We start from the raw sequence: 72089 nt of genomic DNA on the forward strand, positions 1-72089 counted from the left end.
ATACAACTTAAGTTTAGACATGTTCATCTTTGTACTCTACTAAGGCAACATGGCATTTCCAAGCTTCTTTGGGCGCAATGGGGAAAATGTAGTGGATTTTTTGGACAACCTTGAGATGGCCTTCCTTGTCTCTGGGAGTGATGATGAAGCATTAAAGTTGAGGGCTTTTCCTTTGGTGCTCAAGGAAGAAGCTAGAATGTGGTTCCAAACTCTAAATCTGACCCAAAGAGCTGAATGGGAGGGATTGAAGGCAGCTTTCTTGCAGAGATTTCAACAAACTAACTCAGCTGAAGAGTTATGGCAACGACTTTTGGCCCTCCATCAAAGTGATCCTTATGGTTATGCAACTTATGAGGAAGGGTTTTTGAAGCTTTGGGGGCAGTGGTCAGACTCACTGAACCCTGGAGAGAGAGCTCCAAATTGCCTTCAAAAGGATCGATTTATTTCAAGTTTGTATCCCTTGCTCAGGGAGAAGGTAAATGTGAAATTTTCAAACACTTTTGAAGATGCTTTGAGAATCACTAGGGAAAAGAATCGAAAGATTCTCTACCAAGCCCAAGCTAGCCAAGCAGTTTTGGGAAACAACATCACAACTATGGAGGCCTCTCAAGTTCCCCCAAATGTATCTAATGCACTAGGCCTTGTTAGAGGTCAAGAAGACATGATCCAACAAATAAACAATCTTACTAATCAACTAGAGGGTTTGAGAGTGAATATTGTGCAAGGTGCAAGAAGACCTATCGAGGGGAATGGTGGGAATCGACCACAAATGTGACGACAAGCAAGGGAGATGTTATGTTACAAATGTGGAGAAAATTGACATGGCATGTACAATTGTCCTCACCCTAGAAGATATTATCACCCTGCCAGAGGTCCTTGACAACAAGTAAGCCCTCCTCATGCTAGGACTCAAGAGCAAGAGTAGTCATGACCTGCAATTTTACAACCAATTTATGTTCAAGCTGAAACCCCTGCTGTTCAACCAAATGTTAATGTCATAAAAATAGAGGAGGTGGTCAGGGATAGAAGGCTCCAATAAGAAATAGTGAGAGGTAAGATGAAGGTAGATATAGTAGAGACCATGCCTATCAAGCGGGTACGTGTCCAAACTGAGGCAAGCAAGGAAGCAATCAATGAGGCAAGTACATCACGGGCACCTAGAGATGAAGGGAAGAAGATAAAGACTCAAGCTAGGTCTAAAATTGATATCTCTGACTTCCCTTTGGGTTCTTGAACACAACCTTATGATCTGGTAGCAGACATGAGCTCTCAAGGGCCAAAAATTACTTGGCCACAACTACTTCATGCCTCTCCAAAGCTACGACGACAATGGTAAAAAATGGTAAGCACAAGGGCAAGGCAAGGTAAAATGGTTAATGCAATCAAGGCATATGGCCTCAAAGATATAGTGCCTTTAGTGGAGGCTCAAATCAAAGGTCAACGAATTCGAAAAACATACATCAATAGTAGATCAGAGGTTTGTGTCATGACAAAAAAGCTTATGCATCAATTAGGTTTAGAAGTAATGGAATCCTCAACCTTTAGGGAAAAGATGGCCAACAATGATGCGGTCACATGTGTGGGTGTAGTGAAAGCTTTGAGAGTTTCTGTTTTTGGAATCATTGCAGCAATGGATGTTTATGTGATGCCAGTAAAGGGAGAAGGATATCCCCTCATCCTAGGGAGACCTTGGCTTATGGGCATCAGAGCTAGGCAAGATTGGGCAACAAGAGATCTAGAGTTGAGGCCACATAAGGTGGGTGGCCACAATCAAAAGGTGGTTTACAACTTGAAGAGTGGGCGTCAAGAGAACCTTGAACTAGAAACGTTTGCTGATGAGTGGAGCTCAAGTGGATGTTCCTCATCGGTAGAAGAGGAAGAGAGTTCAAGTGGAGAGAGTAATAGCACTCTCGAAGTTATGGGTGTCACCTTAAAGGAACCTACCTCATCAAAAGACAACCCAAGAATCCAAGGAGAAGATGTGTGGGATGCTAGCCTAGAGAAGATGATATCCAAGGATATAAAGGATGAAGAAAGTGAGGGTTATGTGAATGTTCTCAAGAAGCATGCATCATTGTTTATTTCTGATTATACTCACATTACAAGTGTCACTGCAGTGAAGCATCACATCCAACTCAAAGAAGGAAGCAAACCTGTAGTACAAAGATTGAGAAGACTGGGAGTTGTGCAACAGGATGCACTGTTGACGGAGGTGAAGAGACTCTTGAATGCAGGATTCATATACCCAGTGAAAGATTCAGAATGGGTCTCCCCAGTAGTAGTGAGGCCAAAGAAAAATGGTAAGTGGCGAGTATGCATAGATTACAAGCCACTAAATGTTGCAACAAAGAGGGACCACTTCCCTCTCCCATTTCAGGATGAAATCTTGAATGAAGTAGCGGGACATGAGCGGTATACGGTGTGTGATGGCTACTCTGGCTACTTCCAGATTCTCATTGCAAAGGAGGATCAAAAGAAAACCACTTTCATCACACCATGGGGCTATTTTGCCTTTCGGGTCATGCCCTTTGGTCTCACAAATGCCCCAGCAACCTTTCAACGATTCATGAATATGGTTTTCCAACCTTACTTTGGTAAGTCCATAAGGGTTTTCATAGATGACTTTTGTATTTACAACTCAAGGAACATACATCTACGCAAGGTTGATGAAGGATTTACTCACTTAGCTAGGTTGGATGGACAACTAAATAAGGATAAATGTCACTTTGGGGAAAGCAAGGTTACACTACTAGAGCATGTAGTGTCAAGTGAAGGAATTGAGGTAGATCCAAATAAGGTAGAAACATTGCTAGCTCTACCCTCCCCAAACGCTAAGATATTTGGGTAGATTTATACACTTACTCTCTCAGGCCATATATCCCTTGCATTGACACGCCAAGAAACACTTGTATGGAGTGAATAAAGTGAAGGACATTTTAAGGAGATAAAGAAAATGTGGGGTCACTTCCTATAATCCTCCAGCCTTATTGGGAAGAAACATTCTTTGTAAACCCTAGTGTGGGAGAAGAGGCCATTGGTGCTGATCTCCTACAAAAAGATCCAAAAATATCCTTCATGAGGCCTGTGTATTTTTCCAGCCGCCTCATGAAAGCCTCAGAGAAGGCTTACATCTCCATGGAACAACTAATGTTGGCCCTCATGTTTGCAGTAACCAAATTTCGGCCATATTTGCTTCCAAAGATGTTTGTGATCATCACTGTGGAGGATATGTTTCCCTATGCACTACAACATATGGAAATCTCTGACAAAATAGCAAAGTGGGTGGTCTAACTTCAAGAGTTTGATTATACAGTGCAGGTTGAAAAAACAACTCAGGCATGCTTGGCTGATATTTTGACAAACAGGTGCTATGAGAAAAATCTCATGGTGAAAAGAAAGAACCTTCCACCACCCCCATCCATGAAAACTCTTGTAGATGCTTATAGCCTCTACTTTGATGGTGCATACAAGAGAACTAAGGATAAGGCAGCCGCAGGCATCGTTGTTTTCTCTCCTTTAGGAGAGAAAATCTATGGTGAAGGAATCATCTTAGAAGGTGTCCACTCTAACAATGAGGCAGAATATCAAGCTTTAATTCATGGTGTTTGTTGGTGTCTTAGTAATTCAATCGAGAGATTGAATGCTTTTGGAGACTCCATGCTATTAGTAAGGTAGATGTAAGGTACATGGGCATGCAAAAATACAAACCTCTCTAGTAAAATGAGAGAATCCAAATCTCTTATGAGAAGATTTAGGGAGGCACGAGTACATCATGTGCCAAGAGACCAGAACAAAGATGCCGACCATCTAGTGTCATCAAAGCTAAATGAGTCAATGGTGGGAGCAGTGGCTATCAAACCCCCAGTTCGACAAGGCAAGGAAGACTTAGAAGATATTTTACATCTCTTAGAGCAAGGAGAAGCTCCCAAACACCTGACTAAGGGAGAAAGAGAGTGGCTAGCTCAAAAGGCTACAAGATATCGCATGGTAAATGATAGTTTGTATTGTCTTGGTAAGGATGGTGTGCTTAGGAAAGTGCCTTCAAAATGGAAAATTGAAGAAATATTAAAAGCTTTCCATGATGATGTGTATGGAGGCCACTTTGCACACAACATCACAAGTAGAAAGGTTCTACAAGTCGGCTTTACTTGGCCCAGTCTACACCGAGATGTCAAATATTGGTGTCAAACATGCGAAGAATGTCAGAAATTAGAACAATAGGTATTGGCGTCACTATCAACGTCGCTATTAGCATCGTTATGCACGTCGCAAACCGTCGCTATAAGCGTGGGTGTCGCTATCCGTGTTGCGATGCGGTACGTGCATAACGACGCTAATAGCGACGCGTGCAAAAAAATTTGCGACACTAATAGCGACGGTAACAGGAAAAAACAAATTGTGGCACATAGCATTGTGTGCTTTATGAGAGCCATACAAAATAGTTTCTGCACTACTGTGTACAATGCGCTTGCAAACAAAAACAATGTATACTGAAATCATAAAATAGATACATGAAATAAATACATGATCGCATAAAAAGCGATTGGTACAATCATGACAGGATATCATTAATACATAGAAAATGTCTACATAGATCAGGCGACTCAAAAATAAAGGTGTGTGAGCTCCAGGGATCCAAGGGCGAGCTACATATCCTTGTCCCTCGAAAGCTCACCCCGCTGCAAAGGAGCATCGAACGGACTCTGCAGAAAAAGAAACAACACATCAGTCCACCATACAATAATGCATTCAAATATCTCATGGTAACTACGAACAAGAAAGATGAGTGACTTACAAGGCCGTCGCATCTATACAATCGGTCGATCAATGCAGTGAGACCATGCCTCTCTGCATATCAAGTCTCAAGGCCAGTTGGATCACGATTTGTAATGGAGTGCTGCAAAGAAAACAAAATGCTAACTATTAGAAATATGATTATCAGTACAAAGAATATTTCAAAAAAATAAACAAGCAAAACAAAAGAAAAACTTACAAAGTCCTCCAAATATGTCCTGTGGCCGCCACTCCTAAGATGATGGACCACTCTGGCCTCGAGTCGTGTCCTCGCCACCTCGCGCTGCTGACTCCAACGTCCTGGACAATCTGTAGCCTCCTCCCTCAGTCGGAGCCAATCGTCTGCATCTAACCACTCGGGCTTTGCAGCCCCACTCTTGATTGCCTTGCGTGCGTTGGATCGTCTATGTGACATGTATGCACGCATGCAATCCATAATCCAGCCCGTAGAGAATCTATCTATTGTGGCTGGCACCAAAAACTCCTTGTGTAAGGATGCTACTATGTAGTCCTTGCTCCCCTCCGGTATGTTCTTCCAATGATCCAAGACGTTGTACCGAAAAACTTGTTGGCACAACTCTCTCATGCGAGCCATCACCCTCCTCCCCTCATCATTCATGATGATGGCTCCTAACCTACTATCGACCAGATATCCATAACCCCTAGGAGTCTGCCTAAGATGGGTCCTCTCCCATCTGCGTCCATGCTCCTCGGCATATCTAAGAGACCCCTCTGCATCCAGTGTACCGACGGGGGTAATCTCTCTCGGAGTGGCACCCAAAGGGGTGCCACCTATGCTGAGGGCTGCGCAAAAGCTGGAGTAATTGGAGTAGACGTCCCCACAAGTGTGACAAATCCTGGAGGTGATGCAGCTCCAGCTGAATGACAAGACGGAGACACCGCATCCATGTCTCCATAGCATCCATCTGAGCTAGGAGAGCGAGGAGTCACACTTGTATCCTGTGTCGACCACGGGCTCACTGCCTTTGTATCTCTGTAGCATCCCCTTGATCCCGATGCACTCCCTCCCTCTGGCCCAAGTCTTGAGCATCAAGATCATCTGCTCGAAGTTGAAGCATCTGATCGCACTAAAGCAGATCTAGCAAAGCGCCCTGACAAAGACCGAGACAGCTCCTGGTCTGCCATCTCTCTGAATCTGGCGATCGGGTGTGGAGACATGCATGTGAAGATGTCCTGTAACTCCTCATCGCTCATCCCTCGACTCATTCTAATATACTCTAATATACTCTAATATACTCTAATATATGCGATCCTAAAAATTGAGTTTTTTAATAAAAAATTGAGTTGTTGATTTCTATCTACTCTAATATACTCAACCAATCAAATAATCATCTCAAATCAATTCAGCCTCACAATCCAAGCATGGTTCCCTCAATTGGTTACGCCACTCCATTTTGCAATCCATCCATTCCTCAAGTACTCCAACAAAGAGAGGAAGCATAGAAAAGAAAGAGGGATATCCCAACCTCATCTCAACTCCACCTCTTACCCTCCAAATTGTAGAAGAAGAAGGGAAAGAAGAGAAGAATGCAAGATAGGAGAGAAGCTTCACTCTTCTAGTTCCTCAATTCCTCTCTCACTCTCCCTCACCCTCACCCTCACCCTCGCCCTCAATGTGAAGCATAAGAAGATAGGATATAAGGAGAGAGAAGAGAGCTCTCAAGTTTGCACACACAAGAGTGATCTATGCATGCATCCTATGTTAATTTGAACACTTCAAAAAAGTGAATAGAGAGTTTTGCCCACAACCTCTTCCATTTCCTCCCTCTCCCTCTCCCTTCCTCTTCCTCTCCCTCTCTCCCCCTCCCTCTCCCTCTCCCTCTCTTTCTCTCTCATTTCCTCTCCCTCTCACAATATATCCTAACACTCTCCAAAAGCAAAAGGGAGAGAGAGAGAGAGAATGCACTCTCCCTCCCTCTCCCTCTCCCTCCAAGGTCAGAGCTCTGATATTACATATGAGCACACCGGAGGATAGAGCTGCTTTCTTTCGGAAGTGGATTTCTCTCCGAGGGATGATTGGGGCTCCCATCTTCATGGATGAGGACCTGACTCAGATGCAGATTGCACACAGATGAGCATGCATGCCACAGATACTCCAAGCACGTAGAGAAGGCCGTAAGGCCTTCTATCGAGATGGTCGGATTTTTATAGATGGACGCCCCACCAAATAGGGGGGCATGGCCTATGAGACGGGGTAGAGGACTGTGCAGGAGATCCCGATACGTGTGGCAATTTGGAACTGCAACGGCTCCCTATGGTCATGACCGGACAGACTTGAGGAGATTTTACCCGACCATGATGTTATATGCCTCACAGAGACACATGAGAGCCCAGAGAGAGGGCTTCCACGCATTACATGATTTGAGTGGGTATCTGCATATCGGGCTACTACTAGGCAAAGTATATCTAGGGGCTCAAGAGGGGTGGCAGTTCTATTCCATCAGGGGATACAGAGACATATCCAGTTAGTGAGACGAGATGAGGAGGCCAGTTACATATGGATCAGAGTGCAGATATCAGATGAGAGATGGATCTATATGGCAGTATGCTACTTTTCACCACGAGGGTCCAGATATGCTACTATGCAGGGTGATATTCAGGCCAGAGATTCCCCCTCCCCTTATTCACAGCTCTCAGAGGACATTATTCTGTATTCTAGTTTGGGTGAGGTCTTCCTTATGGGGGACTTCAACGGGCACACACAGAGCCGACAGTGTGAGAGTTTTGATATGGAGCAGCCAGAGATCATGAGAGCATTAGACCCTGAGGAGTTGGGAATCAGTCAGGAGTTAGCAAATATTGGGCCAGACGCCACAGGGTATGGAGGGCATTTACTTGAGCTTGGTAGTAGACATCATCTCGTTATTTATAACGGGATGGCACGATGGCCATATTTAGGAGGTCTTACATGCTTTCCACATGGGGGGGCGAGAGTACTATAGATTATCTACTCGGACCGATTGATGGGATGCATACTATCGAGTCCTTCGGCCTTGGGAGACTTCCACTCGGTGCTGATCACACCTTTCTCAGTTTCTCACTCCTCACCTCATTACCATCACCACCTGCAGATATCATACCCCACATGCATACTACCATACACTTCACTCATGAGCTCTCACATATTTACTCACAGCATCTGGAGGAGCACATCACGTCACTTGATCCATACGCACCCCTTGATACACTCACCACTGATATCACATGCATTCTGCATGATTCTGCTACACTCAGTTTTCCACATCACATATACACGCACCCCCCTCAGACCGGTACCAGTGCAGAGATCTACGTCGATAGCTACGCGATTTGGAGGCAAGAGGAGAGATATCACACAGACAGGCGCAGAGACGCATGCACCGCTTGACCCGCCGTAAAAAGCGGGAATGGGAGGAGGAGAGATATTGGGATATATATCACCTTCTTATGAGCAGAGATTGTGCAGAGGCATGGAGGCAGATCAGAGAACCACGCTCACCCACACCGATACATGACCCTGCAGTATGGCATGGATACGCACAGAGTTTATATCATGTATCCGCACAGCCCCGTTGATACCCACACCATGTACACGGAGACCGGGTATTTCATCCTTTTTCACCACTAGTATGGTGAAACATGCTATCTCACGATTACAGCATGGCCGCGCTCGAGACCAGTTTGATCTTCAGGCAGAGCATATTATATATGGCAGAGACACATTGGCTCACAAGCAGTGAGCTAATCCTGCTTTACAAGGGAAAAGAATGCATATCACCTACGAAAACCTAATGGACCCTATCCAGAGGGGCTAAGGGTTTCCTGCAGATAAAAGCCAACTGCGTGTGTGTTAAGTGTGTGCCTATCTCTCTCTGTGTGCCTCTTTCACAGTGAGACTGCAGCAGATCTAGCAAAAGCAAAAGGCAACCTGCTCAGATGTATCCATCTCACAAAAGACAAATTGAATCGGGACATGTCAAATGGACCCCGCATGCCTGTATGTGCAAAAGGCGGATGAGAGGAAGTTATTTAGAGCCCAGAATTGAGAGAGAGAGAGAAGAAAAAGCAGTGCAGGCAGAAGAAGAAGAAGCAGGCGAGAGAGAGAGAGACTACCGTTTTCTCTCTGCCAAGGAGAGAAGAAGAAGTAGAAGAAGATTCAAAGTCTGTGGTAGAGAAAATTCAGGGTCTTTCTGGATGGTGCGCCATTTCGTGGGGCCATGCTTCTCCACGCCTGCCCATAAGGCAGCCTCCTGCTTCCGCGCCCACTTCTGCTTTGATAATGTAGTGGGCCATCTATATCTGCAAAGACTGTGGAGAAGTTATCACCATTGACTAACACACGAATATCTTCGGGGGGTCTTTCATCAAGAATTTTCAGCTCACGTGCAAGCTCTTTAATAACCCGAGGCGAGCATGTCGATGAACTCGAACATTATGCGTCTACTGCGAGTTTTATGGGAGCGATTATGGAGGCCCGGAAGCTCGTCCCCTATCTTCTACTGCTAGTGGGGTTGTCGCAAGGCACACGAGACATGGGAGAAGAGAGAGCACAAAAACGAAGAGTCGAACAAAAAAAACTTGTCAGTGACGATAGGACGAAGGAGTTGCCATGTGGCAACCTTATCTTTTCTGGGTTTTTGGCATGTATAAAGCCCCATTCATACACCAAAGCAAAAGCTAAGTTATACATTCTAAATATATTTGTGTGAAACAATGTGAAAAAAAAAAACATTCACATTTCTTTTCTAGATAATGATAGCTAAACTTGAGAGTTGAAAATGAAAAATTGTACTTCACCCATGGTATGAGGGTACTCTACCCGAGCCCACCTAGAGGCTCAGAATGAATGTATCTACATGCATGTGTGAGACAAGGTTGCAGAAGAATTGGCTTGTGCAGGGTTCTCTGTCTGAGATTGAGATCTCAAAAAGAATTTTGCAAGTGCGTGGTGTGTGCACATGATTGTTTCACCTTGAGGTTTGTCATACCTTTCCCGAACATCTAGGATTGTTCAAAAAGGATGGGGTAGGTTCAGTGGAGCAAGTAGTGCTCAAACGAACATTGTACACGCACATAAAACATGCATATGGTGGACTAGATGTGTCTAGTCATATAAACACTCCAATATAGCATTGAGGGGGAGTGTTAAGAAGTAGCGATTGTGGTCATGTAATGCTACATTGGATGGATGACAAGGTAAAATTAAACACCTCACTTAAGAGGGGGTGTTGGCATTGTAAGCTTCGGTGTTTGCGGGTGTGTATATGTGAAAGCACTCTTATGTGCTTAAGATTGTGTGGTGCATGAATATGGATGAGAGATGTGGAGTAAAGTGTGCCACATAGGGCACACATGTAAAGTGTGGGTTGTATGGTGCCACATAGGGCACACATGTAAAGTTTGGGTTGTATGGTGTCACATGGGGACACACATGGAAAGTGTGAGGGATCATTGATGGAGTATCTCCTCCTTTATATATGTAACATGTGTATGCAATGAAATAGAAGAGAACATTTGTTGAGTGTGCATTTTGTTTGCCTTCTCTTTGTAGCCATGGAGTTCCTTGTCTATTACAATCCTCCGTGATAGTGTATCAATCATTTTGTACACACCATGATCAACCCCACATTCATTTTCTTGACACCTAAATGGGATGGACCATAAAAAATTGTATGTTTAGGGAAGAATGGCTCTACAACCCTTCTAGCAGATTTGCAGGCAGGTAGAGTTTAAAAATAAAGTTAATATTAATAAGTTAAAGCCTTACTATGTGTAAGGGGTTGACATTGGGCTTGGTGCATGTGTAGGTCCTTCATGGTTCAACTTTAACCTGCAGTAGATACCACGACGATCCGATGGTATGAATAATTCCATCTCTTGAGCATACATATCTAGAGTGATGTTACCACTAAGGTCGAGTGATCTAGTGGAATAAGGGTTATCATGTTATTGAGTGGGAAGTTGGAGCTTTCACATGGGAGATTAAGGTGTGTTGCTACCATTGTCAACAAATTCTGACTAGTAATCCTATCAAGTTTAGTGAGGAAGGAGGGACTTTATCTATTGCCCATCATCTCTCTTGACTTGATTTTGATTATCATAAGTACGAGTGAGCTGATAAATATGGCATGGACTATCACTCAAGATTGGGTTTATACTCTATATTTTGACCGATCATCTAGAGGGCCCGCTAATCGCCTCTAAAAGGCAATCATGCCTCTCTCTCTCTCTCTCTCTATCTTGTGCACATTGCTAATTAAGAGCATATGACTTTAATTCCACATATACACATGTATAGGTCCCACAATATGCACACTAAACTATGTCTAACAAAATTCAAAACTTATAAACAAAAAGTAAGTGGATCTACAAATCAAAATAAAAGGTCAACTCCACTTTTACATAATCTAATGACCTTTTATATTCTTATCCAATTTATATTTGTTTTTTTTTTAGTTCTCCAAAGCAAAACCATGAAACCATCCCATTACTAGTAGAGACAAACCTAATTCTCTCTTAAGACTAAATAATCAACATCAACAAAATTTTGTTTGTTGAGCCAAAGATGTAGACTATTATAGAGATATAGTCTATATTACAAAGATATTTTTGGGATAACAATTAGGATTATTTTTAAGAGCCCTTGTCTATAATAATATACCAACAACAAGTTATTGGGTTACTTGTTGAGATTTAAAGGTGCCAATGTCAACAACATATGCCAAGAAATGCATTTATCAAGAGAGCTTGCATGAGTTTGGGTTGGGCTACACATGCTAGTGAGTTAGAGACACTCCTTTATGCTTGCTCTTATCTATCCTAAGCCCCACTTTAGTTATCCACAAGCAAGAGAAAATGGTATTACAAATCCAATACCATGACCTTTGGTTTTAGTTAGGACAAATGCCTTCCATGTCTTGCACTATTGGTGCATATGAGAGAGAGAGAGAGAGAGAGAGAGAGAGAGAGAGAGAGAGAGAGAGAGAGAGAGAGAGAGAGAGAGAGAGAGAGAGAGAGAGAGAGAGAGAGAGAGAGAGAGAGAGAGAGAGAGAGAGCTTTACTCCTCCAAATTGCATGTCCTTACATCTTAATGAGCAGGTAATGTTGAGGCAAGAATTTCAAGTATCTGAACCATGGCCATTGTTTGAGAGAGAGAGAGAGAGAGAGAGAGAGAGAGGGAGAGAGAGAGAGAGAGAGGGAGGGAGGGAGGGAGGGGAAGAGGAAGAGGGACAGGGAGAGGATATGGTGATAGAAATGATCATTTGTACTAGGATAAGGATGTGCTAAGGATGGATTGGAATATCATATTTGTCATATATTGCCAATGAGAGGCTAAGTGTATTCAACTGATGAAGCAAAAAAATTTGTAGCTGTACTACCACAATAGATGGATCACTGTTACAATAGATAGAGAATGAAGAGTTCAATATTGTCCTTGTTGTAAAACCTTTTGATAGAAGGTAAAGTGCTCAATCATCATTGATGGGATCATGTGATTATTTCTAATAAGGTATCCCAAATGAATCTAATAGGATGATGCTCACATGACTCCTTGTTATTAATTTGAATCATTTGGGTAGATAGGAATATTAAAGGATATAATACAAATTGATCAAGTATGTGCACGAATAGTGTTACTATTAGGTGGGCAAAAATCACCAAGTTTGTTCCATTGTCGCTAAAGATGGTCGTGCGGATATTAACGATATCATCTTCAAAAGTCACAAGAGTTCATCTATAACTATACATTAGTGGTTACACATATGAAACCTACAAAAGAAAAAATAAAGATAAACTCAAGGGGAGTCGAACCCCAAACACAATTTGTGTCTATCGAGGAGTCTACCTGCAAAATTCAAAAAGAATATTTGTATAAAGAGAGGAATAATTGCCTCTAAGGCAATCATGCCTCTCTCTCTCTCTCATGCACATTGCTAAGTAAGAGCATATGACTTTAATAGAAAAAATAAAGATAACCTCAAGGGGAGTCAAACCCAAGCACAATTTGTGTCTACCGAGGAGTCTACCTACAAAATTCAAAAAGAATATTTGTATAGAGAGAGGCATAATTGCCTCAGACAATCGTGCCTCTTTCTCTCTCTCTCTCTCTCTCTCACTCTCTCTCCCTCCCTCCCTCCCTCATGCACATTGCTAAGTAAGAGCCTATGACTTCAATTCCACATATACACATGTATAGCTCCCACAATATGCACATGGAATTATGTCCTTTAAGAAAATTCAAAAATTATAAACAAAAATTAAGTGGATTTACAATCAAAATAAAATGTCAACTCTACTTTTACATCATCTAATGACCTTTCATATTCTTATCCAATTTGTGTTTTTTTTTAAGATCTCCAAAGCAAAACCATGAAAGCATCCCATGACTAGTAAAGACAAACCTAATTCTCTCCTAAGGCTAAATAATCAACATCAACAAATTTCTTTTTGTTGAGCCAAAGATGTTGACTACTACAGAGATATAGTATATATTACAAAGATATTTTTGGGATAACAATTAGGGTTATTTTTAAGAGCCCTTGTCTATAATAATATACCAACAACGAGTCATTGGGGTACTTGTTGAGATTTAAATGTGCCAATGTCAACAACATATGCCAAGGCATGCATTTATCAAGAGAGTTTGCATGAGTTTGGGCTGGGCAATACATGCTAGTGAGTTAGAGGCACTCCTTAATGCTTGCTCTTCTCTATCCTATGCCATACTCAATCATCATTGATGGGATCATGTGAGTACTTCTAATAAGGCATCCCCAAATAATCTAATAGGATGAGTCTTGAATGACTTCTTGTTATTGATTTGAAGCATTGGGTAGATAGGAATATTAAAGGATACATAAGATCTAATTGGACACTAGATGTTGGAAACGGGTCTATTAGAGATGTAGACTCTATTAGATATGCAAATAATTCCACATGAGTCTTGGTAGCTAATATCACTAATGAGACAAACCAATTTTTATTTAAAGAATCTTGAATGTTACCAAGATCTCTTTAAGTCTTCCTATTTTTATGAGACATTGAAAATCTCTATAATACTTGTGTTTGGAATGATGATGATCGACAAAGTTTACTCACTCTACTCATAGAGATAATTGATGTGGTGCACACACCAAAAATCACCAAGAGTTGAGTCATCAAAGGGGGGGAGGGGGGGGTAAGATTTTATAACAAATTGGTGATGCTATCAATATGATCATGTGACTTATCTTTTTCTAGAATTCTTCAAAAAATAAATAGAGAAATAAATATTGATAAACTCAATTTTTTTTTAAAAGTTCTCATCCTACCGTTGAAACACTAACCTTAATATACTTTCCCTCTATTAGGTTTTGGAACTCCTGCCTTCTCTAAACTACGACTTCTCTTCTTTTCCCCCTTTTCCATTCTACAACATAGTAGGCCGTACTCTATGGACTAAGTAAAGGTGTACAAACTTTCATGCTAGAGAAAGAAAAAAAACTTGAATCAAAGAAGCAACAATACTCAACTAGTCGAGCTTAAATTCATCAACCATAGGACCTGCACCCACATTTCTTATGGTCACTTTATTGACCGGTTGTATGTCTTGAATAAATCTCAAAGCCCCATTATTTTTGGGCACAATAAACCAACGATTTGAGTATGGGGCTGAAGAAGGCTCCAAGATCTTCATGCGAATCTTTTCATTTAGAAAATCCATCAGCTTTGCCAAGTAAGCTTTAGGCAGCACTGGAATAGGCCTCAAGTTCCCTGGTACATGTGCCATAGTAAATATGACCATAGGAGAGACAACATTTGGATCCACACAACCTATTTCACTTGGTTGAAATGCAAATCCCTTCCCATGACTAGCTAACATCTGCATAAAATAGTTTCTCTTAGCAGGCAAAAGAAACCCTTTTGCACCAACTTTCAATTCCTGTAATGTTTCAGATGTAGACTGATGACCTATATCTTTAGGATCCCGTAAGATTGGCTGCCTTGACACTTTTTCATACATATCCTCACTCTCTGGTGGGAGTGGCAAAGCAATTGGTTTCACCTTTTTTTCAACTATCTTATACTTTGTCTCAGGCCATTGTAATCCTTCCTGCTGAGCAAACAATACTATAACATCATACATTTCCAAATAACATACTTACAACACTCTATTTTCAGCCTCATTTTTTGCATGTATAGTTGCTGAAATTTCAGCCATAGTGTCAGTAATATTCAGCCCATAAAAGATGCATGAGATGCCATCATTTTCAGCTAACAGCCCTAATGATCTTAGCTTCTTAATAGCCCGTTTCATAGATATGCATTCAGCCCTACACATAGCTTCCATAGGCTTAAACCGACATGAACTGTTTGCTGTAAACTGAGAATTACCAATAGTAAATACATGCTTCATTTCATCAAGAGGCAAGTACACCCTCTGAAAAGCACTACTATAGCCCCGCATTACAGCAGTGCTTAATGAAAATCCAGGTCTTTGAATTTCCTTGTATTTGGAACCAAAGGAGACTCTCGAAGTGTGTCACGATTTATAGGATGATTAACACAACAGTAAGAAATTGGACTGCTTTTCTCCCATTCTTGCTTCTGACTCTTGCATAAGCAGATCCATCATCAAGCACCTTTGTTTCCATATGCACACTTGTAATATTGGGCTGTCCTAAAATCATTGCATATGAGGAATTATCTTGCACAAAGAAGTGTTGCTCTTCCTGTACATCACCAATCGTCACTTTTACATTAGGACATGCAACATAGAGCTCCCCTGATGAATTATTTGCAGCCCTCATTCACCAATCATGATCAGTGTCTACAGGCCATGCGCCATTTTCATACAATCCATGCCTAATGACATTTATCTCAAACCCATGGTCAAGTAAAGCAACACAAGGAGTTTCACGTTCCCCTATTTTCACTACCGTTTCAGTGGTAGCTCTAGCCCAATGATTTCTTGTGTAGTGACTTCGAGGAATAAATCCTAGAGTTTCTTCTCCATATTGTTGCATTTGCCTTATTCCACCATGCATATTGCTACAAGACAATGCATTTTCAACCACTTTCTTCTCTTTTCCACATGCTATCCACTGATTATTAGTAGCATCCTGCATAGATAATCCAGTACTTACGTCATGCTCATATTCAGCCTGAATACCCAACAAACCAATTTCCTCTTCAAATTGTAGCAATGCACTGGTGGTATCACCAAGAAACTGACGCTTCCTTTTAATTATGTCAATGATCTCATCATGAAATTCTCGCTTGGCAACGCCAAGCACCTCTCCCAAGGTAAATTCCACCCGAATGTTTAAGATCTATTCTTCAAGAACCTTCTTAAGATTTGTGGCTGTCTCAATGTCAGATTGCAACTTATATCATGGCTGCTTGCCCTTCTTTTTTCCCTCTTATTTGTTATCCTATTTTTTCTTCTAACTGACCTCTTCCATAACATGCTTGGGAGGTGGCTGATTTGTAGCTTTAGGCTGATCCACACTTCTTCTTGCCATTCTTTTAGATGTCCCTGCAATATCTTCATCTCTTTTTGGTTTTTCTTCCACAAGTACATCCGTGTTTTGTACCTTTGCTAAATATGCATAGACTGAATATGCATCTACCGGTGATTCCCAACCAGTTATGCCACAAATGTCTTGCCCTGCATGAGACATTTCACTATCAGTGACCTTTCTCTTTTCAGCTGCATGTAAAGCATGTGTCCATATTTTAGCCTTTGGACTAACCATCACTTGGCCATGCATTCTATCCAACTGTAGACCAAAAGTAGAAGCATGTACCGCCGCATAAGCATTTCAGACAGCCAAGTCTTCCAACAACTTCTGCATACCTCCCTTTCCAAAATTAAAAGCAAGAGGCAATCATGTTTCTTGTGCATGGATCTTGCCATCTTTCCAAAAGATAAGCTATCGTGCCAAGTCCTCCTAATAGGTAGCACAATCTTTTCTCTCGTGCTGTAAACTGTCACACCACATACATCTTTTTCCAGGCTTAGGGGCTGCTGCCCATCCCCTTTTCCTCTTGTCCTTTTTCATCCAATTTTGCAACCTTCAATTGAAGATCCCACATCCCTTTGACCAATTCATCCAAGACATCTTCCCTTAACAGAGGGAAAAATAGCAGGTACAGCCATAAGGTTAGCCACAGAAGTAGGTGGCTTACTGGATACATCAACTATCTTCCTAGTAACAGTGGGCAAGCTAGAGACATGCAATCTTTCTCTTCTTATATGCTTCTTCACAAGTGCAGTAACAGCTTCCTTGACGTATCTCCACTCTGTTTTCAAACCTGTCTATGTAATCTGATCCTCCAACAAACCATCAAGCTTCTCTTGAAGCTCATTGTAGTGGGAGCTCATGCTCAACCGCCAAGACCCACGGACCGCTTATTGCTTCAAGCGTTTCAAGTGAGCTCTAATGGCTATCTCTCACCTAGCCCACGCGCCGTCGATCCTACGAGTGTAGTGAGCTTACCTTGATGCCGATGTGAGTAGTCTCCTCCCTCGCACACCTCGGTAGCTCTACGATTCTTGATGCTAGCTCAAGCATCCTCAAGCCTTATCCATCTCCAAGCTCCATCCTCCATAGCCGCGTGCGCGAGAAAAGAGAAGAGAAGAGAAGAGAAAAAGAAGTCTTTAACATCTCCTTTCTTCTCTCTAGCCAATCAAAAATCAGTTTCAACATCCGTCCCTCAACCTCAGCATATCAAATGATTGTTTCCTGGAGTATTGCTAGCTAGCCACACATCAATTTCCTTTCTTCTCTTGAATGCTTCCACCCTTTGAAGGTTCTTCAAATCAACTCCCCTTTTGTTTCCATAATAGCCTTCTTTGTCTTCCCTGGTGGCGCCTTGAAACCCTTCATCGCTATATGATTTTTGCCACAATGACTAAACATATAACTTCCAAAAGTGGGACCCCGATCCTGTTCATCAGTGCATTGTAACGCTAGCCCGAGAAGAGGGTATGGATCATTTTTGCTTGTAGTTTCACCGCTGGGTCCGGGATGTCAACCAAGCTGATTCCATCCACAGTACGTACCGCTTCTTTCTTGACCCCCAGCATGGTGTAAACATCTCGCTTCGGCCTTCTATCTTTCTTTGGCACAAGCCCCATGGCCTTTTCTATGATCATTGCATTGAGGGGCACTTCGATTCTCCTTTCTTGATCCCCTATCCTTACTGTGACGGTGCCACAGTTCCTGCTTTTGTGGAAATTCCTCAGGAAATCCACGCACATACTGTAATCCACCGCCTGCCCCACCTTTTCCACGTACTTGTGGAGATGGCATCTATCCACTAATTCTTTGATCACGGGTTCCTCCATGATGGCTTTGTCCAGATTCAGTGTGTGCTTGAAAGTGAAGTGACTGAATCCGCGTGTCTCGACGGCGATGCCGAATTTGGTCATTTCCTCTTCTAAGAATGGTAGTTTGCCTCCTTTGTCCTGTCCTGCCATGGCGGTGACCTGTCAACACACCATGCCAACATTTAGTGCCTAACAATCGGCGCATTTCTAATTAGAACTAAGTTTGAGAGAAAAATAGATGGGCTTAAAGTGGGCACACTTGCTTAGAGGCTTGACCATTGCTATTGTTTTATTCTGCAATATTCTTCCATAGAAACTTTCTTAATTATAAAAATCTGCTAGCTAGATAACATAACTTTTCATCTTTGCTATGCTCTTGGTCACCTTGCTCCCCCCTCCATCAGGAATCTTTCAAAGAATCCTTCCTAGGATTAGCACAGGAAGGGCGAGGTAAGCACTTGTTCACATGGGTTGACTTACCTAGCCAATAGCCAATTATAGAAGTTTGGATTGTATTCAAGTTGGGCATGACAATCAAGAGTGGATGGCTGGATGGAGACTTGGGAAATGTAGGTCAAAACGTCATGGAAGAGATCCCCGGTACTGAGGCGACTGGCAACATGTAATTCCTCTTGGGTGAGGAATTGGTCAATGTAGGGGTGGGCGAGCACATGGTCGTCCAAATGCTGATCACGGATGATGGCCAAGACCCTAAACGAGGTAGGTGCCATGTACGTGGGGTCATATTCGATAGTTTTGATTGCCCTGCGTTGCTCAGCATTGGTCATTATGGGACAACCTTTTTTCTCCCATTGGATCCTTAGCGTAAACCAATGCTGCAAGAATGTGGAAGGTGAGCTTGCCATCTGCATGAGCTCTTGTAGCTCCTGTTTAGGAGCAGAACGCGGAGGCTTTGGATAAGAAGTGATAAGCCTTCTGAGTGCAGCCTGATCCTTTGAGATTTCATCGTTTGATATCATTTCAGTAGCAATTTTGGGAACTTTAGTGGTCATAAGTTCGCATTCCTCCCAAGTGCATGGTAATGCACGAACATCCGAAGAAAGCTTTTCGTCAAGAAGACCTAGGTCTAGCCTCTCGTAGCTTCTAGCAAATGTAGTAAAAGTTTCATCTAACATTTTAATACAGGTTATTAAATCATCCCTGGAAGTTGCGGAAAGGTCCTTAGCCAAAGAGAGGAAAGGTTGTATTGCGTATGAAGGTTTAAGACCCTCTGGTGGTGCTGGGGCAACTGGACTAGACAGTTGTGACTTCCTCATCGGTGTCACGGGTCGGGCCTCGCAATGGGAAACACTTTGAGACGCTGTAGGAAGCTCTAGAGGCATGGGGGTTGTACTCGGTTGTGAGTGGGCAGTCATCGTGGTTGGTAAGTTCTTAGGATTAGGTAGGTTTAAGGCTTGGGGCATTTGCTTTGGTCGATAGATGAGCTGAGGCTTGCTAGCCATCGCTAGCCTTGGCCCGTTAACTATGTTCTGGGCGCCACTTGTGCAAACCTCTCTCGTTAGGGTGAGGTTTCTTGTAGATGAGCTTCTTAGCTGGCCCTTTTTAGGCACCCAAATCCAGGGATTGCCCTCGTGGTATCCTTGTGCCCGCAAGAGGTCCTTGGGAATCCAGCGCGGCGTGGTTGTGTGTCTACAGCGATAGCGCCTAGATTGCCTCTTGGGTCGGGACGGTTGATAATTTGGACATTTAGGATCACACTTGGGTGGTTTACCCGGATGTGGTTTTTGCCGTTTCGGCACCCATAGAAACTTGGACTCTTTGGCCTTGTGAATGCTCTTGGTGGGTGTGAATCTGGGGTTGAGAGTTTGGCATGAGGCCGTAGTTTCCGTTTGTTTAGACCTGGGCTGAAGCGTGGTAGTAGGGGTTTCTATCAGCGGCTTCATAAAAGTGGGGGAGTTAGGGCAGCCCTTGCTGAAAGTCATCACTATGCGCACATTGCCGATAGCAAGATGTATGTGATTTAGGTTGTAATCCACATTACAGTTGGTTTGTTTCTTGAAAGTGCAACCTAATAGTGATACATTACCCGCATCCTTAGTGTCAGGCAACACATGAAAGAAGGCAGGTAAACTTTCAGACTCGATGGAAAGGACCACCTTGCATTTCCCTAGGAGTGGGTAAGCAGTACCCCTAAACGGGGTGAGCTGAGCGTTAGTGGGCTGTAGTTGTGGTTGACCAATGCGTGTCCAATGGTCATGTGTTAGGATATTGCAGTCAGCACCTTCATCAATCAAGGCGTCAAAAGAATACACCCCTCCTGTTGCAACTGTGATCCGCAGGTATGCCGGTGCCACTACTTCTTCGTCCTGATCTGTCAGGTGAGTTACAGTAGCCATGCAGACATTCAGTGGGGGTTCTAGCATGGGTGGCTCGTGTAACGGATGTGAAGGAGGATAGTACTTCTTAATGCGGCTGCCATTAAAAAAGCCTATTCCCTCACCGTCAAGTGTCTCCAATGCAACATTTTCGGACCTACCGATTACGCGTATCCTGAAAGGTCCTAGCCCCCGAAACTTCATCTTCTGTTTATGTCCTTTTATCGAGTATAGCAGAACAAGGTCCCCTTGTTCGAAGTCTCGCAGCGTGACATGCTTGTCAAACCACATCTTCGTCGAGCCTTTTCACAAATTAGAGAGTGAGTGGCGAGGAGTCGGGTCTCCGTTAAGCGCTCAAGTTAGACTAAGTGGTTAGTCCAAGCCTCTCTTCCCTCCCAACATTCCTGGACTGCTAGCCTCAAACTAGGGATGAAGAATTCTACAGGCAGAATGGCTTCAGTTCCGTAAGTCAGCCTAAAGGGCGTCTGTCCTATAGCCGTTTTATAAGCTGTGCGATAGGCCCACAAGGCCGCCATTAGCTTGTTATCCGAGTCACTTCTCGAAGTAGACACAACTTTTGTAAGCACATTGACTAGAATTTTGTTTGTGGATTCGGCTTGGCCATTAGCCTAAGGATAATAAGGAGAGGACTTCCGATGAATTATTAGGAAGGTAGAGAGCAAGTGGGCAAACACTTCATTAATGAAGTGTGTGCCCTGGTTGCTTACAAGTTCGATTGGACAACCAAACCGTGAAATGACCTGCTCCCACAAGAATTTTGCAGTGGTCCTAGCATCGTTCTTCCTCATGGCTCGTGCCTCTCCCATTTCGTTAAATAGTCGATTGCCACTATGATGTATCGAGCTTGGGAATATTGTGCTGCAGGACTGACAGGCCCAATAAAATCGATGCCCCATTTTTCAAAGCGTTGTCGAGCTATGATAGGGGTCATCTCCATCTTGTCCTTTCGCACAGGCACTTTGGTCCTTTGGCACTCATCGCAGTGCTTTACAAATTTAGCTGCATCGTGGAATAGGGTGGGCCACCATAGCTGGGATTGTAGCACCTTTCGGGCTGTTGTGTCCCCACTAAAATGCATGCCAGCAATATCGCCATGTGCTTCGTTTAATGTGTCGTGCATCTCGTGCTCACACACACATCTGCACAATAAACCGTCTTGTCCCATTCTGTAGAGTTGGCCAGCTATTAGTTGGTAGGGCTGAATTTTCAAGATAAGTCTCTTCAGCCTGGCCTTCTCAATGGGTCGCTCTGGTAGTCCATTTTCTAGCACTTGCACTATGTCATCAGCCCAATATGGCGTCAGATCCGCTCTAAACAATTCTCGTTCACTAGACAAGTTAAAAAGATGAGCGTCTGGTAAATCATCAGGCACGCCTTGTCCAGCGGCTTCTCCTATGGGTATGCGGGACATGTGATCAGCCATGTAGTGCTGCTTTCCTTTGCATACGACCACAGAGAAGTCAAACTCTAGTAAAAGGAGTAACCATCTAACTATGCGCCCCGTAGTGCAAGGCTTGTTCACAAGATACAGTAGGGCTTGATGGTCAACGAAGAAGACAAAGGGAGTGGCCAACAGGTAATGTCTAAATTTCTTTACTGCAAATACCATGGCCAACCCCTCCCTTTCTGTCGTGGAATAGTTCATCTCGGTTTCTGTGAGCTGCCTGCTGGCAAAACTCACCGGGTAATCCAAGTTATGCTCACCAGGCTGGCATAGCACGGATCCAATAGCGAACTTAGAGGCATCTATGTGCACATGGAATGTTACGTTCCAATCTGGGGCTTGCAAGATTGGTGCAGTCGTAAGATCCTTTTTCAATTCTTCATATGTGCATTGGCATTCCTCCGTCCACTCAAACACTATCAATAGCTTGTACAAAGGTCTAGCTATTAATGCATAATTTAGCACGAATCGTCGATAGTATCCAGTGTGTCCCAAGAAGCACTGAACTCCCTTGTAGTTGTCGGGTGGCGGTAAGTCAACAATGACTCTAACTTTGGAAAAGTCAGTGGCAATGCCATTCCTTGACACTACGTGCCCCAAGATGCATCCGTGTTTTATCCAGAACTGCACTTTAAGGGGTTTAGCGAGAGGTGGTACAGCCTACACCTTTCAAAGACAGGTCGCAATTTCTTCAAGTGTTCATCCCAACTAGAGTGTAAACATAGGTCATCTACGAACACTTCCAGTTCGCGCCTAAGCATGTCTTTAAAGATGGTGCACATTAGGCGCGCTGGAAAGTTGCAGGTGCATTCATTAGCCCAAAACGCATGACAATGTAGGTGAATACGCCCCATTCCATGGCAAAGGCAATCTTGTGCCTGTCGTCAGGGTGCACTTGCACCTGATTGTAACCTGAGAAGCCATCCAGAAAACTATAGGCTTCCTTCCTTGCTACCCTCTCCAGCATGTGCTCAGTATAAGGTAAAGGATAATTATCCCTCTTCGTAGCGGCATTCACTTTTTTGTAGTTTACACACACTCGGATTTTTCCATTTTTCTTCATGACAATCACGATAGGTGACACCCAGTCTATGTGCTCGATCTCATATATGAAACCTGCCCTCATGAGTTTGTCAATCTCCTCCTTCACTGCATGGACGTGTTTAGGATTCATGGGGTAAGGTCGTTGTTTTGTTGGCACTGCATCTGGAATCATTGGGATGTTATGAGTCACGACCCTAGGGTCGACTCCCTTAAGTTCGCGTCCAATGTCCAGGCAAACACGTTGATGTACTCTTGCAGGAGCGCAACAAGTTTGGTCTCTTCCTCTTCCGCCAAGTCATCTGCGATGAATACCGATCTTGATTTTTCGCCTTTCCCAGCCAAGTTAACCTCTTTGACTTTGGCGGGTCCCTCTATCGATTCACTAGTCTGACCTTGTCTTTTTGTACCTAGCAGGACCACCACTCTGTCACCCTTTTTAAATTTTGTAAACCATTTGGGTAGATTCTATGGTTTCCTCTGCCTTTCCTCTTCCGAGCCCCTTGCTTGCTTCCTGGCCTCCTCTTTTAGCCTCCTGTGCCTCAAGTGGACTGGCAAGTCTCCCTTGGTGCGCTTGACCTGAGAGGGTTGCGGTATCTCGGGATCACTCTCAGTACTAACTTTCGACTCTGAGTTGAACTCGCATCCTTCACTTGAGGAAGGTGTTTCCCCAGGGGGTCTTAGTTCCGTAGGTGAATTCGTCTTGAGCACTGGGATTACCCACCGTTGTGCCACTCCAACTTGCTCGTAATCTACGGCTTCTATTTATTCCAGCCAGGATCTGTCACACTCCATTAGTATGACTCCTTTTTCGTTTCGATTGAGCCCTTCTTTCCTAGGCCTTAAGTCTGCCCTGATTTTCTCTATTGCTTTTCCCTCCGTGCCGTACTCTATCATGTCTACCTCTTCTTCACTCTCTTCTCCCGCAGAGCGACAGTCCTCATACTCCTCATCGTCCGGGTCCTGTTCTTCTGACTGCTCATCATCCCCTAAGCTTCCCTGTTCACTCTCCTTGTCGTCAGTAACTAAAGCCCAGTTATATAACAAGTTCAGGTCATGGACTTTGTTCCATTTCCATTATGGTTTAGCTAACAGGTCACGTAGTGGCTTTAATTTAGCGGCCAAATTGCCATTCAATTTATCTGTCAGATACTCTACGATCTCCTGAAGCTTTAGTTTGTTGTTGAGGATGCGAGACAAGGCTGGTTTGCCTGGGTTGAGCGAGCTTTCTACCATCATGCAAAGCGGCACAACTGGCTCCTCAGTTGGCATGGTGGCGGTTTTAGCAGCCTGCTGATGTGGTCCTTCCTCATTCGAGAATGGTAGGTCAATGGTTGCCAGCACGTACATCCAATCCCTCTCATCCTCAGGGCAAGGAATATATCTAGCTAGCGATCCATAGGGCTTGGTCGGTTGCGTATTGCCTTTTAGCATGGCTGAGATGGCTGCCAGGTCAACAGAAGTTGTCGTCCAAGTGTCCATCTCTACCCTCACTGCACTAGTTCTGTTCCCTAGGAAAATCAATCCATTGCCCCAATCCTCTATGACTCGTGCATTCCTCATCTAAGGTCGGCCTAATAGTATGTCGTAATCCACTCCCTTCATGACAATGAAGTTTATTGAGAATTGCACACTGGCAATCTTTACCGGCCAATTCTTTAAGACCCCAAATGGTCTTACCTTCATTCTGTTTGCTAACGTGACATTGAATCTAGCGGTCTCTACGGGAGGGTTTCCCCATGCCTCTAGAACCGCATGGTTTGTGTCTACAATTCCCTTCCGAGTCATGTCTCCTAAGACTAGGACGGGCAAAATTGTGTGCATTTCAGTGCCCTCCCAAAAAGCATTGATGTGCAAAGACTTAGGATCTGCGTGTAGAGTTAGACTTGGGATCTGTGTAAGTGCGTCATGATCTTGCGGATCAGTTCCCACAAGTTTTGCGTGTCCCTCAATCGAGTCTTTTAACTCCTGCCACAAGGAGTGATTTTGCCTAAGCAGATCCTCCAGGCTTAGAGTTATTGGGGTGGACAACAAAGTTGTGAGGAGGCTATTGGACCCTTGTCTTCCTCTGAGGCTGGCAGTTCTAGGCCATGCATCTTGTCTGCCCTGGTAAGCTTCTGGCTGCTGAGCCACTTTTAATGGTGCATGCATGTTCCCAACGTGTGGTTTTGAGGGTGAGACTAGTGTGCTAACACTGGAAAAGTCGTCTATAGGGTCTTCCAATATGGGTTCATCATCTTCAAGGTGCTTTTGGGCATCCTTGACCCACTCCTTGACCTTGGCTATAGCTTCGAGTTGCCGTTTGGGATGGGGATATTCCCCTACCTTGGCACTCCCTAGCTCTGCTGTCTTAGGAGCCGAGGTCTCTGTCTCTACATCTGTGACCCTCTTTCCCATTTACTAGCATAGTCATTTCCTCAGTTTTAAGGGTTATCTTTGCATCAGTCCTCTTTTTCCATCTCCTTCGGCTTTTCTTCCCTATTGAGGTTGCATCAAGGTTACTTGGCCCTGGTAAGGAGATGCTTGCTTGTTTTGTTTGAGCTTGCGTCATAGCATGTAGTGGGATGGGCATATCCTCACTACCAAAAGTTTCAACTCCAAAGAGCCCCAAAGGCACCAATGGCATGTTGATAGTGCTCGTTGATGGCTTCCGCCTAGGACAATCAAGAAATAGATGTGTGATTCCACACTCTGTGCATCGCTAGGTGGGTGAGTCACAAAAGGCCCTAGTTGCCTAGGTATGCCAGTTGGGTTCATCTCCAGCCTAGGCACGACAGGTCTAGGGTCAGTTGGTGCTGGAAGAGCTAACTGGGTTCCCCTACCAAAGAAATTAGGTGGCCTATTGCCTAAGTATGGAGGGTTGTACTGCTGCCTATACGGAAGTCTCCTCGGCATTCTACAGTGCGCTACATCATGTCCGAATCTACCGCAATTTGAGCACGGCCGAGATCTAGGATCTTGGTACCATTGGGAGGTGATTACCACCACAGTACACACATTGTACATGCAATCTCACAGGCTTTCTAACGAGCTCTTGTAATCACGCAATCTCTAGTCTCATCTCTGCCATCCCTTGGTCGTGGTCAAAACTCTTTCTCTTGTCCTGCGCGCTAGCAGTTACTTTTTTCCCTAAGATGGTTGATCTCTCAGGGTCTCTCTGGCTCACACTATCTCAGTTGGTAACCCTCATGCTCCCTGAGTTGATCATCTACGCGTATTGCCTCCTCGAAGACTCGAGCTAGCATGTCTCGTTGTAAGGTGGAATTACTGGCCAAAGCCTTGTAGAGCTCCTTGCTTCGAATCCCGTTCATGAACACTGTAGACACTGCCCTCTCGATGGGTTGCTCATTGGCAGGGATTCTCTTATAGAGACTGTGCACCTGGGTAATGTAATCCCTAACGTCCTCCTTCTCCCTTTGACTGATATTCATCAACCCAACAATGAGGTTGTCCGAGTACTCTGCCTCCAAAAACCTCTTGATGAAGAGGCCCTTAAGACGAGCGAAGTTTGTACGTTCTGCGTCATCCAGACTAGAGTACCAGGTCCTCCCCTTGTTGCATAAGCACAGGCCGAAAGCTTGAGCTCACCGTGCAGGGTCAGTAAGACTGTTCGCCTCACATACTTGCTCGAATTGCTCCATGAAGTTGTACGGGTCACTGCTAGGTTCGTATCGAGCTAGTTGTTTCGCTACTATGGGGATTCTAGCCTGCCCTTTAGCTCCTTGCGTGACTCCCAATCCTGACAGTAGCACGGTGGCTAGGGCAGTAGCACTTTGCTCCACGGATGTATTGTCCATGAGTCACTTTGCCACCAGTTCACTCAACATCATGCCAGCCTCTGCTGCCCATTCCCTCTCTACATTCGGTCCAGACTTGGCTACCCTAGCTAGGTCTAGTACTCATCTAGCCTCATACATATCCACGTCCTGCTGTAGCCTTCTAGCCCTCTGCTCATGGTTGTAGGAAATTATGCCTTCCAATGCTCTTTTGATAGCTCTTCTCTCTTCTTCCAGGTTAGCCACCACTTCCTCTACAGGTCTAGCTTGGATCTCAGTCCTGGTGAGTAGATCGTAGTCATGTACCAGTTCCTGGACTGAAGTTGAAAATTCTCCCAAATCTAATTGATCTTCCCTTTGATCGCCTCTTGATCCCGACATTGTTTCTGCTTCCAGCTCCACGATTGTCAATGAATCCAATCAGCTCCGGTAGGTTCCACTTCTCTATCTTATTGCTTCCCGTATCTTTGTGTTTTCTCCAGGTACTACTAGTAGGGTTCTCAGGCACCTGTCTAAGTCTTGGGGTCTCCTCCTACTAGTTCCTTAATGTTATTAGGTATCCAGATGTGTTCCTTGTTATTTGAAAGCAGCGTTGATCCTTACTCACACGTTGTGCTTAGTTCAATAAATCTCTGAGGTTTTAATGGCCCAATTGGGTTCTGGGGGTGTTCAGGGTTGCGTCCTAGGGTCAGGTCTGTGGTCAGGTCAGCAAAAGATCCTTATCTTTGTGTTCTGGCAAGATGGTCCGATTCTGGGAATCGGACCGGGATGGTCCGACTCTGAGAGTCAGACGGTCCGATTCTAGCAATCGGACCAGTATGGTCCGACTCTAACAGTCGGACGGGGGTTGGTCCGATTCTGGACTGGTCTGAGTCGGACAAGGGTGGGTCCGATTTCTTCGATCAGACGAGCTGTCTGATCGGACAGGCTGGTCCGAGTGGTTCAATCAGACAGGATGGTCCGATCGGATAGTTGAGTGTCCGATTATAAGGGGTAGTCCGAGTACCATGTGGCACGTCCGATCGGGCTGGTCCGGTTCTGGTAATCGGACCAGACTGGTCCAACTCACTCTCAGTCGAACGGTCCGATTCTGGAAGTCGGACGGTCCGACTCCAGAACTCGGGTGGTCTGATTCTGGGAATCGAACCACTGTAGGTTGGTCCGACTGCGTCGGCGGGCGGGCGCGATTCCGGCGCGTTTGAATCCTTCTTACTGTCTGCTGCACTCAATCATCACAAAACATCCCATAATCGATCAGAGCGCTACTGAAACTCACTCGACTCACCTGAAGTAGCACGAATCGAATGCTCCTAGAATCGGGGTTGCGTTTCCTCATCCTGTGAACCAGAAACTCTCTCTCTCTCTCTCTCACAAACAAAGCCAACTAAGAAAATGAGGTCTGTCCTGGCCTCCCAGGCCTCTTAAGGCTCTTTCCCAGCACTGCAACACCTTACAACCAATTCCCTGTCCCTGTTTCACCCAGAAGCTTGAATCTGGTCCCCTATTTTCCTGTTTCCAGCAGCAGCCAGAGCCTCTGTTTTCTCTGGTTTTACCCTAATCTAACCTCAATCTAGTGCAGCCAATATGAAAAACAGAAATGCAGAACAATAGTCCTAATCTAATGCTTCCAATAAAACCAAATACTTACCTATTCCTCAGATTAGAACCTCCTAAGTCTCCTAGTTATCTCGAAAGGCTACAAACCCTACTTCCATACTCGATCTGATGTGTGTGGCGCTCAAAGCTCGAATCCGTTGGTCCTGGCAATGGAACCAAAATGTGGGAACTCTTCGAGCTCTACCCCGAGACCTACGGACCACTTATTACTCAAGTGTTTCGAACCGAGCTGCCATGGCTACCTCTCACATAGCCGTCGCGCAATGCCTACCTTATGGGTGTAGTGAGCTTACCTTGATGCTCGATCAAGTACCTTCCTCTGTCTTGCACCCCTGCAGCTCCACGATCCTTGAGGCAAGCTCAAGCAACCTTAATCCCTCTCCCATGAGCTTCATCCTCCATAGCCACATACGAGACAAGAGAAGAGAGGAGATGAGGAAATGATGAAGAGAGAAGATGGAGAGCTTCTTCTCCAAGATCCCTCACCCTCACACGATCACTACCTCACTCCCTCACACTCTCTCGATCCCTCTCTCAAGCACACGTAAGGAGGCAAGAAGGCAAGAAGTAAGAGGAGAAGAAGAAGACGCTTTCTGCCACACACGAGAATGCTCTTCTCATTCATTTTTTAACTTTATTTACATGCCCTAATTTCCATGGGCGGTCATTTTCCCTTTTTTTTACATGGCCGGCCATTAGCCTAGGCCCCTTTTCTCATTGTCTGTCTATCCTCCTAGCTTCCTTTCCACCGCCTGTCTACATTTACAAATTGCACGGGTGAGAGCCCGGCGCTCTTTTACAATATTTCAGGGTACGCCTTTTCCATTTTAAAATGTGCCTTTCCCCTTCGGCATTTGCCTTGGACTTTTAAGGTTGCCCTTGCGCTTTTGGTCTTTTTTTCCTCTTCTTCCTTCAGTCGGGCTACCTTTTTTCCCACCTTTGCCCTGCGTCTTTTCCGCTTTCTTTTGCTTTCTTCGTGTTGGGGTTAACAGTGATTGTCGATGATATTGATGAAGTTCTTGAGCAATATAGCAACACATCTTATAGTGGTAACATAGACCTAGAAGTAGATAGTTTAGCAAGGGTTGATCTCATTGAAGATGAGATGGATCATTCACTACAACATACTTAATTTGCTTAATGATTCAATGTGTATTCCTAATTCTATGGTTTTTATCATGCGCACACGTGCATACTCAAGAATCAATAGTCAAGTTTAAAGCTAAATTGAATTTTCCATGATAAAAAGGAAGTATTTGTTATCATCTTTAAGTAGAGAAATTACGAGATACATATTGCAATGCTTGCTACTAATTGTAAGGTTTCTGTCGCTTGCCGCTAATTACTTATATCAGGCTTGTCAACTGGAGAAACTGCCATTCATTAGAGAGCAATGAAAAAGTAATTATTAACTCTATTTTTTTAATTCAATGATTCAAATATGTGTATTCTTAATTCTATGGTTTTTATCATGCACACACGTGCATGCTCCAGAATCAATTTCAGGTGGTTAAATAATTATTAACTTTGGTTTTTTAATTATGTGAATTGCAATTTTAGGTGGTTAAATAATTGTGCATCTGCTGGCGCGTCTATATTGGCGTCTATTTGCGCGGATATATAGATGCAAAATTCGCATCTATTTACACACATGTTTACATGCACTTATAGACACAATGATAGACACGCCCGACTTTGCGCGTCTAACATGCGCGTCTATGCCTCATTTCTATTGTAGTGAGCCATGAATTTTAAAGTTGATGACTATGTTTGGTTACGTATAGAAAAACGTAGATTACAAAGTGTAGATAAACACCCAGTTGTGAAATTAGCACCTAGATTCTATAGACCATTCAAGATCATACACAAAATCAATGACAATCATTTAAATTGGAACTACCACAACATTGGAAAATTCACAACACCTTTCATATTAGTTTATTACGACCCTTTAGAGGCCAATTACTTGTACACCCTGTCTATGAAAATCCACCTTTGTTAGATGAAGAGACTGAAATCCTTGAGCCTGAAGCTATTATAGATACTGACTTTATGGCCACTAGAACTGGCCGTAGATATTCTAGATATTTGGTCAAGTTTAAAAACCATCATGTTGAAGAGGCCCAATGGATGCACGCTAGAGACTTAAATACTTTCCCCACTCTGTTAGCTCCACATTGAGCTAATAGCAATTGATGACAATTGCTATCCCATCCAGGGGTATGATGTCAGGAGGCATATTACACAGTGGATTCCGTGCCACGGTGGATTCCGTGAGGTTTTACGGTGGATTCCGTAAACTTTTATTACCGGGGCTCATACACAAAGTGGATTCTTAGTGCGAGAAGTTGATGGGGACGCCTATCCTTTTTGGGCGTTTTGTTAATTTAGTGTGTACATGAGTGATTCCATAGCGGGTGATTTCGCAAAATACATATTTAAATTAATAAACGTTTATGAGTTTAGAGTGCGCACTCGTGATAAATTAAGGTTAGGATTGATTTCTAACCAATTTATTTATGTAGCTGAAGACTGCTAGGTATTCACTTTTGTCGGTTTAATTGTATTATTTTACTAATGATTGTGAATGCTTCAGTTGATGTGTAGAGATAGCAGCGGTGGCAGTGGAAAGCATTGGAGGATAGCGTGTATTCAAATTTATCGTCAATATTTTGATGGGTGCATACCTTAGGCATGGGGCCTAGATTTTGTTGCGCTTATTTATCAAGGCGCTTGATATTAATTTGTTATTTTTGTATGCGCATGGGCGCACGATTAAGATATTTGTATTTGGACATTGTATTTGGGTACACCTAACTTCTTAGGTGCCCATTAGCTTTAATTCTTTATTGGCACAAAAGAAAACTCAAAAGCTAAAGCATGCTATTTTGTAATTTGGGCTATTATTCGAGCTTGAAGATGATTAATATATGAAATACATGCTTTGTGGAGCGCTCACACAAGGCATGGGGAGAGATTGCATCCAATTGGTCTCTTGTTCATGTCGTGCAAGCTTTCTACATTGATTTGTGTGCAAAAACTAGAGTTCTTTTGTTCTTGGGGACCTTCTGACGCTCACTACACGCACTTATGGTATCCGATCTGTGCACCAGTGTTGCTTGATCTATTTGCATCTGACTTTACTTCCAGTGGGAGCCTTTTGGTATCTGACTTTACCTCCAATGGGAGCCTTTTGGTATCTTGGATGTACACAGAGTCTTACTTATACTTGAGCTTCAGCTTGTGGGACAGTTACATGCATTTGCTCTCTTAAGAGCTTTATGTTTGCAATTATTCTATAGTGGGCTGATTGGATATGCCTATTTGGGCATGCACCTATCTTTGTCACAGGTTTTTCAGTTTTGTATGCATCTTGGATGGTTATGCATTGAGCTTCTTTCTCTATCAGTTGTGCTTGTACTTGGTCTCTTCTCTTACCCCGAGACCCATTACATGCATGAATTCTAGACCTATGAGATATCTCCTTCCTAACAGGTTATTGGTTTGATAGTTCTTGGTACCTTCTTGCCCCTCGACACTCACTGTTGGATGTATCTTGCTACCTGGCAGTTTCAGTGACATATGTATCAGTGATTGCTTCATTTTGGGACAATTTTATATATTGCTATCATTTATTCCAGCAAGCTGAAATCTGCAGATTTCAAGTACTTCTATAAGGGTAATGCTTACTACTTATCTTGGTCATATTTGGTGGACAGGTGCTTCTCTTAGTGATATCCACTCTTTTAGCCAATTTTAGTACTGGTCTTAGTGCGTTTTCTGCTAATTACAACAACATGCAATTTTGCTTTTTTTCTTAAATGATTTGGGACAGTATTACTGGTCATTTGAAAGACACTGCTCTCTTTAACATTTCCAAGTTGGATGGTACTAACTATGGGTATTAGAAGTCCTAGATATGATAAGTTTTGGCGCAAAAACTGCAGATTAAACCCTTGCGTTTCAACGGTGTTAAAATCGAGGATATGGATGATGATGTTTGGATGGAAGTTGATGAGCTATGCAAGTCTACCATTATCTTGTCACTCTTAGAAGAAGTCCATTATAATGTTGTTGAAGATGAAAATCAGAGTGCATGGGATTTATGGAAGAAGATTCAGGAGCTTTATGTGCAGCAGAGTTCTGCGTCATAGATGTATTGGCTAAAACAATTAATGGACCTTCGCATGAAGGAGGCGATATCCCTATCATCTCATTTCAGGGGGAAGGGCAAGAAGCTAGTTTTTTGAGTGAGCTTTTGAGAGAGTTTTTTCTGGCAACCCCTCTATTCTTATTCCACATAGTTCACTTATTCCAGCTTAGATGTATCCACCTCCACTTCCACTTCCACTTCCACTACTATCACCGCCGCCACAGCCATTGCCACTGCCACCATCACCACCACCACCGCCGTTGCTAGCTCTACCACCACCATCGCCACCGCCACTACTACCATCACCACCATCGCCATCATCGCTAGCTCTACCACCACTATCACCACCACTACCTTCACCACTACTTTCACACACACACACACACACACACCTCTCTCTCTACATGTAAGTACTTCATTCTCTTTGTCTGTCTGTCTGTCTCTCTCTCTCTCTCTTTCTCTCCTCTCACACAACACACATTCTCTCTCTCTCTCTCTCTCTTTCTCTCCTCTCACACAACACACATTCTCTCTCTCTCTCTCTCTCTCTCTTTCTCTCCTCTCACACAACACACATTCTCTCTCTCTCTCTCTCTCTCTCTTTCTCTCCTCTCACACAACACACATTCTCTCTCTCTCTCTCTCTCTCTCTCTCTCTCTCTTTCTCTCTCTCTCTCTCTCTCACTCAAATTATGCCACCTATCCCACCATCACCCCTCCCTCCCTCTCTCTCTCTCTCTCTCTCTCTCTCTCTTTCTCTCTCTCTCTCTCTCTCTCTCTCTCTCTCTCTCTCTCTCTCTCTCTCTTCTCTCTCTCTCTCTCATATTTGCAATTTAGAAACATTTGTGCAAGCACTCCAAATGAATAGAACTTGTATTACATTATTGGTTTGTGACGTGTTCCAATGAACAATTCTCTCTTTATTGATATATAGCGTTCTCTCTCTCTCTTGCAATACAAAAGTATTTCTACGAGTACTTTAGGTTTGATAGAACTTATTTTGTATTGGATTATGGCATGTGTCGCAACAAATAGTTCGTTTTTTACTTATAAATAGTTCTCTCTCTCTCTCTCTCTCTCATATTTACAATACAAAATAATTTCTACAAGAAATCTAGATCTAGATTCGTATTAAATTGATATCTGGTAAGTGTACTATTGTTTCACAAATCGACAGATAATAATAGTAAAAGATTATCATAAATTTAATCATAGCTAACCAAAGCGAGATATGTTTATATTTTCTCAACAAAATAAATTGCATTTACTCTAATAATTAGCAAAGTCTTTGCTTTGCTGGTCACACTATGGGCAATGTTGCAAAAGTTATTCTCTTTCCAAATATGAGATGTAAGTTCTCTTCGGTAAGCATGGGTTGATGTATAAATATATCTTCATTTGCATCCATTCCAAATACTCACTAAACATTTTTCTTTATACATGGCTCTAGCCACCTTATTAAATGTTGGTTAAAAAATAAAAACTTATTATTAAAGCTTGCATATTTTTGGATTTATTTATTATGGTTGCAAGAAGGGATATTGATTAGTGAAAACAAGTATAAATTCAATGCTCAGTCAATATGCTTAAGGAGAGAGAGAGAGAGAGAGAGAGAGGCCATCATCTTGGTCTCTCATTGTGCATGTCTTTGCTAAGTTGACATCATATTGTTGAAATATTAATATTCATAGGCTATAAAATATAGTTATACTTCTTTGAACTAATAATATTAATAGCTTACATCGCTCGACCTGTCCGGCAACCATTTGAGTGGCCCAATTCTTGCAGACTTGGATGAGTTGTCCGGGTTGATGTATCTAAATCTGTCGAGAAATAATTTGAGTGGGCCCATCCCTTCTGATCTCGGGAAGCTCTCCGCACTACAATCTTTGGACCTCTCCTACAATCAATTATCCGGATCCATCCCAGCAAGCTTTAGTGCTCTAACGGGGCTAGAAGTCTTCAATGTCTCCTTCAATGAAGGATTGGGTGGACCTATTCCACAACAACCACAGTTGGAAGTCACAGAGAGCTACATCGGAGACCCAAACTTATGTGGAAAGCCCATTCTTCATGCTTGTGCAGGTCAGTTTCTCCCCTCAAACCGACGCTTAATATGAAATGACCTGTTAGAAGTAACTTGGTAGAAAAGAAAAATCTCTAAATTTAGTGAATTTCCAAAATTGAGAAATGTGGGTCCATTTTGGATCTATTTTAATAAAATCTCATTCCAAACCTTGGAAAATAACTTGAAAATCTTGAAGTTGAGGTTTCTTGTATCAGCTTTCAAAACTTTTCCCGGGTATACTATGCAAGCCCTCCCTTTACCAATCAACCAACACATGAAAGAACTACAGAAGAATCTTCCTTTTCAAGGTGGATCGATGAATGGGTCTCCATCCCTTCACTGTGTCTAGGGTACGTGGTAGGTTTGTTAGTGACTCTCGTGCTCATTATCAGATGGTGGAGGCCTTGACATAGTCACATGGCTAATTTCAAGGTCCATCTTGGCTCCAAATATGAATATATATGTAAAATAATACAATGTCATAATTGTGATGTGCTACTTCTTGTAGACATTGATAAGTGTAGTATCCTGTATCACTTACTCTACGGTCTTTGCTTTTACAACCACTAACCTTCATAAAACCTCAAGTACTTCATGATGACATTGTACATATGAAAATGTATAAGCTACTCACACTTTGAAACTATGAAGATAACGTACTTGAAGAACTATAATTAGCCATTCTTTTTGAGTATTTTGAACTTTGTAGACTGTGATCAACTGCAATGTCCTAAATTAGTCACCCTACTTATGTTTTTACGAATACTAACCTCCTTCACACATTTGCAATGACACAATGTACACAAACGTATAATAGTTATTCACCCTTTGAAAGTATGAAATCCAACATTCTCAAGGGAATTATTAGTCATATTTTCTAGGTGTTTTAAATGTAGTGTATTCACATATGTGAAAAATAATTTGTTTGATATAGGAAAAAGCATCGTATCATCATGGATGTGAAATGGCACATGCTAAGATTAGCAGAATTTCTTCACATTAATACTGGAACTGGCCATTGTTTCGTGATACTGATAATGTGAAAGTCGCATATAAATAAGGCTACTTTTATAGGTGATGAAAATGATATAAGATTTCCACAATTTATAGCATTGAAGCACCAACAAATGATGTTTAGCTCTAAAACTAGTAATTGTTCATGTTTTATATCACTATGAAAAAAATAGGTTTAGGAGAACTACTTGCACTATTGTCCTATAAATATCACTCATAAATATATAAACATATCATGAGGGTTCAAAAGAAGGGATATTTAAAATACCATATATATATATATATATATATATATACAAAAAGGTACCACATAAAGGGGTTATTCGCAGATTGAATAGAAATGGGGTGTGTTTTATTAGGGAAAATTCACAGATAAGGATATTCTTAAGTAGGCATTGAGTGCATGTGATATAGAAGAATAAAATAAGAATAATAACTATTGTTAATGTTATTTTTATATCACTACAAATACCCTCGGTGTATATTGCTTCTGCTTTGCTTTTTTGTCTTATATGTTGCTACACATTTTAATAGCTAATCACTCGGGGCGTTCATTATATATATGTTCTCTATATCACGTGCATTGAAGGCCTATTTATAAATATTTTGATTCGTGATTTTTTCTAAAATAAAACACAACCCTTCTTTATTCAATCTGTAAGTAACCCATTTATATGATACCCTTTTGTATGTAAAAAATGGTGTTTTTAAAACCCCTTATTTTGAACTTACATGATATATATATATATATTTATATATATACGTGGAACCCCCCTCCACCATTTTAATCTACACTTGTTACTATGAAGGAGGTAGTGCTATATGCCATTAGAAAGTATCAAGCATGCTTGACAAAGGTCTTTGGTTTCAACTTCATGAGTTAAACCTTGATATTTGTTTTCACACCTCTAATTATGAGACCAACATGATTAAAAATCCATAATTTGGTGAAAGAAATGTGACTTTAGCTTGGTTCTCTACTTGCTACTAGCATTCCCTAAGAATTTTGTAGGCTTCTCAAAATAATGTGGGCATAGTTAGATATCAATATATTTCATGATACATTGAGTTGTGGAAAAACATTTCAGGGTTCTTAATTATGTGCCATGTTCTTAGGATCTCCACAATCATCAATGATAATGGGTGGAAGGAGAATATTTGTGTCACATTCAACAAGGTTGATAATCAAATATATTTGTTTGAACATTAGTAATCCTAATGATGTGAGCTTGTAACATGTAAAAATTCAGAACATAACACAAGCTGAGAGATTTTTTTTTCACTCTTTGATGCTTAAAAGCAACAAGAACTAGAGCAACTTTGCCAAAGAACTAGAACATACAAACAACTACAAAACCATAAGTCACAATAACTCATCGAGTAACTAGAAAAGGGTTAGTTTACATAATAATAGACAAAGATACAATTACCTTATAGTTCAACATTTGGTGCATTATTATAGTCGTTAGCCATGATGGGTGGAGTGTGTAAAAGAGTGGGGATAGACGGGTAATAGGTTAGCATGGGAATACCTAGTTTTACTGACGTGGTATTTAAGGTATTGGAAGATCCAATTAGGGCATCAGTTATCAATAATCAAGTCTCTTTTAACCTTCTTTCCAACTTTCATGGCTTCCCTTCTCTTTCTCTCCCTTTTTTCGTATTTCTCTCTCTTTTGCTAATCTTTCTCTCTCTTCTTCTCTCATCTTCTTTCTCTTTCTCTCTCCTCTCTACAGTCTCTCCCTTCTCTCCTTCTCTCTCCTAGGTCTGTTTCATTACAGTTGGTATCATAGCTTAGGTATTTGGTCCCTTCTTCTTTCTCTTTCCTCACATGCAGTTATATTTTACAAACAAAAAAACTAGTCACACAGGTACAGCAGGGATAGGAGCTATAAGAACCAATGGTGGAGTACCACATGGGACTGACAACCTTTCTTGGAGATCTCACAAAGCTATGGCCAAGTTGGAAGCACTCAAGCCAAATTTAGTAGCTCATCACAAATTTTGAGGTAAAAATTTAGGGATTCCTGGTTCAAGTTGGCTCAGAGGAGTTAGAGAAGAGTAAAACTACTACTACATTTCAAGAAAGACCTTCTTCCTCTTCTTTCCTCAAGCTTGCTTCAGGCTGCCATGGTCTCTCTTTTGATTATATCTCTCATTCCTTGCTCCAAAAGATCTGCAACACCTTGAGGGAAAGCTTCATTGTGCTTTGTTCTATCATTCAAGCACCCTCTTGAGGTGGATTAGTTCAACCATGTGGGAGACATCTTCAGAGAGATTCGTACTGGCTTTCTTGACTCTCACTTGCAAGGTTAGCTCTAGCATAGCTGGCAGCTACAAGATACTCATGCTATGGCCTTTCCTAGTGGGTGGCTTCCTTAGGTTTTAGGCCAAGTGATTCACTTTGTGTTGTACTCGTCGCTGCGTGTGATTCAAGATTACTCACTGTGGGGTTGGTAGGTTAGCTTGGGCATCTGTAAAGAATGGGATTAGAGAGTCTTACATGGAGTTAGCACATGCGAATACCTGGTTACACTGATGGGGTATTAAGGTGTACAAGGACCTGATTAGGGTACCATTTTGATATATACAAATATGTCTCCTCACCTTGACCTTCAGCTCCCATGGCTTCCCCTCTCTCTCTCCCCTCTTTCTCTCTCTTTTCATGTATTTCTCTCTCTTCTCCTAGTCTTTCTCTCTCCTCTGCTCTCTTCTTCTCTCTCTTCTGCAGTCTTCTTCTTTCTCTTCTTTCTCTTAGTTAGATTAGTTAGGTATCCTTCATTATAGTTGGTATTAGATCTTAGTTCTTGATCCTTCCTTTCTCTCTCCATTCCCTTAAATCTAGTCTCATTTTCCAACAACAAACCCTACTTTTGAGGTATACAGGCAGAGATGGCAACTTTCTTGGAAGACACACATGAACTATGGTAGGAGGCTTGGTCAAATCTGAAGTCAAACAGGTACAACAAGGACATGAGCTGTAAGAAGTAGTGATGGAGTATTAGATCATGTTGGCCGCCTTTCTTGGAAATCTCATAGGAGCCACAGGACTTGGAGAGAATTTTGACCACAGTTACTTTTCAAAGGAGAGTCTTCTTCTTCATTCTTGAGGAGCTCCCATGTATTCTCAATCCAATGGAAGAAGGGAGAAATCTTCTTTGTTTCTGCATCACCCATAACAGGAGTTAAGGAATCTTTCGAGCAGCAACATCATAGGCTTGGACCGCTTCTTTAGTTGTGTCAAATGTACCTAGCCAAACTCTTGATCCTTTCTTTGTATCTCGAATTTCTGCTCACGCGGGCTAGTAATAATTTTTCAACAGAAATATTACAGGCAGCCTAGTAAGTCACTCATCTTTTTTGTCCGCAGTTACTAATTTTAATTAAAATGCATTATTGTATGGTGGACTGATGTATAGTTGCTTCTTTCTTTTCCAGATTCTGTTCAATGCTCCTTTGCTGCGGGATGAGCTTTCACATGGCAAGGATCTATAGCTCGCCCTTGGATCTGTGGAGCGCACATCCTCTTCTTTTTTGGTCATGTGATTTATGTAAGCATTTTCTGTGCACTATCTTATTATCATCATTTGTATCTTGCCATGATTGTACCGTTGCTTTCATTATGCGATCTTGTATTTATTTTATGTATCGGTCTTATGGATTCAAGTACACTTTGCATTCATGGAGATGAGCATTGTACACTTTACTGTTACTCTTTTAGGTGGAAAATGTTCCTACAGGGGTTCCTACTGCACTTGAAATCATCTCGCAATAGCTTGATCATTGCATCTTTGCTAACCAAGAGAGAGGGAGCTCTTCTTTCGCCCTACCATCCTAGGTACAAAGGAGTGCAAGACGGGAGAGAGGGAGCTCAAAAAGGGCCCCAAACGAAGATTGTAGAAAAGGACCCCTCCAGTCACCCTGGAGCAGTAATTTACAATCCCACAAGCAGAACACCTTCAAAATTCATGTCTCTGGGTTTCTAAAGGTTATGGATTTTTTCAGTTTGAACATGAGGAAGCGGCTCAGATTGCAATAGAGAAAGTGAATGGCATGCTTATCAATGATAAACATGTTTATGTTGGCCCCTTCATGCAACGACAGGAACAAGATTTGGCAACTACAGGATCTGGCTTCAACAATGTCTACATTTTTTAAAAAAATCTCACAGAATCTACTTCTGAGATGAAGACTTAAAGAAAGTTTTTGGTGCATTTGGACCTATTGGGGGGGAAACCTAGCAGGAGGCACATTACAGCCGAAATCATTGATGACCAGATCTTGCAGCAAGGTTTGCTTCTGAGTTAATCAATGGTTCCATTCCTAAATCGCCTTCCATGCAGTTGCCATAAATTAGGATGTTGGAGGTGCACCGGCCTGGGGGGTTCTGGGCAGTGGTATACTTACCAAGCCCAGCCTAGCCATTGGGCTCATTGAATGTAATCTAGTTCTTTACTCGGCTTCCAAACAGGGCAAAGCAGGTGTTGGCAGAGTTCACAAAATCAATTATGAATGTCCCATTGAACACCCGAGAGTAATGTGTCTCAAGGGCATAAGGGTGATCCTCAGTCCAGAGGGTGACAAAGAGCTCCAATCGTTGCTCTAGGACATCATTAATTATCTCATTGTAGTGATCAATAGCCACTTGGTTCAACTCACCAAGATAAATTCTGAACCAAGCAATGGACATCCTGTAAACATGATGCGCAGATCGGTTGTTGTATGCTCACGTAGTGAATCCCGGAAGGTCCCTAAGAACAATGAACTCTACCTTTTTGCACAAATTACAATGTAAAAAAGCATGAATGACAAGAGCAAGAGACCAATTGGGTTCAATCTTCCCCCATGCCTTGTGTGAGCGCTTCACAAAGCATGTATTTTATGTATATTTCTTCTTCATTCTCAATAATAGACCAATTTACAAAAATATATCAAGCTTTTAGCTTTTGAGTTTGCTTTTACAAAAATAGGAATAAAGCTAATGGACGGTGCCCATAAAGTCTGGCACGCCCAACACAATGTCCAAATAGAAATAACATATCCGTGCGCATAGGCGCATACAAAATAATGATAAATAATCGATGCCTCAATAGACATGACAAAATATAGGCGTAGCGCCTATCAAAATATAATCCATAGGTCGAATACTCGCTAGACTCCAATGCTTTCCTCCGCCACTGCTGCTATCTCTACACATCAACTGAAGCATTCACAATCGTTAGTAAAATAATACAATTAAACCGACAAAAGTGAATACCTAGCAGTCTTCAGCTACATAAATAAATCAACTGGTTAGAAATAAATCCTAACCTTAATTTATTACGAGTGCACACTCTAAACTCATAAACGTTTATTAATTTAATATGTATTTTGCGGAATCACCCACTATGGAATCACCCATGTACACACTAAATTAATGAAACGCCCGAAAAGGATAGGCGTCCCCATCAACTTCTCGCACAAAGAATCCACTTTGTGTATGAGCCCCGGTCATCAAAGTTTACGAAATCCACCATAAAACCTCACAAAATCCACCGTGGCACGGAATCCACCGTGAAATATGCCTCCTGGCATCATACCCCTGGGGTGGGATAGCAATTGACCTCAATTGCTATTAGCTCAATGTGGAGCTAACAGAGTGGGGAAAGCATTTAAGTCTCTAGCGTGCATCCATTGTGCTTCCTCTACAGGATGGTTCTTAAATTTTACTAGATATCTAGAATACCTTTGGCCAGTTCTAGTGGTCATAAAGTCAGTGTCTATGATAGCTTCTGGTTCAAGTATTTCAGTCTCTTCATCTAATAAAGGTGGGTTTTCATAAACAGGGTGGACATGTAATTGGCCTCTAAATGGTCTCAATAAACTAATGTGAAATGTATTGTGAATTTTCCAATGAGATGGTAATTCTAACTTGAATGCATTATCATTAATTTTATGAATGATTCTAAATGGTCCATAGAATCTAGGAGCTAGTTTGACAACTGGATGTCTATCTACACTTTGCAGTCTACGTTTTTCTATTCTCAACCAAATATAATCATCAACTTTGAAATTCATGGCTTGTCTTTTCTTGTTGGCTTGTTTGGTATATGATTGTTGGGCTTTAGCAATCATATCTTTAACTTCATCAAATATACTGTTATGCATACTAGCAATATCATCAGCACTCTGAATTCTATTAGACAAAGATGCAACAGGTGTAGATAATCTATATCCATAAATGACTTCAAACGGTGCTTTCTTTGTAGATGTGTGCGGTGTATTGTTATATGCAAACTGTAATAAATGCAAATGAGTGTCCCATGTCTAAGGTTTAGAGATAGTATATGCACGTAAAAGATCTAGAATAGTGCTGTTTGTGGCTTCTGTTTGTCCATTAGTTTCTGGATGAAATGCAGATGAGAAATCAATCTTTGTGCCTAGATTAGCAAATAGGGTAATCCAAAAATTGTTACAAAATCTAGAATCACGATCTGAAATGATAACTTTTGGCAATCCATGGTTAGTAAAAACAATTTTCAAAAACAATTGTGTTGCTTGTGATGCTGTTAAAGTTTTCTTACATGGAATGAAATATGCTTATTTACTAAATCTATCTACAACTGTCCAAATCATATCATGGTTAGATTTAGTATTTGGTAAACCAGTAATGAAATCCGTAGAAATTTGTTCCCAAGGTTTAGACGGAATAGACAAAGGCATAAGTAATCCATACTGTTTACCATGATGTCTCTTAACTCTTTGACAAATCAAACATTCAGAAACGAAGTTAGATACATCTGCATCCATATGCGGCCAATAAAAATCTTCAGTTAACATACGTAATGTAGATATGATACCTCTATGACCTTGATATGGGGGACAATGAATTTCATTCAAAACAAAAGATCGGAATGGAATAGTAATACACAATCTCTTTTCATAAAAGTCTTGCATAAGTACGGCTCCTATTCCTGATCCACTAGCATCGGTCACTACTAGAAAGAATGGTCTATTAAAGTCAGGCAACTGTAAAACAGGGGCATTGGTTAATGCATGTTTCAGTAAGTCAAAGGATTTCTGTTGATTTTCGGTCCATTGATAAACTATTCATTTCTTGAGAAGTTTGGTTAATGGTAATTCAAGTAATGAAAAATTACATACAAACTTCCTATAGAAACTAGCAAGACCAAGGAATGAGCGTAATTCATGCACGTTTTTAGGAACAAGCCAATTCAATATTGCATCAATTTTCTTAGGATCAACTTTAATTCCATCAGATGATACAATATGACCTAAATACTCAATTTCCGTCTTAAAGAATTCACTCTTTTCAGGATTTGCATACAGTTGATTTTCTTTCAATAACTGAAAAACCAATGACAAATGCTCATAATGTTCTTTCTCATTTTGACTAAACACCAAAATATCATCAAAGAAAACAATTACACAATACTGATATTTCAAAAAGATACGGTTCATCATTCTACTAAAGGTAGCAGGTGCATTAGTCAATCCGAATGGCATGACTAAAAATTCGTAATGACCAAACTAGGTTCTGAATGCAGCCTTGAATATGTCAGATTTATCTAGCCTCACCTGATGATAACCAAACTTAAGGTCAATTTTACTAAATATAGAAGATCCTTGCAGTTTGTCCATAAGGTCATCAACTCTAGAAATAGGATACCTATTCTTTACAGTGATCTTATTTAAAGCTCGGTAGTCAATACACATACGATAAGTATTATTCTTTTTCTTGACTAACAATACAGGTGCACCGAATGGAGAACTGCTAGGTCGAATTAAACCTCTATTTAGTAATTCCTCAACTTGACTTTGGATTTCTTTTTGCTCTATCTGGTTGTGCCTATATGGTGCTTTGCAAGGTGGTTGTGTGCCAGGGATCAAATCTATCTTATGGTCTTCTGGACGTGAAGGAGGTAAACCTGGTGGCATGTCTTCTGCAAAACAATCCTTAAAATATGCAAGAAATTCCTTATGCCTAGGGTGCATATGATTTTCCTTTACTTGCAATTCATTTACCCAAATGAGATAGGATTTACTACTCTTGCGTAATGCACGTTTAGCTTGAGTATGCGAAAGCAGTGGAAAAACATTAGATGCATGCATACCATATAATGTAATAGATTTTCCTTGAAAATTAATATTCATTGTGTGTGTGGAATAATCTATATCTGGATTATGCTGGTGTCGCCAAGGCATACCTAAAATAATGTCACTCGACTGTAATGGAACAACTAAGAAATTTCTTCTTTCAGTGTATTGGCCAATTTGAATCTCTAAGTCTTGCACTTCCTATGTACCATTATACCTAGTGCCTAAAAATGCAGCTTTTATGCGATAATGCGTAGGTACAGCCTGTAATTTCAATTCCTTTACCAATTTTGCTGAAATAAAATCATGAATACTACCGTCATAATGCAAAATAGTATTTTCCTTTCCATGCACCAAACATTTCATAGTCAATAATGAATGTGGAGTACGCATACCTGGTAAAGTATCGAAAATAGTAGTAGTGTCGTCCTCATCTTCAGTGAAATAAAGCATATCCTCATGTTCGTCTTTGTCCATGGCTCCAAGATAGTTGATATGAGCTGGTGGCTTCTTTGAATGACAATTTGCTGCGAGATGTCCAGGCTGGTGGCATTTATAGCATACTATTGGCTTGGCTTTGGTTACATTATTTGCAATGGCGGGAAGTCTAGGTACATTTGGATTTGCTTGTGGAATAGGCTTAGGATTTGGATTGACATTGGATGGTAATGCAGGTGGTTTAGCCCAATTCTTGCGGAAAGATGATGAAGAGAAACGACCTGGATTAAATCTTCTAAAATTGGAATTGAATTGTTTAGATCCATAATTACCATTGGCTTGGAATTGCTGTGGTCGTCTGTCTCTACCTCATAGCTTATCTTCAGTGTCGTGAGCTAGTAAAATGGCGTCTTCAAGAGTAGCAGGCTTGAACATGTTAACTTCAGCGTAGTAATGTCCAAGAAGTCTAGACATATACTTTCGCTTATGTGTCGCCTCTGGTACGTCTTCAAGCATGCGTAGCTGGAGGAGTGCATTCCAAAAACGCTCTGTATACTGAGGTATAGGCTCACGATCCCGTTGTTGAATTAGATCCCATTGCTTGATAGCCTTCTCATGAAATTGCGGTGGAAGGAAATTCTGCATGAACTTCTTCTTGAAATCTTCCCAAGTAGCAGGACATTCTATGCTCTTGCGTACTACAGTCCACCAAAGTGATGCTCTGTCTACCAAATGATTAGTAACACACTTGATTTTATCTTTTTCTGGATAAGTTTCCTCATGGAAATAGTCATTAAACTGACTAATGAATGCTAGAACAGTCTTTCCTTCTCGTATGCCATTGAAAGTACGAAATTTGAAACTTCGTCTACTTATCTTTGATTCCTTGCGAATGGTTTGAGCTTCAAGAGTGGCGTCGATAGTATGTCGAATCAAATCTTCAGCTTGAGGTTCTTCTTTGTCGGTAGACGCTCTTTGTAATTTTGCCAATTGCGCTTGCAATGCTTGCCTAGCCCTTCGTTCTTCTTCCAATTGCATCATGATTAAGTCCAGCTTTTACTCCATCGTAGGTTTAGGTAGGTCGTCTTCAGCCATAGGATCATCCATATGTGGTTCCGTCATCCTGTAAAACTCAAAAGACCTTTCTCACTCAAAATCACGTTAGCGGGATGAGCGTAGCTCAAATTCGAGGTTACAAGGCTATGTGTTTTTGGGTATTTCTTTCTCAATCTTCAGAAAATCTGCGATTTTTTCTTCTTCGTATGCTGAAAATACTTCAGCAAACCTGCGTATGGGTAGAATACCTTCCAACGAACAACTTTGCAGTTCGGAGTTTCTGCACAGGAACAGCCCTTCTAGGAGTTTTGAGCACAAGTCAGTTCTGACTCCAGTTGACTAGTCTGACTTGCAGAGTTGCAGACTTAGGTGACTTGCAGAGTTGCAGAACTTAGCCGACTTAGTGAACTTGCAGAACTTGATCACAGATGACTTGCAGAACTTGATTTCTGAGGGCGGGACCTGGAGTTGGTGACCAGAGGTGATTTGTTTGACTTGATTAAAGCTTAATGAATTAAGCTTAATTGCTTAAGCTTGAGAGGAGGGCATTACTTCAGAAAAACGGCGCAGTCGTGGGGGGGGAGGGGGCATTTTTTCCGCCACGTGGAAAAATCGGAGGTACTCTGATACCAGGCGGATTGATTTGTAGCTTCTAACGAAGCTTCTAAGCTTATTCTTAAGCTTTTTGAAAGAAAGAATTATAAAAATAATAGAGCTTATCTCTCTTTGTTGACGACTTGATAATGGAGATGAAGGAGTGGTCCTCCGCCTGTATTGCCTGGTCCTTCGCGATCTGATGACAGAAACAGGGGTTCTTGATCGCCAGAAGTCTGCCTGTATCGACGGTTCGCGACGAGATTGACTGTAGAGCCCGATCGTTCCAGGAGCTCCGCCTTCGCACGAGATGGGTAGCGATTGGAAGCTCTTGATCTCAGCTCCGCTCTGATACCACTGGTGCGCAGATCGGTCGATGTATGCTCACGTAGTGAATCCCGAAAGGTCCCCAAGAACAATGAACTCTACCTTTTTGCACAAATTACAATGTAAAAAAAAGCATGAACGACAAGAGCAAGAGACCAATTGGGTTCAATCTTCCCCCATGCCTTGTGTGAGTGCTTCACAAAGCATGTATTTTATATATATTTCTTCTTCATGCTCAATAATAGCCCAATTTACAAAAATATATCAAGCTTTTAGCTTTTGAGTTTGCTTTTACAAAAATAGGAATAAAGATAATGGACGGTGCCCATAAAGTCTGGCACGCCCAACACAATGTCCAAATAGAAATAACATATCCGTGCGCATAGGCGCATACAAAATAATGATAAATAATCGATGCCTCAATAGACATGACAAAATATAGGCGTGGCGCCTATCAAAATATAATCCATAGGTCGAATACTCGCTAGACTCCAATGCTTTTCTCCGCCACTGCTGCTATCTCTACACATCAACTGAAGCATTCACAATCGTTAGTAAAATAATACAATTAAACCGACAAAAGTGAATACCTAGCAGTCCTCAGCTACATAAATAAATCAACTAGTTAGAAATAAATCCTAACCTTAATTTATTACGAGTGTGCACTCTAAACTCATAAACGTTTATTAATTTAATATGTATTTTGCGGAATCACCCGCTATGGAATCACCCATGTACACACTAAATTAATGAAACGCCCGAAAAGGACAGGCGTCCCCATCAACTTCTCGCACAAAGAATCCACTTTGTGTATGAGCCCCGGTCATCAAAGTTTACGAAATCCACCGTAAAACCTCACAGAATCCACCGTGGCACGGAATCCACCGTGAAATATGCCTCTTGGTATCAAAACATCACAGGGGCATACTACTAGGACAACCAACTGCGATTCAATCTGCTTGCTCAAGCTATGCTTGAGGCCACTCAATTTTTAGTTTGGTACACTCTCATAGGAAGTAGTGGCTAATATGTTAACATTGAGAGCAAGCCCCTGTTCCGTAGTCCTCAAGCTTTGATAGAAGTCATTCCAAGAAAGTCAGATCCAATAAGTATGGCATTTCAATGAAATACTTCTCTACATCCTTTGCTGATGGGCGTGCACTTTGCTACTTGTTGAATTAGTACTTCCTGAAGATGTTCCTAAAGATGTTGCCCATACGGAAATACAGGGTCCAATGCATTTCTCACTCCAAAAGTGTGCATAGAGATGCTGGCACATAGTACAACACAAACAGCCCAGTTCCGTAAAGGAGCTACTATGGTTAATGTTGCCCTTGTGGGTGGTTGTTGTTGCACTGGTTGTGTCTGTGGCAATGGCACTAGGATTGGTTTATTAAGGGTATCATCATATTCTTTGACATATGCCCTCAATTACATGTATTGAGGGTATCATCACAAATGTGTCTAGCTGGGCAATTCTGGATCACAAAAATTTTGTTGTTTGAAGCAATCTGTATTCTTTAGAAGCATTCCCAACAATCTTCTGGGTCTCTCTAAAAACCAAAGCTTCACATTAGCTTATTGATATGCCCAACGCAAAGGAAATTGGAAAAGCACTACCAACTTTAGATTTAGGGGGTTTTGAAGCAATGGAATGCATTGGATGTGTGAGGAATCATGGGGTGTATGCCTAAAGTGCAGTGATTTAGTTGCAAAGCTAAGGCTTGGCACTTTGATTGCAATGGAATGCATTGGATGTGTGAGGAATCATGGGGTGTATGCCTAAAGTGCAGTGATTTAGTTGCAAAGCTAAGGCTTGGCACTTTGATTCTCTTGATAGTGGCACTTATATGCTCATGTTGGTATGAAGATGTTTATGCAAGTGGCAACGGTACTCATGGGTTATGCCTATGCCTTTGATTGGCAATCTTGGTAATGATGCTTAGGATTGGTCTTGAGATGTCATGTCGGGTAAGGTTATGCTCTTGTTGGTAATTTATTAGCCCTAATCAGCAAATATTTGGTTCATATTGGCAATGGTTCCTATGCACAGTGATGCATGGAAGTTGCAAAGTATTGCAGGGATGCAGACTCAGGGAACTGCTGACAAAAGTGATTATAGAAAATCCCTTTTAATTTGTTGAGCTTGAACCCCATAGCTCATTCTGAAGAAGGCTTAGTACGCTTTGATCTAAGCCATAAATCTTCCCATTCCGCCCTACAGTTTGGGAGATACGCCCAATTTTGTGCTGAGAGGTACTGTGGGGTAGGCGGTAGTCCTACACACTCAGCCCACAAAAGTCAATTACAAAAAAGCCCTAATCATTTACTGTCAGATATATTTTTTACATAGTCTCATAGAGGGGATTGTGAGCTTTAATTTGAAATAGAAATTTTGATGATCGAAGCTTCCTATCTCAAGATATTGCCATTTCTGTAACAGGGGGTCTAGTGGACTACACTTAGGATGGCAGGCCACAAGGAAAAAGCAAAGGCCCAAGAGGACTTCCAACGCGAGATCAGAGATTCCCATACATCTATGAATGATCCTAGCTCCAATGTGGGAGCTCATGCTCAATCGCCAAGACTCACGGACCGCTTATTGTTCAAGCGTTTCAAGCGAGCTCTAATGGCTATCTCTCACCTAGCCGACGCGCCGTCGATCCTATGAGTGTAGTGAGCTTACCTTGATGCCGATATGAGTTGCCTCCTCTCTCACACACATCGGTAGCTCCACGATGCTAGATGCTAGCTCAAGCATCCTCAAACCTCCTCCATCTCCAAGCTCCATCCACCATAGCCACGCGCGCGAGAAAAGAGAAGAGAAGAGAAGAGAAGAAGAGAAGAGGAGATGGCGAAGAGCTTCACCCTCTTGATCCCTCACTACCACACACTCACTCTCTCACACTCTCACACTCCCTCTCTCAAGAGCACACACAAGCAGCAAGGAGAAGATAAGAAGAGAAGAAAAAGAAAATTCTTGTGAGCCACATACCAAAGAATGAGCTTCTATTCACTTTTTGAACTTTATATACAAACCCTAAAATCCCATGGGCACCCATCCCTTTTTTACATGACCGGCCGTTGTGGCAAGGTCCTTTCTCTATTTTCTCTTCTAGCCTTATGCCTCTAGTCTACACCCATCTAATATTTTACGCTTGGCACAGGAGGGGAGCCTGGCGCTCTTTTACACGAGGTTTTGGAGTTTTTTGAGGCGCCTTTTATTTAAAATTACGCTTTTGGCCCCAACTTAGCTTTAGAGGCCGCCTGCATGTTTTTTCTGTTTTTCCATCCTTTTTTCATTTTTTCATTCATTTTTTCACCTTCTTGACTTGGGGTTAACATTACCCCCCTCCGAGACGGGTGCCAGTCCCATGGCACTTTTGGATGTTGTTGGGTCTAATAGACAGTTAGCAAAGTAGTCGTGTGAGGGTGGGGCCACATATAAAATCGGGCACTTGTGGAAGCTTCGTAATGATGTTTGTTGGAGAAGACAAATGGATAGCAAATGGATGACGGGGGCCTCCGAAGTCGGTGGTTTGTTGCCTTTGTGATGCCGAAAAGGAAAAGGTGTTGTGCTCTACCTAAGGGGGGTGTCTACCTTATTGTGTAGTGCCTTGTGCTCGTGTTGGTGGAATGGGGAGTTGGATCTAACCACAGGCTAGCCTGGGTGATGTCCCACACTTGAGGACCCCATTCGTGCAAAGGGAGGTGCAGTGCAAGTAGCTTAGGGTGACAGGTCTAACCATAGGCGAGTGTTACCTCTTGAGGTATGTCCTGCCCTTGATGGGCCCTAAGTGTGAAGCAAGGGAGCAAGAAGGGCTAGGGTGTTAGGAGCGGAGCTAGTCGACTAAAGCCATCGAGCACACCTAACTTGAGGACCCCTAGGTGTAGTGATCGTGCTTTATGTGGTGCTAAGTGCTTCTGCAAATGAGTTGTTTTGTCCATTCCGTGTGTAATTTTCTTTTTTTTTCCTTTCATGCTTTTCTTTTAAAAAATAAAATAAATAAATAATAGTATTACACTAGTAGAATGACAACCAGTGTCTAATTCTCATCATCTGAATTAGGCAGAGAAGGGGTCAGATGGATTTGCTCAAAAATTGATAGCTTTGCATATATCTTTTCAGATTCATGCAGACGTGGAGGGAGGTGGTGGAGAGAAAGGATGGTTGCATCTAGTGAACTGGCTGTTGGTCATGTCTTCTAGGAGAGCTATGAAAAAAGAGGGGAGGAGGCTAGCCCTCATCATCAGACGTGCCATGGCATAGCTGTTGATGGCGTTAGTGTCGAAGAATACGGGAGGTAGGCCACGTTCTTGTGGAGTTGGGTCCTGCTTAAGTAATAATTTAAGTAACCTAAGATAATTACATATAATTATGAAAGCTGGATCGGGGCATGAAGAGAAATCCGTGAGGAAATATGTCATGGAGTCATCCAAGCTTTTCGAGTTGAAAAGGAGGGCATGTTCGAAGGAGACACCATTAGAGTTATAGATGATAGGAAAATCATAACGCCCATGGAGGATGGCATTAAAATCCACACCTACCCTACGAGGATACGCCATGAACGTGGGGTTGTTCCTCTCGTAGGGCACGGTGTTGCAAAAAGCCATCCAGGCGAGCATGCTGATGTCGCACACCCGCCTCCTCTATAGGGTTTGGCAGTTATATCCCTGTACAGTATGTGATACTTCAAACACTTTGTTTTGCCAAAACTTAGCTTCTTCATTTCCCCAAAGAGTGGGGGTCTTCTCCATTTCCTCCAACCACTTCTGTTCTAGTCGACTACCAATCGCGATCACCTCCTCCATCACCTTGAGCGGTAAGACCCTCCACAGGCTGTTGGGCATAAGGAAGCTGAAGGTGAATGGGTCTTTTTTTCTTTCCTACCTCTCCCAAACTACCAGCTCTGCATGGAATCCCATGGGAATATCATTAGGGCATAGTGGGAGGGGTGCGGACGGCAGCACGATTGGCTTGGCCCTTAGTTGCTTCCTGGTTTCTTCGACTAACTTTCTCTGTCTTTCCCTGAGCATGGCTTGTCTCTCCACAGATGGATGAACCTATTGTTGCTCTTGGAAATGAGGCGAGGGGGGTTGTGGGATCATCTCTTCTCTGAATCTCCCCATATCGAATTCAAGCTCAATCTTCTCCCCCTACCGGTCTCCTTGTTGTGCTCCTTCTTCAAAGCCCATTGCATCAATTTCCTGGGGGGTTAGGCCGGCTAGTAGTAAGTACTTTCATTGCTCTTCTAGGCTAGTAGTAAGCCTAACCTTCATAGGTTGGGGTGGCATCTGTAGCCCTGCATGCAATACTGAGTTTTTTCTGTACCACCTTCAATGACTCTCCTTCTTTTGGGCGGGTGGTGTCCATTAGTGTGTTAATGAAGGCCTTTTGCTGGGCACTGAAGGCTGTCTGGGCGGCTTCTGCTTTGCTCTTTGCAAGGATTTTTTTTCTCTACCAAAGCGAGGCACCGTGCTAGTGTCTTCACCCTTTTTTCGTTCTGCACTTCCCATTCCTCTGCTCTCTTATTCATCTCTTCCATGCTCTCTCCCTGCTTCTGTATCGGGGTTACGAGCTTCTGCTCTTGGTTTTTCAGTTCCCTGCTCATGTTCTCTTGCTTTTTCTTTCCCAAGTGTAGCTGATTGGTCATAGGGTCATAGGCTTGATCTCCTTTTTTTACTGCTCCATCTCCTGCTTTCTCTCTTCTTCTCTTTGACATTCAATTTCTCCATCATTTGCCCGATGTTTACAGTTTTCGCCTCCAATTTCCCATGTTGCATCAAGAGGAGCTTATAGTCTCTCTGCATCTGCACCAATTCCTGATTTTCATCCTCCAACCGCTGTTTATAGCTCTCTTCCATGTCCTCCTTGGCCTTCAATTCCTGTTTGAGATCAAAGATCTCTATTTGCTGCAGGGCTATTATGCGGGCCTTTTCGAGCTGGAATGCAGCTACCGACTCCTTTTTCACCACCAACTCAACCACAGCTATCTTCTTTTCCTCCTTACCCTTTTCCAGTTGGGAGAGCAGCTTGGCGACTTCCTCATCGTAATTGGGTGGTGGCGTCACTATTGTGTGGATTGGAGTGGTTGAGGTCTCCACTTTCTGACGTTTCTAGTCCTGTCTTGACTCAGCATCTGTGGCTCGTCTCTTTTGCCTCGTGGCCGTGGTCTTAGTGCTATTTCCCTGGGCCATTTCTTTATTAATGAAATATGCATCCATGCCATGAAGTTGGAGACATCTGCATTGGTGGGGATGCTAGGGGTGAGGGTGGTTGGTTCGGTGGGAGGCACCATGAGGGTAGGGATAGGGTGGATAAGGGCCTTGCCTTTGCCTTCAAGGACAGCAGGTGGTGTGATTTTTGGTACCTGTGTGTGTTGGAACCAGGCCCTTCTTCCCTCAACGGGCTCAAGGCTCCCAGATCATCGGCCTTGCTCTGTTGCTCGATTGACCGGTGTGTATCTTTGGCCAAGTCCTCCTCCTCCTTCCTTCTCAGTTCCTCTTCTTCCTTAGCAGCTCTTCTTTGCCTTTCTTCTTCAGTTTTCCTGAACTCTTTCTCCAATTTCTCTTTTTTTTCCTTTTCTTTCCTTTTCCTCTCCTCGGTCTCCTTGAGGGATTCTCTTTTTGCCCTCTCCAAATCCTCTTTCTCCTTCTTGCGGCCTTCATCCTAGTTCTTTTTCTTTTGTGCCGTCTTCTTCTTGGGTTTCTTGGCCTGCTTTTTGCCCAATTGTTCTTCTTATTCCTGCCCTTCCCTATCACTCTCGATCTGGTGCACAGATCGGATGCTGTATGCTTGCGTAATGAATGCCCGAAGGTCCCCAAGAACAAAAGAACTCTACTTTTTGCACAAAACTCAAGGTAGAAAGCATGCACGACATGAACAAGAGACCAATTGGGTGCAATCTCCCCCCATGCCTTGTGTGAGCGCTCCACAAAGCATGTATTTTATGTATTAATCATCTTCAAGCTCAAATAATAGCCCAAATTACAAAATAGCACGCTTTTGGCTTTTGAGTTTGCTTTAGCACAAAATAGAAATAAGGCTAATGGGCGGACGCCCAAAGAGTTAGGCATACCCAATACAATGTCCAAATACAAATATCATAATCGTGCGCCCATGCGCATACAGAATAATAAATAAATATCCAACGCCTTAATAAATAGACGCGACAAAATATAGGCACCATGCCTAAGGTATGCGCCCATCAAAATATAAGTGATAACTCAAATACACGCTATCCTCCAATGCTTTCCTCGCCACTGCTGCTATCTCTACACATCAACTGAAGCATTCACAATCATTAGTAAAATAATACAATTAAACCAACAAAAGTGAATACCTAGCAGTCTTCAGCTACATAAATAAATCAACTGGTTAGAATTCAATCCTAACCTTAATTTATCACGAGTGCGCACTCTAAACTCATAAACGTTTATTAATTTAATATGTATTTTGCGGAATCACCCATGTATACACTAAATTAATGAAACGCCCGAAAAGGATAGGCGTCCCCATCAACTTCTCGCACAAAGAATCCACTTTGTGTATGAGCCCCGGTCAACAAAGTTTACGGAATCCACCGTAAAACCTCACGGAATCCACCGTGAAATATGCCTCCTGGCATCATACCCCCAGGGTGGGATAGCAATTGTCCTCAATTGCTATTAGCTCAATGTGGAGCTAACAGAGTGGGGAAAGCATTTAAGTCTCTAGTGTGCATCCGTTGGCCCTCTTCAACAGGATGGTTTTTAAACTTGACCAAATATCTAGAATATCTACGGCCAGTTCTAGTGGTCATAAAGTCAGTATCTATGGTAGCTTCAAGCTCGACGATTTCAGTCTCTTCATCTAACAAAGGTGGGTTTTCATAAACAAGGTGTACAGGTAATTGTCCTCTAAAGGGTCGTAATAAACTAATGTGAAAGGTGTTGTGAATTTTCCAATGTGGTGGTAGTTCTAACTTAAATGCATTGTCATTGATTTTGTGAATGATCTTAAATGGTCCATAGAATCTAGGTGCTAATTTCACAACTGGATGTTTATCTACACTTTGTAATCTACGTTTTTCTATTCTTAACCAAACATAGTCATCAACTTTGAAATTCATGGCCTATCTTTTCTTATTGGCTTTTTTTGTATATGATTGCTGGGCTTTGACAATCATGTCTTTAACCTCATCAAAAATAGTAGCGTGCATGTTAGCAATATCATCAGCACTCTGAATTCTATTTGATAAAGATGCAATAGGTGTAGACAATCTATAACCATAAATCACTTCAAACAGTGCTTTCTTTGTAGCTGTGTGTGGTGTATTGTTATATGCAAACTGCAGTAAATGCAAATGTGTGTCCCATGTCTGTGGTTTAGAAATAGTGTAAGCACGTAAAAGATCTAAAATAGTACTGTTAATGGCTTCTGTTTGTCCATTAGTTTCAGGATGAAATGCAGATGAAAAATCAATCTTTGTTCCTAGGTTAGCAAACAAAGTAATCCAAAAGTTGTTACAAAATCTAGAATCACGGTCAGAAATAATAACTTTTGGTAATCCATGATTAGTGAAAATCGTTTTCAAAAACAATTGTACTACCTGAGATGCTGTTAAAGTTTTCTTGCATGGAATGAAATATGCTTGTTTACTAAACCTGTCTACAATAGTCTAAATCATATCATGGTTAGCTTTAGTATTAGGTAAACCAGTAATAAAATCCATAGAAATCTGTTCCCATGGTCTTGATGGAATAGATAAAGGCATAAGTAAACCATACTGTTTACTATGATGTCTCTTAACTCTTTGACAAACCAAACATTCAGAAACAAAGTTAGATACATCAATGTCCATATGTGGCCAATAATAATCTTCAGTCAATGTACGTAAAGTAGATATGATACCTCTATGACCTTGATATGGAGGAGAATAAATCTCATTCAAAACAAAAGATCTAAATGGAACTGTAACACATAATCTCTTTTCATAAAACATGAATCCATCATTGTAAGACAGTGAATCAATAGGAATCCAGTTATTTTCAACTAATTTATTCCAATTAGCATGAAAAGTAATATCCTAATTATAAGTATCTTTCATAGAAGTTAGAGAATCAAATGATATGACAGAAATATTATGAATGGTGGGTCTTCTACTTAAAGCATCGGCTACTACATTTTCTTTTCTTGGTTGATATTGAATAAGGGGATGAAAACTCTAAATAAAAGCTGCCCATTTGATATGTCGGTCAGATATTTGGGGTTGACTAAGGAGATGTCTAATACTTTGTTGGTCAATCTTAATCATAAACTCAGAACCCATTAAATAATGTTTCCATTGTCTTAAAGCTTGTACAACAGCTAATAATTCTTTATCATATGTGGAATATTTAATTTCGGATGGTTTCAGTTTACAGCTAGAATAGGCTATGGGATGATTATCTTGCATAAGTACGGCTCCTATTCCAGATCCGCTAGCATCAGTAACTACTAAAAAGAATGGTCTATTGAAATCAGGTAGTTGTAATACAGGAGTATGGGTTAATACATGTTTCAATAAATCAAAAGATTTTTGTTGATTATCAAACCAATGATAAACAATACCTTTCTTTAAAAGTGTAGTCAAAGGCAAGGCAAGTAATGAAAAATTTTCCACAAACTTCTTGTAAAAACTAACAAGACCTAGAAAAGAACGTAACTCATGCACATTTTTAGGTATAGGCCAGTTCAATATTACTTCTATCTTCTTAGGGTCAACCTTAATACCTTCTGATGACATAATATGACCTAGATATTCAATTTCTGTTTGAAAGAACTCACTCTTTTCCAGATTAGCATACAATTGATTATCTTTCAACAAATTGAAAACCAAAGACAGATGTTTATAATGTTCTTTCTCATTTTTACTGAATACCAAGATATCATCAAAGAATACTATAACACAATGCTGATATTTCACAAATATGCGATTCATCATTCTACTAAATGTAGCAGGTGCATTAGTCAGTCCAAAAGGCATCACTAAAAATTCATAATGACCAAATTGTGTTCTAAATGCAGTCTTAAATATATCAGATTTATCTAATCTCACCTGATGATAACCAGATTTAAGATCTATTTTACTAAATATGGCATAACCTTGTAGTTTATCCATAAGATCATCTACCCTAGGAATTGGGTATCTATTCTTTACAGTAATCTTATTTAGGGCACGATAATCAATGCACATACGATAAGTATTATTCTTCTTCTTTACTAACAAAACAGGTGCGCCAGATGGAGAACTACTAGGTCTAATTAATCCTCCATTTAATAATTCCACAACTTGATTTTGAATTTCTTTCTGTTCAATCTGGTTATGCCTATATGGTGCTTTACAGGGTGGTTGTGTACCAGGAATTAAATCTATTTTGTGGTCTTTAGGACGTGAAGGAGGTAGTCCAAGTGGTAGATCTTCAGCAAAACAATGTTTAAATTGTGCAAGGAATTATTTATGCCTAGGATGCATATGTTTTTCTTTAGCTTGAAATTCATTCACCAAAATTAGATAAGATTTACTACTTTTGCATAATGCACGTTTAGCTTGAGTATGAGTAAGTAGTGGAAAATTATTGGATGCGTGCATACCATACAATGTAATGTGTTTTCCTTGAAAATGAATTTTAATTGAATGCGTGGAATAATCTATGTCAGGATTATGCTGACGACGCCAAGGCATACCTAGGATAATATCACTGGACTGTAATGGTACAACTAGAAAATTCATTCTTTCCGTGTATTCACCAATTTGAATTTCTAAATCATTCACCTCTTGTGTTCCATTATACCTTGTGCCTAAGAATGCTGCTTTAATGCGATAATGCGTAGGAACAGTTTGTAATTTCAATTCTTTCACTAACTTTGCAGAAATAAAATCATGTGTACTACCATCATCATGCAAAATATTCTTTTCTTTTCCATGTACTAAACATTTCATTGTCAACAAAGAATGTGGAGTTGGCATACTTGGTAAAGTATCTGAAGGAGTAGTAATGTCGTCCTCATCTTCCGTAAAGTCAAGCATTTCCTCATATTCTTCATCTTCCATTGCTCCAAGATAGTTGATATGGACAGGTGGCTTCTTCGATTGGCAATTGGCTGCTAGATGTCCAGGTTGATGGCATTTGTAACACACTATAGATTTGGCTTTAGATACATTGTTTGCAATGGCAGGAAGTCTAGGAGTATTAGGATTTAGCTGTGAGAATGGCTTAGGGTTTTGATTGGTATTTGATGGCAAAGCAGGTGGTTTTGTCCAAGACTTACGGAAAGATGATGAAGGAAATCGACTTTGATTGAATCTTCTAAAATTTGAATTGAATTGCTTTGAACCATAGTTACCATTTGCTTGAAATTGTTGTGGACGCTTGTCTCTTCCTCGAAGCTTGTCTTCAGTGTCATGAGCCAAAGAAATTGCATCTTCAAGAGTTGCAGGCTTGAACATATTGACTTCAACGTAGTAATGCCCAAGTAATCCAGACATAAACTTGCGCTTGTGAGTCGCTTCAGGTATGTCTTCAAGCATGCGTAGTTGGAGTAAGGCATTCCAAAAGCGTTCGGTGTACTGGGAAATAGGCTCACTATCTCTTTGCTGAAGAAGGTCCCATTGCTTTATGGATTTTTCATGGAATTGTGGAGGAAGGAAATTCTGCATAAACTTCTTCTTGAAACTCTCGCTCTATCCACTAAATGATTAGTGACACACTTGATTTTATCTTTTTCAGCGTATTTCTCTTCATGAAAGTAATCATCAAACTGAATGATGAATGCAAGAATAGTCTTTCCATCTCGAGTTCCATTGAAAGTATGAAATTTGAAAGTTCTTTTACTTATCTTTGTTTCTTTGTGGATGGATTGAGCTTTGAGAGTCGCATTGATGGTTCATCGGATAAGATCTTCGGATTGTGGTCCATCTTTGTCAGTAGTCGATCGTTGTAAATTGGCCAATCGAACTTGCAAGGCTTACCGGGCTCTTCATTCTTCATCCAACTGCATCATAATTAAATCCAATTTTTGTTCCATGGTAGGTTCAGGAAGATCGCCTTCAGCCATTAAATCATCCATATTTTGTTCCGTCATCCTGTAAAAATTCAAAAGACCTCACACTCTCAAAATCCAATTAGCGGGATGAGCGTAGCTCAAAGTCGGGTGTACAAGGCTTATAGATTTTGTTTAGCTTTCACGCTCTTCGACTTTTGTGGTTGTCGGATTTGAAATCTTCGTAAAATCCGTGTATGACCTTCTGCATGTGCTGAAACTAGTTCAACAAGTTTGCGTTTGCGAACAGAGTCTTCTAGGGAACAACTTTGCAGTTCAGTGCTTCTACGCAGGAGTAGTCCTTATGGGAGTTTTTGGCATAAGTCAGTTTTCACCTCTGCTGACTTGCAAAACTTGCGGAGTTGCAGAACTTAAAGTACTTGTCAAACTTTGAGAATTTTTGTGACTTGAGACTTGAGTGATTAATCTTGAAGCTTAATTTGACTGCCACGTCAAATTTTAGGGGGGGTTGTTTTCAACCGCGTAAAATTTGGGATGCTGCCGCCCTATCGCCGAAATTCACGCTTGAAGCTCTTTGAGCTTCTTATCAAGCTTCTAAGCTTTATTTTAAAGCTTAATGACTTTTAAAGCTATGGAGATGAGCTTACTATCACTATATAAAAACGTCTTGAGTAGGGAGATGTTGACGTGGTCCTCCGCTTCCCCAAGCCAGTCCTTCGCAATTAGAGGCTGTAGAAAGAGATTCTTGACCGCCACGAATCCACCCGTATCAACCATTCGCGATGAAACTGGCTGTAGAGCTCGATCGTTCAAGGAGCTCCGCCTTCGCACAAGATGGGTAGCGATTGGAAGCTCTCAATCTCAACTTCGCTCTGATACCACTGATGCACAGATCGGATGCTATATGCTTGCGTAGTGAGCGCCGAAAGGTCCCCAAGAATAAAAGAACTCTACTTTTTGCACAAAACTCAAGGTAGAAAACATGCACGACATGAACAAGAGACCAATTGTGTGCAATCTCCCCCCCTGCCTTGTGTGAGTGCTCCACAAAGCATGTATTTTATGTATTAATCATCTTCAAGCTCAAATAATAGCCCAAATTACAAAATAGCACGCTTTTGGCTTTTGAGTTTGCTTTAGTACAAAATAGAAATAAAGCTAATGGGCGGGCGCCCAAAGAGTCAGGCATACCCAATACAATGTCCAAATACAAATATCATAATCGTACGCCCATGGGCATACAAAATAATAAATAAATATCCAACGCCTTAATAAATAGACGCGACAAAATATAGGCGCCATGCCTAAGGTATGCGCCCATCAAAATATAAGTGATAACTCGAATACACGCTATCGTCCAATGCTTTCCTCTACCACTGCTGCTATCTCGACACATCAACTGAAGCATTCACAATCTTAGTAAAATAATACAATTAAACCAACAAAAGTGAATACCTAGCAGTCTTCAGCTACATAAATAAATCAACTGGTTAGAAATCAATCCTAACCTTAATTTATCACGAGTGCGCACTCTAATCTCAGAAACGTTTATTAATTTAATATGTATTTTGCAGAATCACCCGCTATGGAATCACCCATGTACACACTAAATTAATGAAACGCTCGAAAAGGATAGGCGTCCCCATCAACTTCTCACACAAAGAATCCACTTTGTGTATGAGCCCCAGTCAACAAAGTTTACGGAATCCACCATAAAATCTCACGGAATCCACCATGAAATATGCCTCCTGGCATCACGGTCCTGTCACTGGACCTCTCTTGGTCCTGGTGAGGGGGTGACCTATGAGGCATTTCCCCTTCTCCTTCTTCTGCACCTTGTGTCTCCTTCACTACCTCCTGGATGAGCATAGTCAAAATGCTTCCATAGCCAATGAATGAGGCCTTGGACGAGGCCTTCTTTCTTTCTGTGGCCTTGGAAGATGGGGAATCTCCACCTGCTGGTGTACTTCCTAAAGCTAGTGCTTTAGTCACATGGTCAATGGTTTTGCGTACATTAGTGAGCACTAGCTTTGCTTGTAATCTGGCTTCCGCATCAAGAATGTCCTGGAGACTGATGCCGTCATTAGTTAGCACATCCTCCCTTTTCATTTTCAACACGGCATAAACATCCCTCTTATGCTTCTTCTCTTTCTTCGGCTCCAATCCCAACGCCTTCTCCACCAAGGCTGGGTTTAAGCGAACCTGCACTTGTTTAGCATTTTCGCCCCTTCCCATCGTCACGATGCCACACTCCTGGTCAGGGTCGTATGTCTTGAGAAACTCCACATACTTTGTGTGGTCATGCTCTTGCGCAAATTTCTCAAGGTACTGGGTGAGGTTGCACTGCTCGATGACTCTCTTGGCCACTTCCTCCTTGGCCACCACACCCTTTATGTTATGAATGGTTAGAAACTTGAGCTGGTTGTAGGCGCGGTTTTCAAGGGTGATGCGGTATTGCATTCTTTCCTCCTCCGTGAACGGAAGTCGGTGGGCACGGTCTTGCTGAGACATCTTTTGTTCTTGTCATGATCCCAAGTTTCCATTAGTGCTTTCAAAATAATAATTTACTGGAAAAGTCATAATTTGCTGGAAAAGAAAGACTCTATATGTTTATTGAATGAAAGCATTAAAATCCAATCCAATGTAGAATCTTTCCTTCAAACTTTAACTTTTTGCCCTTTATTTCAAAGTTCTCGTACCATTTTTCCTACATCGCTTGTTGTTTACATGTTTATGCGTTTTTCTTGATTTTCCTTGGTTTTAATTTGATTCACCTCACCCCCTTCCCCTTCCAGCTCAAGAAGAATCCTTCCTAGGATTGAAGGTTAGGAGGTCAAGGGCATTCTGAAATGGGTCTAGGAGTTACTGGTGTAGGAACCAAGTATAGAAATCGGGGTTGTACTCTAACTAAGCTTCACGGTCTAGATCAAAAGGTCGATTGCCCGTGTGTGTGATGTAAGTGAGAACATCTGTTAGAAAGTCACCAGAAGTGACACAGCTAGCAATATGTAACTCTTCCTCAATCAATAGGCGATGAGGTAAGGGTGTCCTTTGATGTGCTCTTCCATGGGTCAGCCACGAAGAGTGGTTAACACTCTATATGAGGTTGGCACGATATAAGTGGGGTCGTACTCTGCTGTATTGATTGTATGGCGTTGCTTAGTGTTTGTCATGACTTGGCACCCTTCAACTTCCCATTGCAACCTAAAAGTGTACCAGTGCCTCAAGAACGAGGATTCAGTATTAGCAAGTTTTGATAATGCTGCAATTTCTTAGTCAGTGATGGCATAAGTGGTTCGTTGATCATATGACGTGATGAGACACTATTTGAGGGCTTGCTCTTTGGAGATCTTGCTATTGAGCAATTCAGCAGTGGAGTTAGCTGCTTTTGTGAAGGCAAGTTCAAACGTTTCCGAAGAACAAGGCATCATATGAACTTCGGTTACAAAGGATTCAGGCAACAGGCCTAAGTCCAAGTGGTCGTAGCTCAGAGCTAGCTCTCTGAAAGTGGCATCTAGTCATCTGATTCAATCAACCACTTTATCCCCCGTATCTTCAGCTAGATTTGAGACCAATGTCAAAAATGATTTTCGCTCATATGAGGGTTTAAAATGTGCTGGTGGTTGGGGTTTGATAGCACTAGAGCCTTTGACAATGAATAGTTGTGGTTGGGGGTGTTCTTGAGATTGCGGTTGGACCTCTTAGATTAGGGCTGGGGAAGTAGCAGCGATATTCGATGGACTGTTGCCTTCAGAATGGATCAGAGTAGTCAGATTGGCTCTAGTGGGTGTTGACTCATGTGACGATGTCTGTCGTTTGGGCCGATAGGCTTGTTCGACTCTCTTGGGCATGTGCATGGATGCGCTTGATGGATGTGGGTCCGGAAAGCGCTGCGGCTTATGGTTTTGAGGTTCTATGGGACTTGGGGTGATCAAGCTTGAGGGCGGCTTACGAGTGGTGCCTTTGGCTGTGCGGGCTTTAGGGATCCATATCCACGCATTTCCCTCATAGTAGCCTTGCGCATGCAAGAGGGCTTTAGGGACCCATCTTTGCTTGATCATGCGTCGATTTCTATGACTGCACCTTGGTTTCCTAGGTTTAGAGTTTTGGGTCTTATGAGGATGTGTGTGTCGACTCCTAGGCAGCAATTGCGACTGTTTAGGCTTCCATTGAAACCTAGACTGTTGGGCCTTAGCTTTTGCCACTATGAGCAGCGGTTCTTGAGAATTGGTGGGTAGTGGCCAAGCACTACCCCCCTCCTCCTTAGATTTGGATGCTAGTACTTCTACCAATGGCCTTGCAGACTATTATGAGGTCGCGCAACCCTTGTTGAAAGCTGTAACAATGCAAACGTTGCCTATGGCTAGGTGGATGCACTGCAACTCATAATCAACGTTGCAATGAGTTTCCTTTTTGAAGGTTCACCCTAGCAGTGACTCTGTGCCTGCGTCTTTGGCATTTGGCAACATGTAGAATATCATTGGTACAGTCTCTGACTCGATAGAAACGGCGGCTCTGCACTTGCTGAGAAGTGCATATGAGCAGCCCCCATATGGGCTTAGTTTGGCATTAGTGGGCTGTAATGGTGGTTTGCCAAGTTGGATCCAATGATCGTGAGTCAAGACATTGAAGTCTGCTCCCTTGTCGATCAAGGCATTGAAGGCGCATGTTCACTTGGCAGTGACCATGATGTGCAGGTATGCGGGCTCTACGGCTTCCTCATCCTCATCATTGATTTCAGTGATTGTGTGGCTACTCGTACTTTGACAGGCGGTTCCAACATTGGTGGCTCATGCAAAGGATGCGTGGGAGGGTAGTACTTCTTGACATGACTGCCATTGAAGAAGCCTATTCGCTTGCCGTCTAAAGTCTCGAGCTTGACATAGTTGCCCGTTCGACTGATTGCATGAACTCTGAAAGGTCCAAGACCTCTAAACTTCATTTTTTGCTTATGCTCCTTAACTAAGTATAGGAGCCCTAAATCACCTTGTTCGAAGTCGCACTGCTTGACGTACTTGTCAAACCAGCTCTTCCGGCATGCCTTCTCACATATGAGTGCATGAGTGGCTAGAAGGCAAGTCTCCGAGAGGCATTCGAGTTCAACTAGGTGTTGCGTCCATGCCTCCTTTCCTTCCCATCATTCATGAAGTGCTATTCTCAGGTTAGGCATGAAGATTTCTACAAGGAGAATTGCTTCAGTTCCATAGGTCAACCTAAAGGGGGTCTGGCCGATAGCCGTTTTATAAGCTATGCGGTAAGCCCACGAGGCTGCCATTATCTTGTTATCCTAGTCGCTGCGCGAGGCAGAGACTACCTTGGTCAAGATGTTGACAAGAATCTTATTCGTGGATTCTTCCTAGCCGTTTGCTTGAGGGTAGTATGGAGAGGATTTTCGATGGATAATTAGGAAGGTGGATAGGAGATGAGCTATCACTTCATTGATGAAGTGTGTGCCCTGGCCACTAACTAGTTCCATGGGGCAGCCAAATTGTGAGATTACCTGCTCCCACAAGAACTTGGCAGTCATTCAAGCATCGTTCTTTCATGTCGCTCTCGCCTCTGCCCATTTCGTTAGGTAGTCTATGGACACAACGATGTATTTGGCCTGTGAATACTGTGTAGCGGGGCTGATGGGTCCTATGAAGTTGATTTTCCATTTTTCAAAGGGTTGTCGTGCAATGATTGGGGTCAACTCCATTTGATCCTTGTGAATTAGGGCCTTTGTCTACTTAACAAATCGCGCTGCATCACGAAACAATGTTGGCCACCATAGTTGAGACTGTAACACCTTGCAGGCCATCGTGTCTCCACTAAAGTGTCCACTAGCAATTTCGTTGTGTGCCTTTGAGAGCATGTCATGTATCTCATGCTTGCACACACATCTGCACAACAATCTATCTTGCCCTAGGCGATACAACTGGTCTGCTATCAACTGGTAGGGTTGGATCTTGAGAATGAGTTGCCTAAGTCTTGCCTTCTCTATTGGTCACTCAGGTAGTCCGTGCTCAAGCACTTGGACGATGTCATCTGCCCAATATGGCGTTAGATTGGCCTTGAATAAATCTCTCTCATTGGAAAGGTTAAAGAGATGGGCGTCTAGCAATTCATCGGCAATGCCTTCTCCAGCGGCTTCTCCTGTGGGGATGTGTGACATATGGTCAGCCATATAGTGCTGTTTTCCATTCTGTACAACCATGGAGAAGTCAAACTCCAAAATCAGAAGGAGCCACTGAGCTATGCGTCCTATAGAGCAAGGTTTATTCACTAGATATAGCAAGTTTTGATGGTCAATGAAAAAGGTAAATGGTGTAGCCAATAGATAATGCCAGAACTGCTTCACAACAAACACCATGGCCAAGCCCTCTCTTTCTCTCATTGAGTAGTTGATTTCTATCTCACTGAGTTGTTTGCTAGCAAAGCTCACTAGATATTCTAGGTTTTGTTTGCCAGGTTGGCACAACACTACCCCCATAGCAAATTTAGAAGCATCGATATGCACGTGGAAGGTAATGGTTCAATCTGGGGCTCGTAGAATTGGTGTTGTGGTTAGAGCCTTCTTCAACTCTTCATATGCTCGTAGAATTGGTGCTGTGGTTAGAGCCTTCTTCAACTCTTCATATGCTCATTGTCATGCTTCAGTCCATTCAAAGACAATCAACAGCTTGTATAAAGGTCTGGCCATCAATGCGTAATTTAGCACAAGCCGCTGATGGTATTCCGTATGGCCTAAGAAGCATTGGACTCCCTTATAGTTGATTGGGGGTGGAAGGTCAACAATAACCCTGACTTTCGAGAAGTCAGTGGCAATGCCGTTCTTCGATACCACATGGCTAGGATGCATCCATGCTTCATCCAAAACTTGCATTTTAGGGGGTTCAAGGAGAGACGATATAGGCGACACCGCTCAAAGACTGCTTGGAGTTTGTCTAAGTACTCCATCCAGGTCGAGTGAATGCAGAGGTCATCGACAAAGACTTCCAACTCTTTGCAAAGCATGCCTTTAAATATGGTGCACATGAGGTGTTGGAAAGTGGTAGGGGCATTAGTCAACTCGAAAGGCGTGACTATGTAAGCAAAGACGCCCCACTCAGTGGCGAAGGCAGTCTTATGCCTGTTGGTAGGATGCACTTGCACCTGATTGTATCCTGATAATCCATCTAGAAAACTGTAGGCCTCATTGCCTGCCACTCTTTCAAGCATGTGCTTGGTGTATGGAAATGGGTAATTGTCCCTCTTAGTAGTAGCGTTCACCTTCTTGTAATTGACGAGCACTCTGATTTTTCCATTTTTCTTCATCACAAAGACTATGGGTGACACCCAGTCCGTGTGCTCAATTTCGTAAATGAATCTTGCTCTCATCTGCTTATCAATCTCTTCCTTGATAGTATGAGTGTGTTTTGGATTCATAGGGTACGGTCGTTGCTTCACCGGCATTGCGTCTGGTATCATGGGTATATTATGAGTCACTACACTTGGATCTACCCCTTTGAGCTCTTCCAAGGACCAAGCGAATACATCTATGTACTCTTGCAAGAGAGCGACAAGACTCATTTCTTCTTCCTCAGCCAAGTCATCGGCAATGAAGGTTGGTCGGGGTGTCTCCCATTCCTGGGCTAGGTTCACCTCCTTGACCTTGGCTGGTCCCTTGATTGGTTCGCTCATTTGCCCTTGCCGTTTGGCACCCAATAGGATCACCACCCTATCTCCTTTCTTGAATTTTGTAAATCTTTTACGGAGGTCCCGCGGTTTTCGCAGTTTGTCTATTTGTGTGTCCTTGGATTGTTTCGCCCTTTCCTGCTTCAATCATTTGTACCTCAGGTGGACGCATACGTCCCCCTTAGTGTGTCGGGTCTTGGGTGGCCTAGGTATTTCTGGGTCGCTATCCGAATTTACCTCCGACTTAGAGTCGAACTCCCCGTTTTCGCTAGAAGAGGTGGTCTCCCCTGGTGGTCGCAGTTCAGATGGTGATTCTCTCCTAAGCATTGGTGTCATTCTCGGTTGGGCTAGGCTTTCTTGCTCAAAGTTTATGGCTCCTACGTGTTCTAACCACGCACGATCACAACCCATGCGCATGACCCCTCACTATATCCTGAAGAGACTATTTTTTTGTGGCTTGGAGTTTGCCAGTATTTGTTCTATTTCATGTCCCTCAGTGTTGTATTCTACGATATCTATCTCACCCTCACTTTCGTCACTGAAGGATTGGCAGTCTTCGTACTTGTAATTAGAGTCCTCTGCATCAGACTGCTCGTCGTCTCCTAGGGCTTGGTATATCTCTTGTCGTTGATTAGGGACTAGGGCCCAGTTGTACATGAGGTTTAAGTCATGCACCTTGGTCCGTTGTTGCCACTTGGATTCATTTGAGAGATCCTAGAGTGGTTTGAAGTTTGTTGTTTGATTTGGTCAGCTAGCTTGTATGTTGTATTCGAGAATCTCCTGGAGTTCTCTTTTGTTTTTTGGCACTTGGAAGGTGACGGGCTTAGGTCTTCCACGAAGGGTTCCTGTCATCATGCAAACTAGTACGGAGGGCGTGCCGTTAGACTTGCCCATCCTCTGGATGGCTTGCTCATATGCCTCATGATTCGAGAATGGCAGGTCAATTGTAGCAATAACATGCATCCAATCTCGCTCATCCTTTGGGCATGGGATATACTTGGTCAAGGGCCGATAAGACTTCTTGACTTGAGCATTACCTTTGAGCATCATAGAGATGGCATCCAAGTCGATTGGTGAGGTCTTCCAAGTGTCCATCTCTACCCTCACAGCTTCCATTCTATTGCCTAGGAATATCAAGCCGTTACCCCAATCTTCGATAAATTTGGCATTGCACATCCAGGATCGGCCTAATAGGATATCATAGTCCACTCCCTTCATGACTATAAAGTCGATAGAGAACTAGACACCTGCAATTTTCATTGGCCAGTTTTTAAGTATCCCGAATGGCTTCACTCTCATGCCATTTGCTAATGTGACATTAAACCGAGTGGTCTCGACAGGTGGGTTTCCCCAAGTCTGAAGTACTGTGTGGCTTAGCACACTAACCCCAACTCCCGTGTCTAGGATCCCCTTTCTCGTCGTGTCGCCTAGGGCTAGGACCGGTAATACTATACATGCATCTCGATGCCTTCCGAGAAAGCATTAACGTGCAAGGATTTTGGCACAGAGTGTAGCGTTACACTCGATATTTGTGTTTCTGCATCATGGTTGTGCAGATCAACATCTTGTTCTCATGACTCCTCAACCCACAGCTTCAGGTCTTGCCATAGGGTGGGATGCTGCTTAAGCAGATCTCCCAGGATTAACGTCACAGAGGTGGTCACTAGCATGGTAAGGAGGTCGTTGGCTACTCATCTCTCTCCTAAACCGGATTGTCTTGGCCAATGGCCGTGACTGATTTGCAGGCTTGCAGCATCAAGGCTTGGCCTAAGCAGTGCTACTTATGGTGCGGTCGCATCTCCTGACTTTGGTCGAGGCGGTGAGATTGGCATGCTTATGTTGGAGAGATCATTGATCTCATCCTCTAGATGGGCTCAACGTCCCTTAAGTGCTCTTGGGCCTCTTTCACCTAGTCTTTCACTTTCTCTATGGCCTCTAGTTGGCGCTTTGGATGCGGGTATTCCCCTACCTTGGCACTTTCCTTTTCGACCGTCTTAGGAGCTGAAGTTTCTACCTCTGCATCCGTGCCCTTCTTTCCAACAGGTAGGGTTGTAGCACTCTCAGTTTTCAGTGCAATCTTAGCTTCTGGCCCCTTCTTTCTTCGCCTTCGGCTCTTCTTCCCTATCGAGGCTGCATCGAGGTTGCTAGGTCCTAGCAATGATATGCCGGCCTGCTTCGTCTGGGCACGGATCATGACCTGCAATGGGATAGGTGTGGCCTCCCCATCGAGGTTCTCAACACCAAACAGCCCGAATGGGACAAATGGTATGTTGGCTGAACTTGAAGAAGGTTTTCGCTTTGGGCAATCGACAAAGAAATGGGTGATTCTACACTCAATGCACCTTAGGTCATCTTTGTCTCTGTTCTACTGCTCCCTCTTAGGGCAACGTGATGAGACATGACTTGGGTGACCACAAGTCCAATAGATGATTGGATCCTACATCTGCCTTCCTAGGCCTCTACCTCGTCCTCTCCCTAGCACCATCACCAGTACTGGTCGATAGTCCATAAGGACTGCATTGCCCTCGTCGTCGTGAGAGACGTAAGGGTATACATAAGTCTTTTCCTCATTTCTCTTTTCCACGTAGTGGATTGGAGTGCCACTCAATGGATGGGTCACGTAGGGACTAGGCAGTTTAGGTATGCTTGTAGGGTTTATGTCCATCCTAGGTGTTGAGATATCGAGCTCCACTCATGATATGCCAGGGTGACCGTTGTGTATTTATGTCATCGACTTGTTAGCTGCAGATGTGGTTGGTACACTGCCCATGAATAATAGCTAGATGACAGCTATCCTTATCTACTCTAGTTCATGGCTCAGTTAGTATGCCACCTTAGTTAGTTGAGTTTGGTTTGAGACCCATATATAGGGTGCTTCTATTTCTCTATACTAGTGTTCTTTTTGGCTTATACAACTAAGAAGAGGAAAACTGTTTTCAGCCTCCACCTTTGTGTGTATTCCCCCATTGTGCAAGTGAGAAAGCTACAAGTGAGACTCCTTCCTTCTCTCCCACAATCTTGACATGGTATCAGAGCCTAGTTCGTGGTAAGGAGCTCAAGAAACAAATCCAAGTTCGCGGTGTTCTGGTAAGAGGACCAGTGTTGCTTTCATTTTTCGAGTTTGGGAGCAAGTCTCTACAGGTAGCATAGCCAGAAAGTGCAAGAGTGCATTGTCTCAGATTGAGACACCCTTCGCTGTGTAGCAAGAGGGCAGTATATGCTACGGGAAAGGGCTTTAGGCCTAGGTTACCCTGTTTTTTATATTTGGGGCCATTTCGGGACCTGTTTTGGAGGCGGAAGTTTTTCGCACGCACTTAGAAAAAGGCCCTGTTTTTTGCTGTGCGACCACTACTCTACAGGTCGGTGAAAAGTTACCATAGAAATTGCATTGTATGTCTGTGCGCAGAGACATTGGGAGTTACAGAATCATCCTTGTTGCCTGTTGATGAAAAATCGTCACTAGGAAGTGACTGTGTGGTCAAATACCACTTTCGTCAGTTTTGCAGATTTGCCCTTGTGAGGCTGAAGCTGTGTTTCTTACAGTGACAGAATTTTTTGTAGTGTTCTGTAATGGCGTCTGATTCTCTTTCACAGATTGTCAATGAAAAGCTTGACAAGAACAACTTCCAAGCATGGAAGTTTAGAATGACGAATTTCCTTATGGGAAAAGGATATTGGAAATTTGTTGTAGGAAATGAAGAAGAACCAGTTCTTCCTGATATTCCCAATCAACAGCAAATGTAGGAATTTAAAGGATGGCATGAGAGAGCCAGAAAAGTTATGTACTGGCTATCTATCAATATTTCAGAATCTATGATTGTGCATATTCAAGATGCAAGTACGCCAAAGGAGGCATGGGATACTTTGTAAAAAATGTATAGCACAAATATGCAAGCCAAGAGAATGCAGCTCAAGCAAGAGTTGCACAGTGTGCAAAGAGAAAGTATGAGCATCAATGACTACCACATGAAGGTGAAGAAGATTGTAGATGCACTTGCTTCCATTGGGTCACCAGTGGAAGATGATGATTTAGTTTCCGTGACCTTGAATGGTCTAGGAAAGGATTATGCACAGTTGTGAACATCCATTTCCGTCCGTGAAAGATTTCCTGATTTTGAGGAGTTGATTGCTCTTCTAATTTCTGAGGAGCATAGAAATGGTGGTGCATCTTCTTTGGGAGGAAATTCAAAAGAAACTGTCTTCTACTCAAATGCTGGAAGAGGTAGAGGCAGAGGTAAAGGAGGCCGATGTGGAGGCCGTGGTAGAAATCAGAATATGCAACAAACTCAAGAAAACCACTCCTATGGAGGAGGACATGGTAATTCTAGAGGCAGGGGGAGCCAAAGAGGTCGTGGTGGATGGCAAAGAGGCCAAAATGCAAATAGCAATGTTGAATGCTACTACTGTGGTAAAATGGGTCATATGGCTAAAGACTACTATAAAAAGCAAAATGACATCATGAATAGAAAATTGCACCAAGGGAATTATGCATCTTCTAGTAGACAGGGTGATGACAGAAATGAGCATTTGTTTATGGTGCAGCACATGACCAATTCTGTGACAAGTGCAGAAGAAAGCAATGATGTGTGGTATGTTGACTCAGGTGCATCAAACCACATGACAGGCCATGTAGAATGGATGCAGGATGCAAGGAAAATGGAAAAACCAGGATTTGTGGAGACTGGTGATGATACTGCACATCCTATTGTGAAGATTGGAAAAATTCCTTTGTCTATGCAGGATGGGAAAAAGAAATACCTATTGGATGTATTTCATGTCCCGAATATCACCAAGAATCTGGTTTCTGTTGGTCAAATGATTGAGCAGGGCTTGCAGGTCAGATTTAATCCTCATGGATGCTTTGTTGAGGATATGAAAAATAAAGGTCACTTGATAGCAAAAGAAAAGAAGAAGAGCAGAATGTTTACATTGGATGCAGACATGCTTGAATTGAGTGCAACAATGTTTGCACATGGAACTGGTGTAGTTGCAGATATTGATATCTGGCATAAACGCATTGGTCATGTTAATGTACAGCGACTTAAATCAATGTAGGCCCAAAATATTGTTGCAGGATTGCCTAAATTCAAGGTTGTAGAAATGCATAGGGTATGTGAAGCCTGTCAATTTGGAAAATAGGCAAGGAAACCATTTCCTAGACATGTTCAAGAGAGTAAGAAGCCATTGGAATTAATCCACTCTGATGTGTGGACTACTAAAGCTGCATCTATTGGAGGCTGTCATTATTTTGTCAGTTTTATTGATGACTATAGCAGAAAAGTTTGGGTGTATTTTATGAAAAAGAAAAGTGAAGTTTTTGGGCATTTCAAAACTCTTAAAGCTATGGTTGAAAAAGAAACAGGCCTGCAAATAAAATACCTAAGGTTAGATGGAGGGGGTGAGTACCTCTCAAATGAGTTTGCAAGGTTCTTGCAGGAGCATAGCATAAAGCAGCAATATTCATGTAGTCATACCCCACAGCAAAATGGAATTGTAGAAAGAAAAAACAGGCATATTGGAGAGGTATCGCATGCCATGCTCAATGAAAAAGACTTGCCAGATTTTTACTGGGCTAAGGTAGTTGGTGTAGCAGTCTACATAATGAACATGACTCCCACTGTAGCAATACATGGCATGACTCCACAGGAGAGGTATACTGGTAGGAAACCAGATATTTCTCATTTGAAAATTTTTGGTTGCATTGCCTATGTTCATGTGCCATATGAGTTGAGATCCAAGTTGGATCCAAAAGCTGAGAAGTGCATCTTTATTGGTTACTCTCTACAGCAGAAAGGGTATAGATGCTATAACCCTTCTACTCGTAAGTTTATAGTGAGCAGAGATGTTGTTTTTGATGAGATGAGTAGCTGGTATAAACCAGTAAATGTGATTGATAATGTAGATGCACAAAATGGTAATGCTGCACAGAATTTATAGCAGCAGTCACAAGATATTAATGGACCTGGAGTGTCCTCTAGCAGTGGTTCACATTCTTCACCATGGATAGGCAGATTGAGATCAGGAGAATCTTCTCAAAACAATGTAGATAGTGGTATGTAGGTTTCACGAAAAGGAAAAGAAAAGGTAGATCAACCCATGTTTGATGTGAATGCAGGTCACTCTTATGTGGATGGTGAATCTAATGGCTCAGAATAGAGCATTGATGATGAGTTGGGTATTCCTTCTATTGTTACACCTGGAGTAAGGAAGACCAGGGATGTTTTGAGAGCACCTGGGAGTGAACCTACTTTGCGCAAGTCTACGAGAGCTAGGTATCCTGTGGATAGGCTGAAATATGATGGATTTACAGCCATTCA

At 42.3% G+C, this 72089-nt stretch overlaps 1 pseudogene; it reads left to right on the forward strand.

Annotated features, from left to right (window-relative positions):
- The first annotated feature begins 4311 nt into the window (after positions 1 to 4311).
- LOC148018799 (uncharacterized) lies at positions 4312 to 39737 on the forward strand (annotated as a pseudogene).
- The last annotated feature ends 32352 nt before the right edge of the window (positions 39738 to 72089 follow it).

The sequence above is a fragment of the Lygodium microphyllum genome, chromosome 20 (genome assembly GCF_053477565.2).
Source record: "Lygodium microphyllum isolate KBCC chromosome 20, Lygodium_microphyllum_v1.1.10, whole genome shotgun sequence".
Classification (NCBI taxonomy): Eukaryota; Viridiplantae; Streptophyta; class Polypodiopsida; order Schizaeales; family Lygodiaceae; genus Lygodium; species Lygodium microphyllum.